We start from the raw sequence: 71,578 nt of genomic DNA on the forward strand, positions 1-71,578 counted from the left end.
GCACTTTTCCAGCCAGGTGTTTTCCTTTTCCCATTCCTCCCTGTACTTGCAGCCTTTTTTTCTTTCTCTGAGGGGAACAAACATTGCTGCTCTAATGCTGGGCTTACACTGTGCGATTTTTGGCCCATTTTGAGCCGATTTTTGAGTTGTGCGACCGAATTGGTGATCGGCCCGATTTTGGCCTTCATCGTGCATCGTGTAGTATATGTGGGGTAACGAGGAGCGATTAACACCTCACGACCAGCTCCCGATCATCAATCGCTCGTGAGGGTGTCACCACAGGCGCTCACATTGCTCACGCGCAAACACGTAAACGTCGGTGAAAAAAATGATCTGGACACAAGCGATGGAGGCACAACTTGTAGAACTTTGGAAAGCTCATCCGAGCCTTTTCGATGTGGCATCACAAAATTATCACGACCACAACCACTGCCCTTTTATTGAGGTTACATGAATATGCATAAGTTCACTAACATGTGACGTCTACATACACACAAAGAGTACCTTGCCTGTGTGTGTGTGTGTGTGTGTGTGTGTGGTACTGCTGATCAAAGGGTCATATAACATCCTTGGTCAGGAAGAGGGTAGACTAGACCCCCCCGGTGAGGAAGTCCAGCAGTTCATCTAAACAGAAAAGCACTTAGACTAGAACAAACGTAGCTACGGTAATCCTACCATAAAACTATAAGGCAAGATGCAAACTTTTCCCATGCCCCCAAGATGCAGGTGTGCATTCCTGGAATGCACACCAAGCCTCTGTAGCCTGTTAAAGATCACACAACTTATCACTACACAATTGATTATACACCTCTTAGCATATATGGTTAAATATTTCTAAGCATAAATGACAATCAACAATACAAACTCTAACAGTGACCAATGCTTGCATTAAGCGGTACTTTTTCTGGCCTGGTATACGCTCAGACATTGCTCTGTTTTTGTCACAGTATGGCATGGCAAACCGTGGAAGGAGTGGGGAAGGAGGACCCAGGTGCGGTGCTCGATGTACAAACAGTGTATTTATTTACAGTGTGGAAAAAAAGCAACAATAAATCCCCGGGTTTTCCCAGACTCCCGTGTCGTGTCCTCCTAGTGCTCTCTGCTCCCGTGTCAGCACCCCCCGGTGCTCGCTGCTCTTCGTGCCTTCCACGCTCCTCCTGCGGGAAACAATAGACGCAGCCGTCAGGACACTCAGTAATGGCAGGTATACACTTACACACACTAACTCAATTCAACGGGACGACTAACGTGGAGTCTCAAGGAAATGATCCCGCGTCGGTGGGAGCTCCAACTCTCTCCTAATTAGCTCCCCCGACGAGGCCTGATCAGCAGCAGGTGTGTGGCTTCGGGTGTGGCCAGTCCCTCCGCAGGGCCACACCCCTCAGGCCTGCAGGTGGCCGAGCTCCATCCTCCAGGCACACCCGCAGACATACACACCCATACCTCGCCTAAACATATGAGTGGGACACAGACTAACACAGCACAGAAAGACACACACATATGTACATGCACAGAGAAGGGGAAACGACACCAAAAATACATAATAATAACACAGGTCCATGACTGCCCAGGGGTCCTGGGTCGCCCAGTCCCAGGACCCTGACAGTACCCCCCTTCTAAGGGTCGGCACCCGACGACCCAAAAACACGAAACAAAACAGCACAACCAACCCAGGGCGGGCGGCGGGAGGTCCAGGACGGATGGCCAGAACCAAAACAAGCAAAAAAACCACCAAAGAAAACAACCCCCCCCCCCTCCCCCCCCAAGGTCACAGTCCCAGAGTCCAACTGCGCATCCCGCAGCGGAGCAACAAAAAGAAAAAACGCCACAAAACAGTCTCAGGCGGCCCATCAACACAACAAAAGAGTTCAGGGGGCCTACCTCGAAGCCAATGGCGGCGACGTTGCAGCTCCGGTGGCGGGCCCCGGGTCCAGTAGCGGCGGCGCTGTCGCAGCTCCGGTGTTCCAGATCTACTGGCGTTTAGATCAACTGGCGTTGGTCGAACAGATGTGTGTCAGTCTTGCGTTTCAGGAGCTGCTACCGACAAACCAGCAAAAAAACGCCAAATGTGTCATCTGTGTGACATTTGTGAGGTTGTCTCAAACACACTCCGTCAGTCTTGATGCTGTTGAACAACAAAATGCTTAAAAATGTGGCGAGTTTACCTGGTGATATCCTCATGCGCGACGCGATCGCGAAAACAGCAAACAAGTAACACCACGCCGTTGTTGTTCACAGGACACAAAGAGTAAACGATCGGGAGACTCTTGTCGTCGTCATCGTTCCCCTCGCACGGTTTATTTCTCCGAATTCAGCGTTTTTGCTTCACAACTACAGCGTGCTGTTTACTTTGTGCACTAACATGGAGTCGAGTCAACCAGCGCCACCTCTGGCCAAGTGCCACAGCCTACAGCCAGATCAACCTGTGACACACATCTGCACCACGTTTGAATTCGTGTCATGCACATTTGTACCTTTCAATTGTGTCTGTTTGTGCGTCATGCAAATAAACCTTTGAAAAGAATGAAATGATATCATATATTTATTATGCGTCGCGTATGAGGATATCACCAGGTGAACTCGCCACATTTTTAAACATTTTGTTGTTCAACAGCATCAAGACTGACGGAGTGTGTTTGAGACAACCTCACAAGTGTCACAGGTGACACATTTGGCGTTTTTTTGCTGGTTTGTCGGTAGCAGCTCCTGAAACGCAAGTCTGCCACACATCTGTTCGACCAACGCCAGTTGATCTAAACGCCAGTAGATCTGGAACACCGTCGGACGGCCACGGGTCCGGTAGCAGCAGCAAAACAGTTCTGGGGGCCTGCCACTGCTCCAGTGGCGGCGGCACTGCTGCCCCTCCGGTGGCGAGCCCCGGGTCCAGTAGCGGCGGCGCTGCTCCCCAGGCGGCCTGCCAGGGATCCAGTGGCGGGATCCAGAGCTCATCACAGTTTCTGTGCTGTGATGAGCTCTGAAACCTGCCTAAAACTCTTCAAATAAGCCATTCCTCTGCAAATGATCTGTTAGGTGTTTGACAACTACTCTTTCAAAAATTTTTGACATAAAAGGAAGGTTAGAGATTGGCCTACAATTAACTAAGTCTGCTGGGTCTAGAGATGGCTTTTTAAGTAACGGTTTAACTACTGCCAATTTGAAGGCCTGTGGTACATAGCCAATTATTAGAGATAGGTTGATCATATTTAAGATTAAAGCATTAGTTAATGTGTAGGACTTCTTTGAGCAGTTTTGTAGGAATGGGGTCTAAAAGACACGTTGATGGTTTGGAGGAAGTAATTACTGAAGTTAACTCAGAAAGATCAATTAGAGAAAAAGAGTCTAAATGAATATTAATGATACTAAGTAGCTGTAGATAATATTATATCTATGGGATGATTATTGGTAATTTTTTCTCTAATGATAAAACTTTTATTTGTGAAGAAGTTCATGAAGTCATTACTAGTTAACGTTAAAGGGATGGTTGGCTCAAAAGAGCTCTGACTTTTTGTCAGCCTGGCTACAGTGCTGAAGAGAAACCTGGGGTTGTTCTTATTTTCTTCAATCAGTGATGAATAGTAAGATGTTCTGGCTTTGCGGAGGGCTTTCTTATAAAGCAACAAACTACTTCTCCAGGCTAAATGATGATCTTCTAAATTTGTGACACGCCATTTCCTCTCCAGCTTACGAGTTATCTGCGTGTTTGAGAATTATACCACAGAGTCAGGTACTTCTGATTTGAGGCCGTAGTTTTCACTGGAGCTACAGTATCCAGAGTCGTACGTAGTGAGGAGGTAAAATTATTAACAAGATAATCGACCTCTGTTGGAGTAGTGTTCAGGTAGCCACTCTGCTCTATGTTGGTACAGGGCATTGAAGATGATAACAGTGGGTGGATTATATTCTTAAGCTTAGTTACGGTGCTTTTAGAAAGACATCTACTTTGATAAAGTCTACTCTCCACTGCTGTGTAATCAATTATTGTGGTGACCCTGAATCCACCCTTAGTTATGCTGCAATAGACGTAGGCTGCCGGGGAGTTCCCATGATGCATTGAGTTTTTCCTTTCCAGTCACCTTTCTCACTCACTATGTGTTAATAGACCTCTCTGCATTGAATCATATCTGTTATTAATCTCTGTCTCTCTTCCACAGCATGTCTTTCATCCTGTCTTCCTTCTCTCACCCCAACCGGTCGCAGCAGATGGCCGCCCCTCCCTGAGCCTCGTTCTGCCGAAGGTTTCTTCCTGATAAAAGGGAGTTTTTCCTTCCCACTGTCGCCAAAGTGCTTGCTCATAGGGGGTCATATGACTGTTGGGTTTTTCTCTATACCTATTATTGTACGATCTACTGTACAATATAAAGCCCCTTGAGGCGACTGTTGTTGTGATTTGGCGCTATATAAATAAAATTGAATTGAATTGTGCTTCGAGATTTCTGGTAGTTAGAATGATACATTTAAACCAACATAATCATCCTGCTGCAACCAGGTTTCTGTAAGTCAAAGTCAATCAATTTGTTGATCAATTATTAAGTCATGTACTAACAGAGACCTAATGTTTAATAATCCAAATTTCACTGTTTTACTCTTTGGTTCAGATGTGTAAACTGTATTGCTCTTTCTTTGTGATTTTTTATGTTTAAGTTGTTTATTGCTGGTTTTTAGTTTGTTTTCTGTCTGATTGTGAGCTGACATAGTGTCAGTGTAAATGGGTTTTTTGGGGGGTTTTTTGGGGGGGGGGGCGGGGGGGGTGTAACAGGAGGTGAGAAGCTGCAGAGAGGCGTGTAAATCTGCGACTCTGCTTCCTGGTCCCAACTCTGGATAGTCTAATTTTTTTTTTTTTTTTGGGGGGGGGGGGGGGGGGGGGGGGTTAATAAATTTGTCCATATTTCTAGAAATGAAAGCTGCTCCATCCAAAGTGGGATGGATGCTGTCTCTCCTAACAAGACCAGGTTTCCTCCAGAAGGTTTGCCAGTTATCTATGAAGTCCACATTGTTTTTTGGACACCACTCAGACAGCCAGCAATTTAAGGAGAACATGTGGCTAAACATGTCATTCCTGGTCTGATTGGGGAGGGGACCAGAGAAAACTAGTCCGACATTGTTTTTGCAAAGGTACACACCGATTCAATATTGATTTTAGTGACCTCTGATTGGCGTAACCGGGTGCCATTGCTGCCGACGTGAATTATGATTTTACTGAATTCACGTTTACCCTTAGCCAGCAGTTTTAAATTTCCCTCAATGTCACCTGCTCTGGCCCCTGGAAGACAATTGACTATGGTTGCCAGTGTCTCTAGCTTCACACACTCAGAACAGAATCACCAATTACCAGAGTTTGACTCCCGGCGGGTGTGTCGCCGAGTGGGGAAAAACGGTTAGACAGATGAACAGGTTGGTGGTGTACCTGGGGCTTCTTTTTAAGACTATGCTTCCTCCTCACCGTCACCCAGTTGCCCTCTTTCCCCAGCTGCTTGGGATCTGCCGGGAAACAGCTAGCGGAGCCTACACCAGTGTTTTTCAACCTTTAAGTTGCGGCATATTTTATAGATTAAATATATCCTGTGGCACACCACCAACCAAACTTACTCCAAAATGACACATTGTAGCCTAATATAGTACATATAATGGCAAGTTAATCTCTCAGTTTGTTTATACTCAGTGTGAAACCTGGGCCTGTCTAGATGAACACAAAGATGATATTCTGGCAGGAATTGAAGAAAGGCATACACGAAGCTCTTCCTCAACAGCTCTAAATCTCTCCGTTTTTAGTTTTCTTTTCAGAGGTCTTGTCTTGACGAAGTTTACCATGCGCACGACATCATTCAACACAGGAGCTAGGTCTGCTGGTAAAGTTTTGGCAACAAGCTCCCCACGGTGCAGAAAACAGTGCGTAACAATAACATCTGGGTGTATTGCTTTCACTCTGCTAAGAAACCTTTGGTGCGCCCGACCATGGCTGCTGCTCCATTAGTGCAGACACTCATACAGTTTTCCCACTTAAGTCCTCCTTGTTCAAGATATTTGGATGTTACCCAAACAATTTCCTCTCATGTTGTTTTTTCTGGCAGTGCCTTGCAAAACAGAAGGTTTTCTCTGATGGAGTCCCCATCCACAAAACACACATTGGCCAAGAATTGGGAATGTCCACTAATGTCCGTAGACTCATCAAGTTGCAATGAAAACTTCCCACTGAAGCGTATCTTCTCCAAAACCACACTTTCGATGTCTGCAGACATGTCATCAATACGTCTGGCAATTGTTTTGTGAGAGCGGGACTTTGGCTATTTCTTTAACCGTGTCCGGGCCCAGCATCTTATTCACAATGGCTTTGCAGGCAGGTAGTATTAATGTCTCTGCTACGGTATGTGTGTTTTTTTTGGATTTGGCTAAAAGTTCAGCTTTGAGAGCTCTTTCAGACACCTTTGTGTTTTTTCTCATTAAAGTTACCTGTTTCTCAGCGTGTTCACGCAGGTGAACAAAATAGTCTGTTCTTGTTTTGAAGTGAGGGATGTTTTGTGTGGAGATGGCATTTAAGCTTGCTTGGGACCAAAAGCACTGTTTGAGAGCTTTTCTCCACACACCAAACATAACTGAGTTGGTGCAGTCCAGTGAAAGTAAATCCGAACGAAAGGTAACTTTTGCTGTATTGCCTCGAGCTCACTGTTTTTGCTTTCTTTTGACTACCGCTCGTACTAGGCTCTTCTGGATTAGAATTTTGTCCAGGGCCCAGTTTGGAGTCTGCAGTTTTTGTTTTCAAATATTTATCCATCTTTGTTGTACGTCTTGCAGTTGCCACGTACCACGCGCATCACTTACTGTGTCTTAACTTAACAAGGTGATATTGCGCTACCCACTGCCACCCACTGACATAAAAGAGTAATTACTCTACAAGTCACTGCATTGAAAGCACAGATGCCCAACAATGATTTTATCATTTGTAGTAATTATTAAATTTTATTTTTGGACCAGTTCATTAAAATTAAATAATTTCCCATGGCACACCTATGTGCCGGGGCACAGTGGTTGGGAAACACTGGCCTACGCTACCTTCGGCTGCACCAGCTACAGGGGCATGACTAGCTACGGGTGAATGAAGGGTGCAAAGCTGAGTCTCCAATTCAGTAATCCTGGCCTCCAGAGCTGCAAATATGCTACATTTGTTACAAGTATCATTACTGCTAAAGGAGGTGTGACCAAGTGGTCGGCGGGGTTATGAACAAAATAAATAAACTTGACAACGCCACCTAGGGGAATTACACCCCCAGGAAATATATTTAAGAAAAATAAAGAAAAGGAATAAAAGAAGACCGCACAGATTCAAGGATGCACACTGAGGCAGGTTGGCTTCCAATATTAAAACAGTTTTATTTATAGAAATGAATAAAATATTATAAATAATATTTTATAAATAAAATATTAAAAGTCAAGATGTAGCATCATTATTGACAGTGTCCTACAGTAAACATAAACAACCGTGGAACTTGGACTTACCAGCAGCCGTGGAACCAAAAGAAAATCACACCAAAAGAATCACTTCAGACCACCCAGTGCTGTACAAAAGAAAGTGTGAAAACGACCCACCACCTGAGGTCCCAGGGCCACTGGCTCGTCCTCCTTCACTGAAATAAAACACAGAAAAGTATGTTAAAAGAATAAAAGGACACTGAGCGTCAGGCTCGCTACAAATCATAAAAAGACTAAAACACACTTTAATAACTTTAATAAAAGAAATCACAAACACACGCGCACACACACACACAGAGGAAAGGCTTATTCCCCACGGGTCAAACTACCACTCGTGCTGGTAATAATTATTCTCAGGCGTAGGCCGGTCTGGCTCCCCACCGGCTGAGACCGGCCACCCAGGCGATTTAGAGTCCCAGCACGACACTCGGGCAGGGAATCACTTCAGCCCGATCACAGAAGCGTGGGTACGAGCAACAGTCCAGGGTAAAATAGAACACCAGGCGAACCCAAAAAAAGGTAAGCCTACTTAATAAAAACAAGATAAGACAAAACAAGACAAGACAGCAGACTCCACCAAGAAGGAGTTCACAACAGCAGCTGAGAAGGCAGTGCACTCTTCCAATTTAGGTTGGACAATTTACCATGGAGAGGTGAGTACAGCAGTGAACCCCCAGGACCGGAGGCACTATACTCTCATTGGTGGAGATACCACGAACACCTCTCTCCGCAATGGCAGAATTAAACAGACTGCTGCGCTACAACAGGCCGGAAAAGTATATTAACACCAATTCCAGTATTCGGAGGGAATCTGAGGTTAAGCGAGAGCATACCTGTAGCTGTCATATAATCGGCTCTTGCTGATCAGTCTGTCGCAGTACGCCAGCATTTACTGCTGTATCGCACCAGAAGCTCAGGAGGGATTAATCCAACAAAACATCGGCTTAGCTTTATACGGGCTAGCGCCACCCTGCAATCAATGTGCAGGTGGGTTCCCAATTAACCCAATCACCTGATACAAGGAGCGAGTGCAGCGGAAAGAGAGCGAGGGTGGTAGAGCGAGCGAGAGAGAGAGAATGAGAGAAGAAAAAAAAACGGAAGGCGAGTAGCCCATCTGGCTACAGAGGCTGAGGAGTAACTAAACATCTGACACAATGAGCAAGAAAGTGCAGGAGGGACAGGTGAAGTAGCCATGGTGCTAGCGACTTCACAGTGAGTGAATACTTTGGCTTTAAATTAGGTAGTGAGTACACAGAAAGTGTGCTTCGGATGAAGCACGCGAAGATTATACTATGAAAAAAAAGGTATCTAAAAGTTTTTAATTAAATTGCTAAGCAGGTAAGCTACTCAAAAACACCACTGTGTTTGAGCAGGAAAAGGAAGTGATACTCTACCGCAGAGAGAGCGAACACCAATTGACAGCGCCTTTACTTATTTACTTACCTGGATGATTGAGCATGCATCAAAATATATTAACCACTTAATTTATTAACTGATCACTGATTGGTAGTGTAGGTGCTACCAGCTCCCGCTATGTAGGGGTGTGGGTATGTACAAGTTGCCCTGAACGACTGAGGGTGATAGGATGTGGGTCCGTGACCCCCCTAGTACAATTGACCCTGGTACTTACTAAATGCTTACATGCTGCCCTGCACCAAACGTTCAATTAACGGCCAAACTCAGCCTAATCCAACTAGAAACGGTGGTGGGCCTAAAAGAAAAGTGCAGCTAAAGTTTGCTCTCGCTCCAACGCCCTGTCCCCACGTTATCTACTTTGATTATGGTCCGCAGCGTCACCCGTTGTGGCTCGCGGCTACACAAAGCCAAGCTTCACGCAAGGAACAAAACTCTCGAGACTTCTGTTTCACTGACCTCTCTGGTACCCCTTTTGGGCTCAGTCGAACTGTGAGGCTTTCTTAATGTGGCTGGCCCTGACAACATGCGGGAGACAGCTACTTCTCTCCTCTTCTTCACAAATACACACACCCCAGAGAACGTGCGTGGGTTCTGTCCTTTTTGATTTTCTCTTGCCTTACTCAGACAGGCCACTTGAGGCACCATATGTCAGCTACGACAATCTACATTCATGTGTCCTTACAGTAGCGCCAGAGTCTACTAAAAACTCAAGCTGATGTCCTGTAATCTGGAGAGTAAACTGTGGCAGGTCTCTGTCAGCAGCTGATGAACTCAGTATTTGGTAGCAAGTGTGTGTGTATATTTTTAACAGTAATGAGAGAAATTGCCATCTTTATGAGTAGCTTTCATTGGCTGTGTGTGACAGTAGGTGGGCTAATGAAATTATCTGTGTGCGTGTCTTATTTTTTATCTTTAACCTTTTGTTGCGATGCTGAGGACCCTTCCCTTTCTCAAACTCCACCCCGAGTCAGTCGGCCTGAGATTCCTGCTTTTTAGGACAATCCTTAACCCAATATTAATGTGTGTTCCATGTTTTCTTCTCCCTTCACCTCTCCACCTCTGTCTGCCTTTGCCACAATCTACTGCAGTTCATGGTTGTGATGTGTTCATTGTCTTATTTTTTTCTCAGTCTCCTCAATTGCCGTTATAACTCCGCGTGTGGCAAATATTAAACTCAGACAATCTTTCCAAGTCCATTCACAAACATTGATATCGAAGGTGAACTTCCCAGGTTGTGATTTGGAAGGGATCTCTTCATCCATGATGGTGTTTGTATATGCTACTGGTCTCCTGAACTCAATGCAGTTGGTCTAGAAGTATATTGTGTCATCAGATGACAGCCTCAACATGGCATTTAATCTGTTATTAGACTCAATTGGTTTCTCTCAAAATGTAAAAGAACCCACCCACCACTTTAATCACACTCTAGATCTTGTTTTAACATATGGCATCGAACCTGAACATTTAACAGTGTTTCCTGAAAACCCTCTCCTGTCTGATCATTTCCTGATAACATTTACTTTTACAATAATTGATTACACAGCGGTGAAGAGTAGACTTTATCAAAGTAGATGTCTTTCTGAAAGCACGGTAACTAAGTTTAAGAATATAATCCACCCACTGTTATCATCTCCAATGCCCTGTACCAACACAGAGCAAAGCAGCTATCTGAACGCTACCCCAACAGAGGTCGATTATCTTGTTAATAATTTCACCTCCTCACTACGTACGACTCTGGATACTGTAGCTCCTGTGAAAACTAAGGCCTCAAATCAGAAGTACCTGACTCCGTGGTATAATTCTGAAACACGTACCCTAAAGCAGATGACTCGTAATCTGGAGAGGAAATGGCGTGTCACAAATCTAGAGGATCATCATTTAGCCTGGAGAAATAGTTTGCTGCTTTATAAGAAAGCCCTCCGCAAAGCCAGAACATCTTACTATTCATCACTGATTGAAGAAAATAAGAACAACCCTAGGTTTCTCTTCAGCACTGTAGCCAGGCTGACAAAAAGTCAGAGCTCTTTTGAGCCAACCATCCCTTTAACGTTAACTAGTAATGACTTCATGAACTTCTTCACAAATAAAATTTTTATCATTAGAGAAAAAATTACCAATAATCATCCCACAGATGTAATATTATCTACAGTTACTCTTAGTACCATTGATATTAAGTTAGACTCTTTTTCTCCAATTGATCTTTCTGAGTTAACTTCAATAATTACTTCCTCCAAACCATCAACGTGTCTTTTAGACCCCATTCCTACAAAACTGCTCAAAGAAGTCCTGCCATTAATTAATTCTTCGATCTTAAATATGATCAACCTATCTCTAATAATCGGCTATGTACCACAGGCCTTCAAGCTGGCTGTAGTTAAACCTTTACTCAAAAAGCCATCTCTAGACCCAGCAGTCTTAGCTAATTATAGGCCAATCTCCAACCTTCCTTTCATATCAAAAATCCTTGAAAGAGTAGTTGTCAAACAGCTAACAGATCATCTGCAGAGGAATGGTTTATTTGAAGAGTTTCAGTCAGGTTTCAGAGCTCATCACAGCACAGAAACAGCTTTAGTGAAGGTTACAAATGATCTTCTTATGGCCTCTGACAGTGGACTTATCTCTGTGCTTGTCCTGCTAGACCTCAGTGCAGCGTTCGATACTGTTGATCATAATATCCTATTAGAGCGATTAGAACATGCTGTAGGTATTACAGGTACTGCGCTGCAGTGGTTTGTATCATATCTATCTAATAGACTCCAATTCGTGCATGTAAATGGAGAGTCCTCTTCACACACTGAGGTTAATTATGGAGTTCCACAGGGTTCAGTGCTAGGACCAATTCTGTTTACATTATACATGCTTCCCTTAGGCAGTATCATTAGAAGACATAGCATACATTTTCACTGCTATGCAGATGACACCCAGCTCTATCTGTCCATGAAGCCAGATAACACACACCAATTAGTTAAACTGCAGGAATGTCTTAAAGACATAAAGACCTGGATGGCCGCTAACTTTCTGCTTCTTAATTCAGATAAAACTGAGGTTATTGTACTCGGCCCTGAAAATCTTAGAAATATGGTATCTAATCAGATTCTTACTCTGGATGGCATTACCTTGGCCTCCAGTAACGCTGTGAGGAACCTTGGAGTCATTTTTGACCAGGACATGTCCTTCAACGCACATATTAAACAAATATGTAAGACTGCTTTCTTCCATTTGCGCAACATCTCTAAAATTAGAAATATCCTGTCTCAGAGTGACGCTGAAAAACTAGTTCATGCATTTATTACTTCCAGGCTGGACTACTGTAATTCATTATTATCAGGATGTCCAAAAAACTAACTGAAAAGCCTTCAGCTAATCCAAAATGCTGCAGCAAGAGTCCTGACAGGGACTAGAAAGAGAGAGCATATTTCTCCTGTTTTGGCTTCCCTTCATTGGCTTCCTGTTAAATCCAGAATTGAATTCAAAATCCTGCTCCTCACATACAAGGTCTTAAATAATCAGGCCCCATCTTATCTTAATGACCTTGTAGTACCATATCACCCTATTAGAGCGCTCCGCTCTCGCTCTGCAGGCCTACTTGTTGTTCCTAGAGTATTTAAAAGTAGAATGGGAGGGAGAGCCTTCAGTTTTCAGGCCCCTCTTCTGTGGAACCAGCTTCCAGTTTGGATTCGGGAGACAGACACTATCTCTACTTTTAAGATTAGGCTTAAAACTTTCCTTTTTTCTAAAGCATATAGTTAGGGCTGGACCAGGTGACCCTGAATCCTCCCTTAGTTATGCTGCAATAGATGTAGGCTGCCGGGGGATTCCCATGATGCATTGAGTTTTTCCTTTCCAGTCACCTTTCTCACTCACTATGTATTAATAGACCTCTCTGCATTGAATCATATCTGTTATTAACCTCTGTCTCTCTTCCACAGCATGTCTTTATCCTGTCTTCCTTCTCTCACCCCAACCGGTCGCAGCAGATGGCCGCCCCTCCCTGAGCCTGGTTCTGCCGGAGGTTTCTTCCTGTTAAAAGGGAGTTTTTCCTTCCCACTGTCGCCAAAGTGCTTGCTCATAGGGGGTCATATGATTGTTGGGTTTTTCTCTGTATCTATGAAGCGCCTTGAGGCGACTTTTGTTGTGATTTGGCGCTATATAAATAAAATTGAATTGAATTGAATTGAATAGATGGAGGTTGGTAGTTGTTGAAGCTTGTTTTTCAGGGTCAGAGGTGGGTCGAGGTGAAGCTGTGGAATAGAGGTGGGTTTTGATTATTGATTTTCCGATTAAAATCTATTCTAGCTTGAATAACGCAATATTGATTCATTAAAATCCTGAATGGATTTTTACATATAAATTTATTTTCCCAAAACGCCAGAATCTCAGGTTAAACCCCACAAAATTTCAACAACCACCAAACAGCTAAAAACATAAACGAGAGCAGGTGCACAGATTCTGCACAAAGACATAAACACAAAGTGCGCTTTCAGCCAACAGCTCACAGATTCTGATGCATCTGCGAGTGTGTTTATGTCTTTTTTGTGCTAGATTCTGGAGCTGTAGGATTTGCCTGTCTCCTAACAAAATTGACTGAATGAGCAGCAAAAGAAGATCCAAACTACACTTCAGATTTTGCTTCACATAAACATTGTCATGAATTCCCTCTTACTTTTGCTGTTTTGTTTCCACCATGATTTACTCACACTTACTGCACAGCTCTCTCTCTCTCTCTCTCGGTGTACTTCAAGAACAGTTTCCTATCTAAAAATCTCTGTTTTCTGCACTATTTGCTTTCTTATTACGTGGAAGTCTACCGTTGTTGGCCGCTGGTTTTTTGTTTTTGTTTTTTTAACTGACTTCCGACAAGAAAGTCTCATTTCTTCATTTCTGCTGTTCAATACTGAAGAAATTTAAACTTAGTCTCTAATTATTTAAACCTCTGCTCTGCTTCACTTCAGCAGCATCAGGTAATGTTTATATGTTGATTCATGGTTGTCTTCTGTTTTTGTTCTACTGCAGAATATTTTTAAGGTGATTATCTGCTGTAAAAAGCCAGGCCAGGAAAATCTCCTTTGTGTTTTTTCTGTGTATTATCCTCAGTTACTTTGACTCAAAGGCATCTGCTGTGATGCTCACACCTCTGACGTCTTACAAGTGTCAGCTTTCTTTTTATAGATATAAAAATATGGATATGTACTGATAAATGATCAGAATTATAATATTTCTGACTGTCTAATGCAAAATATCCCTGATTTAAATTGAATTGAATCAAATCGTGGATTGAATTGAATGGGGACCTTGTGAATCGGAATCAAAACAATTCTAGAAATCAGTGACGATGCCTTACTGTGGAATATTTAGCTCGCCCAGGTTATAGTTCTAATGAGGTTGATGGTGTTGGTCTGCCATTTTGCTTGTGGAGGAGATTGATCCAGTTCCAGTTTTACCTGCTACTGACCCACTGAGACATTTAATATCATTTTTCATCCCTGTCCCTTCTGTACCATTTGCTCCTTTTATTCCACATGCAACTGTCCAATATACAAATCAGCGCCTGGGATTAACTATTAAACAAATGCACAGACTGCACAAACAAATAACTGCAACTCACAAAGAACTGCACCAATTACTATGCCAAATTACAACTTGGCCTATGGCATCAATTCTTCTTCTTGTCCTTAGCGGGCGACCAGTGGCGGTGGTCTGCCGCGCAACCAGTATGCTGCTGTAGGTGCCCCAGGTTCTCTTGCTTGACCAACGATTATCTTCCACGCTTTTCGATCTAAGGCGATGGTTTTTGCCTGCTCGAGGTCAAGTCGAAGGGCCTTCAAATCATCCTGGATTTGTTTCATCCATGTCTTCAATGGCATGGCATCAATTAGTGCATAAATATACAAAAACTATCAAGTTACAGTCAAAATACATAAAAATCATTAAAGCTGCGGTCAACAGAAAGTTTTGCCTCATGCTCACCCTACCTTTCTGCTCATCAACATCAGGTGCGGTGAACAGGTGAGTGCAACCACATTTATCGTCTACCACACCCATGAGACACGCCCCACACCTGTGCACCAATACAGCTAGTCCATTTAAACCAACCCACTTAGTCAAAAAAGGAGCAACTCATATGGCTCCTACAACTAACATGGTTGAACATCCTGGATTTACAGGAGTTTTTGCAGATGCACAGTTCCTACAACAGAAACATGTTTTACCCATAGAATGTCAGTTTCTTCCTAGCGTTTTTACTGTTGCACTCATTTTAGCAATAGACCCAAAACTTTTATGCAGTTTGCGAAAGAAAAACATCAATCAATCAATTTTTATTCATATTGCACTTTTAAAAACAACTGTTGACTAAAGTACTCTACAGTAAAATAATCAGATAAAATTTTAAAGGAAAGTAAAATAAAAGATAAGAAAATAATAAGAATTAAATAATGACAGACACATACAGAATTAAAAGCCAAAGAGTAAAAATGGGCCTTTAAATGAGTTTTAAAAGTATCCAGTGTTGGAGAGGTCCTGATATTTAAAGGCAGTTTATTCCACAGTTTCAGAGCAGTCACAGCAAAAGCCCTATGTGTTTTAATCTAGACCTAGGGACAACTAGAAGCATTTGGTCTGCAGACCTCAAAGATCTCGTCGGAGCATACCAATTTCAAAAGATCAGAAAGATATATAGGAGCTTGTGGAATGCTGTCATGTAGTCTATAAAACAGTTTTGTTCAGTGGCAGTCAATGTTCCCTCTAATTTTTCATGTTTCTGAGTGTGTCTTTTTCCGTGAGTTATTCTGTCTGTCCAGCTCACATCTCCAGTGGTTGTACACGCTGTCATTAACGTGGCTTCACATCAGCCATGCCGCTTTGCTAGCTAAAACACCAGTGTCGGCGCATAAGGATGCTATCATAGCCTGTCGACGTTGATTAGCTGCATATATACAAATGTGAATCGCATCATTGGCTGGACTATGGGATAAGGTGGCATCGTTCTAATCCCATACTGGAGCAGACAGTCACTTGCTGACTAACACTGCAAGACAGAATTGTTAATGTATATATTTTAATTTCAATTCAGGTTAGATTTTTTTGTGGCAACACAGATTTTCTCTGCGCAGAGACCGTGCCAGCAGTGCGCAATTACGCAATCTTAGAGGGAACATTGGTGACGGTTACCCTGGCTGCACACTTATTTTTGTCAAATACACACTGTTTATTCACATCTTCTCAGTTTCCTGTCTCTCTGTATGTTTTTCCCCTTAAACTGCTGCTGTTAGATGTAGTGTGTGTGTGTGTGTGTGTGTGTGTCTGTGGTGGTGGTGGTGGGTGGGGATAAATACATGTTCCACCAGTTCTTCAGAAACAGGAAACAGTTAATCTTATTTATACAGCAGTGGATGTGAGTCATATTTAACCCTCTGAAACATTCTGTTCACTTTCATTAAAATTAGGCAGGTTAATTAATTCTTTGGTTTTTTTTTTATTTTCATCTTTAATCTTTTGTTGCAATGCTAGGTACCCCATAAGTTGGACATTATTTGGACGTAGTGTTTTCAGTGGGAGAAACATTTCATCATTCATACAAGTGACTTTTTTCAGTCTCAGCTGACTACAGGTTTCTCCAACCTTTTTTGTATAGCCAAATTAGTTTATTGGACGCATGACCATAGACTTTTGTGAAAAGCAATGAAACTTTCTAGAGAGTACGCTCCATGTATTATGCTCAGTGGCAAACTGAGCATAATGACCTGCAGTTATGAACCACTCTCTGACAATAACGTGGTGCTGAAAACACTGTGTTATGATTTTTTGAGAGACTGTATTTCCATGTTCTTTGTCTAAGGTCAAGTCTTTTGTTACCCAGATACGCATTGTCACCAGCGGGAGGAAGAACTGCTGCTTTTCTTTGCCACATCACCACATATATTGATTCTCACACACATACTCAAATAGATACTGTGCAGTTGCACTTCCTGTGTGTCCTGTTATCTTTTCCCCTTGATCTCACCTTCTTGCTTTTTCCCTCAAGCTCTTGTACCTGCATCTGTGAATGTCAGGCAGGCTTTTTCTTTTGATGTCCTCGTGGAGACCAGGCCTCCAGTCAGCCCACAATGTGCGCATCACTTTATTTAACATACGTCATTCACACTCGTTCCTACATGTACTTTTGATTAATGATAATCTTAAAGTAATCCAGCATCACTCATGTCATGATCCTGGGTCCTTTTGACCCAGCGTTTTGTGTTTTCTCTTCGCGATTTTGGTTCTGTTCTTCCTCTGGTTAGTGTTTACTCTGTTCTGCTCGTGTGTTCCTGTATCCAGTCCGCGTTTCTTAGTTTGTGTCCTTTCATGTGCAAGTTCCTGTTTTATTGTGAAGGTCTGCGTCTTATGTGAGTGTTTTCAGTTTGCCTCCCTAGTCTCGTCGTGTTTATCACTCCCAGCTGTGTCTCCCACCTGTGTGTAATCTCCCTGTGTTCTCTGAGTATATTTAAGTTGTATTTTCTGTCTTAGTAGTTGCTGGTTCGTCTGTGTTGTTTCCCCTCGGTCTCCCTGCGTCTCTCCGTATGTATTTCCCCGGACCTCTGCATCTTCGTTTCTGGTTTGTTTTGTTAGTTTTACCCAGTTTAGGTTTTCCTGTTTCACCTTCACCCACGCCATTGCTGTTTGTATTTTCTTTTGTTAAATAAACACTCACCTGCTCCAGAGCTGCTGCCTTTTGGGTCCTTTTCTACATTCCACACGGCTTGCCCCGGCAATCCGTGACAGTACGAACCAGCCACCATGGACCCAGCAGCAGTAAATCCGTCCGAGGAGCTCCGGGACGACGTTACATATAACGTGGAGATTCTCCTCGGGCTGTGGCTTGAAAACCCTCCAGAGGAGCTTCGCCGCATCGTCGAAAGCCGGCTACAACGGCTCTTTTCCGGCCTGCCATGGCTTCTAAAATCGCTTCCTCTGACCATGCAGGCTTTTCTCCAGCACACACCTCACCTTCTCTCAGCCACTCCTGCCTCGCTGCCCGACTCGCCGGATGTGATCTTGCCCGGCCCGTCGGAGCCGTCTGCAGGGAGGAAACGCCGATCGCGCTGCCGACACGCCACCCCACAGCCGCACGTTCGGACTTCTAATTCACCGGCTGTGGTGAGTGAGGACTCTGTGTCTTTTCCAGACAACGTGACTGTTCATTCAGGGGCTGTGTTTTGTGTGGCGGATGTCAACGCGAGCTGCGTATCGCCTGTGCAGCTACTCCCAGCTCAGTTAGCTCCCCCGCAGCAACTCCCAGCTCAGTTAGCTCCCCCGCAGCTACTCCCAGCTCAGTTAGCTCCCCCACAGTCCTTCACAGCTCAGTTAGCTCCCTCGCAGCCACCCTCAGTTCAGTTAGCTCCCTCGCAGCCACCCTCAGTTCGGTTAGCTCCCTCGCAGCCACCCTCAGTTCGGTTAGCTCCCCCGCGGCCACCCTCAGGTCGGTTAGCTCCCCCGCGGCCACCCTCAGGTCGGTTAGCTCCCCCGCGGCCACCCTCAGGTCGGTTAGCTCCCCCGCGGCCACCCTCAGGTCGGTTAGCTCCCCCGCGGCCACCCTCAGGTCGGTTAGCTCCCCCGCGGCCACCCTCAGGTCGGTTAGCTCCCCCGCGGCCACCCTCAGGTCGGTTAGCTCCCCCGCGGCCACCCTCAGGTCGGTTAGCTCCCCCGCAGCCACCCTCAGGTCGGTTAGCTCCCCCGCAGCCACCCTCAGCTCAGTTTCCAGAGTCCCCCTCAGCTCAGTTTCCAGAGTCCCCCTCAGCTCAGTTTCCAGCAGCCTCCAGTGCCGCCTGTAGCGCAGGCCCCAGTAGCTCCAGTATCATCGGCTTCACTCATTCACTCCATGCGGGGAGACAGTTTAATTTCACCTCAAGGTGCTTTTTTTGGTTCAGCCGCCATTGGCGCAGTTTGCCGCTCCAGGGCCACCCCAGAGGCTAGGTCTCAGTCCCCAGCTGATTCTGGACCCCTGAAGTCTAGGCAGCTACATGAGAACTGCGCCATATCAGCATTGCCTGTGCAGGGCCCGTGCTCAGTGCATTGCCAGTTGCCTTCGTGTTTGCCAGAGGACTCCATGACTGCTGGCTTAGTGTTGACTTCTGCTGGAGGGCCCGAGGGACTGCTCCGGCCTTTGTCTCTAGTCTCCGCTGGAGGGTCCGAGGGACCGCTCCGGCCTTCGTCTCCTGTCTCCGCTGGAGGGTCCGAGGGACCGCTCCGGCCTTCGTCTCATGTCTCCGCTGGAGGGTCCGAGGGACCGCTCCGGTTTTCGTCTCATGTCTCCGCTGGAGGGTCCGAGGGACCGCTCCGGTTTTCGTCTCATGTCTCCGCTGGAGGGTCCGAGGGACCGCTCCGGTTTTCGTCTCATGTCTCCGCTGGAGGGTCCGAGGGACCACTCCGGCCCTTGCTTCCTGCCTCGTCAGCTGGAGGGCCCGAGGAGCCCGTCCAGCTCCCTACCTCATCAGCTGGGGGGCCCAAGGAGCCCGTCCAGCCGCCGGCTGCAGCTTCATCGTCCTCCTCGCCTGCTGCAGCTTCATCGTCCTCCTCGCCTGCTGCAGCTTCATCGTCCTCCTCGCCTGCTGCAGCTTCATCGTCCTCCTCGCCTGCTGCAGCTTCATCGTCCTCCTCGCCTGCTGCAGCTTCATCGTCCTCCTCGCCTGCTGCAGCTTCATCGTCCTCCTCGCCTGCTGCAGCTTCATCGTCCTCCTCGCCTGGTCCAGCTTCATCGTCCTCCTCGCCTGGTCCAGCTTCATCGTCCTCCTCGCCTGGTCTGGTCTAGCCTCAGAGCCTTCATCGTCCTCCTCGCCTGGTCCAGCTTCATCGTCCTCCTCGCCTGGTCTGGTCTAGCCTCAGAGCCTTCATCCTCGCCTGGTCCCGCTTCATCCGAGTCTTCATCCTCGCCTGGTCCAGCTTCATCCGAGTCTTCATCCTCGCCTGGTCCAGCTTCATCGTCCTCCTCGCCTGGTCCAGCTTCATCGTCCTCCTCGCCTGGTCTGGTCTAGCCTCAGAGCCTTCATCGTCCTCCTCGCCTGGTCCAGCTTCATCGTCCTCCTCGCCTGGTCTGGTCTAGCCTCAGAGCCTTCATCCTCGCCTGGTCCCGCTTCATCCGAGTCTTCATCCTCGCCTGGTCCAGCTTCTGCCTGTGCTTCGCCTGGTCCAGCTTCAGCCTGTGCTTCGCCTGGTCCGGATCACCATCGCCTGAGTCGCCGCCGCTGCCTTCCGCGCGGTCGGCCCCCTGAACTGCTCCGTCGTCTCCCTCATCGCCGCCGTTGCCTTCCGCGCGGCCGGCCCCCGGACCCTCGTCGCCTGAGTGGCCGCCGTTGCCTTCCGCGCGGCCGGCCCCCGGACCCTCGTCGCCTGAGTGGCCGCCGTTGCCTTCCGCGCGGCCGGCCCCCGGACCGCCATCGCCTGAGTGGCCGCCGTTGCCTTCCGCACGGCCGGCTCCCGGACCGCCATCGCCTGAGTGGCCGCCGTTGCCTTCCGCACGGCCAGCCCCCTGAACTGTTTGGACTCCTGTGCGGTCGGCCCCCTGGCCGGCCCCCTGAACTTTTCTGTTTTGGACTCTGTTTTCCTGTGCTTTGGTGTGCTTTTCTTTTGGTTTTGGTCTTGTGTTTTGTTTTTCTTTTTGTCTTCTGGTGCTCCTGTTTTGTTTTGCCTCGTGCCCTCCGTCCTGGGCCCCCTCCGCCCGCCCTGGTCGGGTTTTCTGGTTTTTTTTGGGCTGTCAGGAGCCAGCCCTTGAGGGGGGGGGGGTTCTGTCATGATCCTGGGTCCTTTTGACCCAGCGTTTTGTGTTTTCTCTTCACGATTTTGGTTCTGTTCTTCCTCTGGTTAGTGTTTACTCTGTTCTGCCCGTGTGTTCCTGTATCCAGTCCGCGTTTCTTAGTTTGTGTCCTTTCATGTGCAAGTTCCTGTTTTATTGTGAAGGTCTGCGTCTTATGTGAGTGTTTTCAGTTTGCCTCCCTAGTCTCATCATGTTTATCACTCCCAGCTGTGTCTCCCACCTGTGTGTAATCTCCCTGTGTTCTCTGAGTATATTTAAGTTGTATTTTCTGTCTTAGTAGTTGCTGGTTCGTCTGTGTTGTTTCCCCTCGGTCTCCCTGCGTCTCTCCGTATGTATTTCCCCGGACCTCTGCATCTTCGTTTCTGGTTTGTTTTGTTAGTTTTACCCAGTTTAGGTTTTCCTGTTTCACCTTCACCCACGCCATTGCTGTTTGTATTTTCTTTTGTTAAATAAACACTCACCTGCTCCAGAGCTGCTGCCTTTTGGGTCCTTTTCTACATTCCACACGGCTTGCCCCGGCAATCCGTGACAACTCAGGACATACCTAATGCAAACAGAATTCACTCCCATCATTTGAATGCAGCTGAACTCATAATCTCGATAATAGATTATTATTATCTCGATAATACGTTCATCAGTTCAAAGTTCATCAGTGGGTTTAAACAAATCATTTAAATTTCAAACACAAGACATTGGTAGGTTATGACATACAATTTAAACTATACATTAGTATTTACATGAGCTTTGCCACTTTGGAGTAATGCTGATCATTTGTTTTCTTGAACAGTGTGTATTTCCTCAAGTCTTCAATCTGCTATGCAAAGCGGACTTTTCAAGCAAAATTTGTAACAGGTTAAGTGTGTGGATTCTGTCTGTCTGTGGATTTTGGAGTGTGACTGTTTGAGGTTGTAGACAGGTGTCTTTTATACTGATAATGAGTTCAAACAGGTGCCATTAATACAGACAACAAGTGGAGGACAGAGGATCAAAGGTCTCTCAGAGCCAGAAATCTTGCTTGTTTGTAGTTGACCAGATATTTATATTCCACCATAATTTTCAAATAAATTCTTTAAAAATCAGACAATATGATTCTTTTTAAGTGGGACGACTTGCACAATTGGTGGCTGACTAAATGCTTTTTTGGCCCACTGTAGTTTCATCATCTGAGGAGCACAACATCAGTATTACATTTAAATCCAGCTAATAAACTATACCTGGCATTGCTATGAATACATTTTTTTTGCAGGTTCATATTTAGAAATGTGACAGTTTGATGCATTCTTAGTGTGTTATTGTATTTTGTAGTGATGAAATAGTTGTAGATCTGGTTTTCATGAGCTTCCTGTTCCAACCCCCAAAAGCTTCAAAAGCCACAACTTGTGGTGAGTCTCTTGTTCTTGTACAACTTTCTCCTCTCCACATTGCAGCTGAGCTGAGAACAGTTTGAGTGATGAATCCTCCAGATTACCCGACTGAAGACGTGCCATTGCAGGGCGTGAATTATGGTGGACTCCCTATTCAGCCTGCAGTGGTCCAGCAGACTGCTGTGAACATCAACACAGATGTACCAGTCATCATTGAATACCCGCAAGACCATATCATCTGGTCAATCTGCTGCTTTGCCTACGCAAATCCTTTTTGCCTTGGACTTGCAGCTCTCATTTATTCCATCAAGGTGAGTTTATGGTAACAAATTTTAATTTCTTAGAAGTGTTTGTGTGTGTGTGTGTGTGTGGGGGGGGGGGGGGTCAAAATAAAATGGTACAGGACAGAGCTCAGTAAAATAAAACCTAAAAAGTGAGAATAAGTTAAAAATAATAGAACAAATGGCTGACCAGAAGTAGTAATAGCAACACAGGAAATGTCAGATATTAAAGTTTTTAAAGTGTATAAAATGTTTTCATCCTTCCAGGCCAGAGACAGGAAGGTGGTTGGAGATGTGGATGGTGCACGACGTTATGGCTCCACTGCTCGCTGTCTCAACATTATCTCCACAATCATAGTTTCGACTGTGTTCTGCGCTTTAATAATTGGGATTACTGTTCTCACTACTACTATAGTTTCATACCGTACTCCTAATTTAAATTCACCCAGAGAACAGTATGGGTTTTCGTATTAAAATAAATTTTGCAACCTTCTATAACTTTTTAAATGCATCATCTGGGGGGGAAAAAAAGCCATTTTACAAAAATCTTAAATGGAAGTCTTCTCTATTTCTTTACTGACAAGTTTTGTTTTCAGACTTTGTTAGTTGATGCATAAATCCTGTTAGTAAATCGTTAAGAAATAAAAAGCTTCACATTTCAATAAATGTCTCTCTATTTTACTGTGCTTTACACATTTTTGACTACTTATAATTTTCTTTTCTTTTTTTAACTTTCTTTTTTCCCCCAACCGGTAACATAGTTTAATATCATGAGTGGGGAAAAGGGCAGAGTGATGTTTTCCTTCTCTGAAAATAGATAAAGTGACTATGTTTCACTCATGTGCATTTCCAAAAAATACTACAGCAGTTATAAATTTAGTTGGATCAGATTTTCAAACCAAGAAATGTCCCTGGGCCAGACATTTGAGGCAGCTTGTAAGCAACAGGTAACAATAAACTTCAAACCAATATAAAGGAACTAATAAAAGAAGTATTATTTATTCATTGTTTTGCTTTAAAAGTTGATCACATCTGAAAATATGCACAAGAATGCATGCATTTAAATAACAAATGAATTGTAAACGAACAGAATCTGAAGTAGTAATAGTTTTTTTTTTATTTAAAAAGCAATAAACTTTGCCCATATCGGACATCTGAATGTGCACAACATTAATGATTAAATCATATCAAAGCCATCACTGCAGAAACCCATTACATTATACACACAAATATAACAATTACATCGTCACCCTGATGGAACATAATTTTAATTTTAAGGCAGGCATGGCTTGTTACTCATCCAGTATATTCAATTTTATTTGTTGTAGCCTACATATATGTTAACATGTAATTACTCTGTTGACATTAGTGGGAGAAGTTATTTATCCATTTTTTGTTCTGTGCATTGAATGGGAGCTGATTTTTATTGAGTGTGTGAAAAACCTTAATCACATTTTTACGTTGATCCAAACACACTGAGGATGACTGCAACTTTGATAAGGCAAGGCAAGGCAAGTTTATTTGTATAGCACAATTCAACAACAAGGTGATTCAAAGTGCTTTACAGAGACATTAGAAACAAGAACAAGTAAAAAGCATGATTTAAAATTGATTAAAACAATCAAACTAACTAACTCATTAACAAACAAACAAAACAGTATATAAAATCAAAACAGATAAAATCAGAAATAGATAAAATCAGTAGTTAAAATGTTAGTTTTGAAATTTAAGCTTAAAAGTGTGGATTTGGTGCTTTATTCAAATGCAGCTGAGAACAGGTGAGTCTTCAACCTGGATTTAAATAAACGGAGTGTTTCAGCTGATCTGAGGCTTTCTGGGAGTTTGTTCCAGATATAAGGAGCATAAAAGCTGAATGCAGCTTCTCCGTGTCTGGTTCTGACTCTGGGAACTGATAAAAGACCGGATCCAGATGACCTGAGGGATCTGGAAGGTTCATACTGGGTCAGGAGGTCACTGATGTATTTTGGTCCTAAACCATTCAGAGCTTTATAGACCAGCATCAGAACTTTAAAGTCTATCCTGTCACGGTTCTGGGTCATGTTGACCCAGCTTTCTGTTTTTCATGCTTTGGTGTTTTTCTAGATTATGATTTATGATTTATCAGTGATACTGTTTTGATTATGATGATTATTTAGTAGACTTTGGTCAGTGTCAAGTCTGTCTCTCTCTGTCTAGTCCGTGTCTTAGTAAAGTGTGTTTTGTTTCCTGTTTTACTTTGAAGGTTCTTGTTCCTGTCTGATGTCAGTGTTCCAGCTTTGCTCTCCCTGTCTCGTTAGGTCTTATTTCTCCCAGCTGTGTCCCCCTTCTGTCTCTAATTCCTTGATGACTCCCTCAGTGTATTTAAGCCCAGTGTGTCTTTGTGTCAGTGTCGCGTCGTTAACGTCTGTTCACCCTCACTTGCTGTTTGTTCATGATTTCCAGTCTGCCTGCATCTCAGTTTAGAGTTTTGTTTGCTTTTGTGTAGTGATGGCCAAATGAAGCTTTCTGAAGCACTGAAGCTTGTATTGAAAAACGGTTAATTACTCGAAGCTTTTCAACACAGTCCTCTCTGGTGACATCTGGTGGCCAAAAATACAAAGAGCAGCTTGAATCCACAAAATAAAACCAACTGCTTCATTACGATCGCCTACTCTACACAGTGGAGTTTTGTCTGATATTGGGCCGCTGTTGTGTTGCTTTGAACCTGTATTTTTTTTGGTGGTTAAAAAAATGTGTTTTATTTGTTTAATAAATAGTTTTGACCAGTAAACTCTCCTTGTTTAAACATGCATCATGGTGTGGTCTTCCTTTGCTTGTGAGTTCTTGATGTTAGTAAATACAATAATTGAAAAAAATACCACGTTACATATAATATATACATATAATAATGTACAACACATTATGGAGTATGCTTCTGCTCTGAGGTCCTGCCTCCATGCACTTATGCAATTAATCGCTAGACAGGTGCATTTATAAATAATATTATATTAGGGAAATTTTCCCAGACATATTTTTGACCTGGGGGTAGAATTGATTGTGAAATGGAAAGGAAAATGCTTATGAAATTGCAAATTAAAAACATGATGCATTTAAGGTAACCCTTTTTCATTTTTATTTAAAAAGAGAATTTGTTCTAATGTGCGATGGCCGAACCTGTTCCTTTTGGTGGAGATCATTTATCCTGCCTTAAGGAAAATCCCTTCACATGGCCCAGAGGAGGCTGGAGTGCACAGAAACTGGTAGAGATGCAGTTTTACAGTCTACCTGGGCCCCACCAACTATCAGCTAAAGAGAATAAATAAATTCAATTGCTGCACATTTGGCAGACTAACATTTTCAGATTAATTAAACAATAAAATATATATTTTTACAACATTACATATAAAGAGTCAAGTGGAAGTTTTTTAAGTTTTAAGTTATTTAATGATATTTATATTATGGAAGCAGATTTTTGACATTTTACCTTTTTCCCGTTTTCAGATATAATAAACACGCACAAAACAAAAGTAAACGGCCAGAACACAAAGCTGGAAAACTCACCCGATTGACAAAAATCAACTCAAAATTCTCCCACACAACAGAACCCCCTCTATTCCTCGCTGGCTCCAAATTTCTCAGTGGAATGATCAGTGTTTCGCTATCTGTCACCATCAAAACACTCCACAAATCCCGTGAATGATTCGCTTCCTTATAAACCATTGAATCAGATACCAAAGCAGTTAGGTTCTAAATGAAGCTTCGGACGTCCCCGATCACGTGACTCTGGCCAAACAAATCAAGCTTCGATACAGTGCTTCTGAAGCAGTGTGTTGATTTTTTTGACACACGCACCGGAGCTTCAGCTTCAAGCGGGCCATCACTACTTTTGTGAGTTTTATTTTATCTTGATGTTTAAAGCTGCATTTTCAGTTGAAACCTCGTTTACTAAGAATCCTGCATTTTGGGTCCACCACTCCTGCCTGCCTGCCACACAGCCGACCATGACATATCCTCTCACAGACAGGCAGCCAGTGTAAAGACCTCAGAGCTGGACTGATGTGGTCCACTTTTTTGGTCTTAGTGAGGACTCGAGCAGCAGAGTTCTGAATGAGCTGTAGTTGTCTGACTGATTTTTTTAGGTAGACCTGTAAAGATGCTGTTACAGTAATCAAGCCTACTAAAGATGAATGCATGGACTAGTTTTTCCAGATCCTGTTGAGACATCAGATCTTTTATCCTTGAAATATTCTTGAGGTGAAAGTAAGCTGATTTTGTTATTGTCTTAATGTGTTTTTCTAAGTTTAGATAAGATAAGATAAGATAAGATAAGATAAGATAGAACTTTATTAATCCCTCGGGTGGGTTCCTCTGGGAAATTCGATTTCCAAAAAAGCACAGCACCGACAGAAGTTACAGAGTTATACACACACACATATATATAAATACAGAGACAATATAAATAAAATATACGAAGGGGATAAATAGAATAAATAGGAATAAAAATAAAAATACAAGTGAATTGCACATTTCAAGTATTGAGTCTATTGCACCGTTGACTATTTACAAAAGTATTGCACAAAAGGTATTGCACAGTGAGGTGAAGAGGCACTACAGCTTAGTTGTTCCCTCCTTTGTCCTCCTGTTTCCCCTCCCTCTCCCCTCCAGAGAGGAGTTAAACAGTCTGATGGCGTGTGGGACAAAGGAGTTTTTAAGTCTGTTAGTTCTTGTCTTTGGGAGAAGCAACCTGTCACTGAACAGACTCTTCTGGTTGTTAATGGCCGTGTGCAGAGGATGCCTGGCATTGTCCATAATGTCCATCAGTTTCTTTAATGTCCTTTTCTCTGCCACTGTCACCAGAGTGTCCAGCTTCATGCCGACCACAGAGCTAGCCCTCCTGATCAGGTCTGCATCCATCACTACACCCAAATTTCTCGCCTGGTTTGTGGTTTTTAGGTGTATAGATTGAAGTTCTCTGGTGACCTGTAATCGTTTTTCTTTGGCGCCAAAGACTATTACTTCAGTTTTGTTTTTGTTTAGTTGGAGAAAATTGTGGCACAACCAGTCATTAATTTCCTCAATGCATTTACCAAGAGCCTGTACAGGGCCTTGGTCTCCTGGTGACATTGTGATATATATTTGTGTGTCATCTGCATAGCTGTGGTAGTTTATTTTGTTGTTCTTTATAATCTGTGCTAGTGGGAGCATGTAAATGTTAAACAGAGGGGGTCCCAAGATGGAACCTTGGGGAACTTCACATGTGATACTTGTCTGCTCGGATGTGAAGTTACCTATTGATACAAAATGTCTGTGAAGGTTCTCAGTCATCCAGGTCATCGTAGTCAAAGGAGCTTGCAAAGAAAAGCGTCTGGACTTCTTTAAGTTACTTGAAGCTTCTCGGATGAGAGGTGAAACGTCTTCAAGTAACTTAAAGAAGTCCAGACGCTTTTCTTTGCAAGCTCCTTTGACTATTGATACAAAGTATTTCCTGTTTTCTAAGTATGTTTTGAACCAGTTTAGTACAGTTCCTGAAAGACCTGCCCAGTTCTCCAGTCGTTTGAGTAATATGTTGTGGTCAACTGTATCAAATAAGGGGAATTATGTATGTTAACCTCAGTCCTATGTCAGCAAGTTTGAGTAGGTTGTGAATGTCGTCTCCTTCACCTTCGTGGGCAGAGCAAGTCCAACTCATTGACCACAAGCATTCTCTTTTCAGATGTTTGAATAGATTACTCAGAAAGTAGACACTGAGTGTGGAGCTGTATTTGTTGTTTTTTTTGGGGGGGGGGGGTCTTGCCTGCTGTTGAGCAGGAACATTGTGATCTCCTCTTTAAGATCACAAAAACACTCAAGCATGCAACCTTTACGCGGACTGTTGTGAAATGTGGAGCAAAGAGAGACTGAAGTCCCCCTGACTGCCCCTTGTCATCACAGCTGAGGGAATAAAAGGACTTGAAAAGCAGCCTTGTGTTAATAATGTGTTGAAAGTGGTCAGCGTGCAAAAACAGAGCTTTTCCCAATCTGCTAGTAAGGATTAGATATAAGTCTGATTATATGTTAGCAGAGAGATCTGAGTAGTGAAAATTTCTGTGCAGTCTATTCTAGTTTTTGTGTGTAGACATGATCCACTATTGACCTGTTTAGCCCTGTCTGAGTTTGAGAAGATACTAACTGTGTTGCCTACCCATGATTGTACTTTTGAGCAGGAAAAATAGTGTTAAATGTTGTAGAGTTAAACACAGAATTATGATTCATATGATATTTTTGCTGATAGTTAATTATGCTCATACTGATCAGAACATAATCAGTAAATAGAAAGATATTTGAGTTTGGCTAAAATAATTGTGATATCATGTGCAATAGGAAATCATGGAGACTATGTCGACCTCACAGTCACTGAATAAGTATTCTTCACTCACAGACTGCAACATCAGTTCCAGTTTCCAGCTGATATCTCAGTTTGTTACTATCACAGCTGATGGTTGATGGTGATGGGGAGTGGGTCCTCAGTGGATCAGGCTTGGTCAAGTGTGTTCCATGGATTCTTGATTGGATTTTGATCTTGGAGCATGGAGGCTCATAGGAATTTGACATGTTACTATGCGGGAGTGTGCTCAGTGTTTGAGTAGGTAGTCCATGTCAAAATGACTTCCACATAAAACCGAGGAGCCAAGTTTCCCAGCACAACGCTGTTGAAATACTATTTTCTGCACTATAAGGCACACTTTAAATCCTTTAATTTTCTCAAAAATCGATAGTGCACCTTATAATTTGGGGAGCATTATGTATGAATTTCCGGTAGAGATGGGAATCGTTATGGTTCTGACATAAACGTTAGTAACCAGACCGAAAAGCAGCGCACATTTCGGTGCTTTATTTTGGCGCTTTTTTTTCTTCCTGAGATGTCATACACTTTGGATTCAGCCAATCATTTTACCTTTCCACAGATAGTAGGCGGGCCCAGGTACGTACATTCTTTTAGAGCAGAGATATAGATTAAAAATGTCCAAGGCAAAGCAGTCAAAAGTCTGGCTGTACTTCACAGCATTAGATGCAAACTCAGCAGCCTGCAACAAGTGCTTTAAGGTTGCACTCCTATTAAATCGCTCCCCTGACAACGCTGATCAGTTGCAGGTATGTGGCATCATCTTCAACTGTGGCCAGCCACCTAGCAGGGCATCTACACATCTACCGTCCTGAAGGTGCCTGTAACCCGGTCTACCAGATACAGCTGCATATTTCGAGAATTCCATCAAATTTTATTTCGGCATGCATGGAGATACTTCCTGGTGGCAACCATGAGGTATGCAAAACTGACGATTCAAGCAAAACGTGTAATAAAAGGGACAGTGCAAGTACAATGCTGTGAAAACTTATTTACCCCGTTCTGGATTTATTTTTCTTCATTTTTTTCAGATAATTAATATTTAATATTAAGCAAAGATAGCTCCACTAAAGCCAAAATGTGTTTTTTAAAGGGCAATTTCATTTATTAAGGGAAAAAGCTGTCCCGTGAGAAAAAGTAATTGCCCCCTAATCTTCACAACTGCTTGTGGCAGCCTTGGCAACTGGTACATTCATTTTGGGTAACTGATGCGATTTGGATCATTTAGTGAGGTTAAACTTCATGCCAGGAATGGACAGAATTCATGGTTCCATCAATTACAGCAGGACATCCTGAAACAGCACAGCAGCCCCAGGCCATCACACTACCTTCCTCCACCATGTTGAACTGTAGGTATAATGTTCTCTATATGACATGCTGTGTTAGTTGTATACCAGATAGCTGCCATTGGGTTCCTGATTTTCATTATTACAGTCAGTGTAATTACAGCTCAAGCAGTTTCCTATTACAGTTACAGTTACAAACATCGATATTAATTACATTTAAGCATTTCCTCCTGTTGTGGTTAGGTCACATTTGTGTTTTCCTGCTTGAAATAAATTTTGAAACATTTTGTAAGCATGGTAATATATTAAGTAATCTAAAGTATTCAGAATACGTTACTCTCATTGAGTAATGTAGCGGAATACGTTACAAAACACATTTTAGGGCATGTATTCTGTAATCTGTAGTGGAATACATTTTAAAAGTAACCTCCCCAACACTGTTAGTGTCTTACTTTATTTTGTAGTGATGAATCAAACTATTGTGGATCAGGTTTTCACGGCCTTCCTGGTCACTTGATGCAGAAATCCTGTCAGTAAATAATTAAGAATTAAAAAGCTTCACATTTCAATAAAGGTCTCTCTATTTTACTGTGCTTTACACATTTTTGACTAATTATAATTTGATGAACTGGATGTCATTAACTGGTGACATAGATTTTTTTTTTATACCACGAGTGGGTAAATGGGCAGAGTGGTAAGTTATCTTTCTCTGAAAATGTATAAACTGACAATGTTTCACTCACGTGCAACTCCAAAAAATACTACAGCAGATGTGCATTTAGTTGGATCAGATTTTCAAACCTAGAAATGTCCCAGGGCCAGACATTTGAAGCACTTCAAACCCATATGAAGGAACTAATGAAAAAAGTCATATTTATTCATTGCTTCACTTTTAAACTTGATCACATCTGAAAGCATGCACAAGAATAAGTGCATAAAAATAACTGAACTGAATCTGAAGTTGCAGTAATAGTTTAAAAACATCAAAGTCATGACTGAGTTCATTGGAACTGACTCTGACCAAGGAGAAATGAAGACATTTCAGCAGTTCAGAATATCTTGAGCAACAATTAGGTGATTACTAAAGTCATTATGTTTCACCATCTCAGGAACACAAAGTCAAAATGACAATAAAGGTTGTTTCTCAAATTGTAACTGGCATGGCTGTTAGTAGAAAAGGTTTAGTGACTGGCAGTGCTGTCTTTATACGTTAATATTTAGATGGGTGACAGTTTGACGTGTTCTTAGTGTCTCACTTTATTTTCTAGTGATGGATCAAACTATTGTAGGTCAGGTTTTCACGGCCTTTCTGTCCCTCCCTCCCCCCTTTCCACCCAGCCCTCAAAAGCTTTAAAAGCCACAACTGGTAGTGGCTCTGTTGTTCTTGTTCACACCTCTCTCCTCTCCACATTGCAGCTGAGCTGAGAACAGTTTGAAATATGCATCCTCAAGTTTACCCGACTGAAGACGTGCCATTGCAGGGTGTGAATTATGGTGGATTCCCTGGTCAGCCTGGAGTGGTCCAGCAGACTGCTGTGAACATCAACACAGATGTACCAGTCATCATTGAATACCCGCAAGACCATATCATCTGGTCGCTGCTCTGCTTTGCCTACTCAAATCCTTTTTGCCTTGGACTTGTAGCTCTCATTTATTCCATCAAGGTGAGTTTATTGTGACACATTTTCATTTCTTAGAAATAGCTTTTTTATGTGCTTGCTCTATGTGATAAGAGAAGATAAAGTTATCCAATATTTTGGGAAATGGATTTGATACAGAAGCCAGAAAGTTAAAGACAACCAACAATAAAAGAATATATAAACAAAAACAAATATATGTTTTCAATAAAATTACATGCAATATGATAAAAATGTTAAAAACGGAAAAGAAAGGAGTTCAATTAAATGAAATAAGAGTATCAATACATTTTTATTTTGTATACATAATGTGAAACAAAACAAATTGAGATAAAATTTAATAGAACATTATGTAAAACATTGAAAATGATACAGGACATAACACAGGAAGATAAAATGAATGAAGAGAGATTGAGATGGAAAAATTGTAATACAATGCAGTAAAAGAACAACAAAAGGAGTGTAATATTCTGGCTTCATAAAATTAACCAGCTCAACTGAAATAAAGGAAAACTGAAATTAAACTTTTACTTAAATTTTACTGAAATTAAAGTCTTACTAAAACGCAATACAGAAAATATCAGACTGAGACAATAAAGGACTAAATAAACTATAAACACAAAACTGATTTATGGTAACTTCAAACAATATAAGCTACCCTCTTTTACATTTTGAAAATTAAAAAAAAAAATCAGTGCTCACAAACCAGAATCTTGTTATTTTCAGGGACTATTAGAGGATTTATTAGAGGACAATAAAGTTGAATTCTACTCTGTTCTATTCTATTATACATGACATCTGATGTTTTGAGTTGTGAAAATGTGCTTGAATCCATTTTTCAAAGTTGAGAAAAGTATATTTTCATCCTTGCAGGCCAGAGACAGGAAGGTGGCTGGAGATGTGGACGGTGCACGGCATTATGGCTCCACTGCTCACGGTATCAACATTGCAGCCACAATCATAGCTGCCATTGGGTTCTTCATTTTTATTATTATAATCAGTGTAATTATGGCTCAAGCACCTTCCTATTACAACTATCGATATTAATCACATTTAAGCATTTTCTCCTGTTGTGATTAGGTCCCATTTGTGTTTTTCTGCTTAAAATAAATTTTGCAACCTTCTAGAACTTTTAATAGCATGATCTGAGGGGAAAAAAAGCCATTTTACAAAAGTATTAAATTGAAGTCTTCTCTATTTCTTTACTGAAAAGTTGTATTTTGAGACTTTGTTACTTGATGCAGAAATCTTGTCAGTAAATAATTAAGAATTAAAAGCCTCCCATTTCAATAAATATCTCTCTATTTTACTGTGCTTTACACATTTTTGACTAATTATAATTGGACGAACTGGATGTCATCAATTGGTGACAGATTTTTTTATACCACGAGTGGGTAAAAGGGCAGAGTGGTGAGTTTTCCTGCTCTGAAAATTTATAAACTGACAATGTTTCAGTTGTGTGCAACTCCAGAAAATACTACAGCAGATATGCATTTAGTTGGATCAGATTTTCAAACCTAGAAATGTTCCTGGGCCAGACATTTGAAGCAGCCTGTAAGCAACAAGTAATTATAAACTTCAAACCAATATAAAAGAACTAATGAAAAAAAAATCATATTTATTCATTGCTTCACTTTTAAAGTTGATCACATCTGAAAGCATACACAAGAGTAAGTGCATAAAAATAACAAATGAGTTGTAACTAAACAGAATCTGAAGTAGCAGTAATAGTTAAAAACAGTGAAAAACATTTTGCCCATATCTGACATCTGAATGTGCACAACATTAATGATTCAATCATATCAAAGCCATCACTGCAGAAACTCATTGCATTATACCATGATGGAACATAATTTTACCTGTAAGTCAGGCATGGCCTGATACACATCCAGTAATGTTAATATTTAGGCTACAGTTACCCTGTTTACATTAGTCAGAAAAGTTATTTATCCATTTTGTTGTTCTGTGCATTGAATGGGAGCTGATTTTTATTGAGTTCAAATGTGAAAAGCCTGAATCACATCTGTATGTTGATCCAAACACAATGAGCATGACTGCAACTTTGATAAGGGTTTGATAAAAAGTTTGATAAACTTTGCAGCTCCTGTGCTGTGGCTACAGATGACTGCATGACAGCAAGTTCTAGTAGGTTGTGTTACACCCCAGCCCAGGGGAAACTGGTGTGCAACACAAGGAAAATCTTTAAAAAAAAAAAAAAAAGAAGAAAAAAAAAAAAAGGAAAATGTCCCCACACTCCTTGCTCTCAAGGAAGAAAAACCAAAAACTGCCACAGATTTACAATATCCAGTCAGTTTATTAAGTCCCAAAAGGTAACAGGCATCAGGGTGAGCGTGGCCAAAACAATAAACAAAACTCTCTAGATATGAAATGCAACTGGCTTACCTACACTGAAAAACCCCAAAAGTAAATACAGGTCTCTTACCTGCCTTCCTAACCAAAAACAGGAGAAAACTTTCCAAAAGAAAATGGCTTCTCACCCCTACAGCTACCGAGTAAAAGTATTTACAACTATTTAACAACTATTTACAACAAAACTACTTACAACACAGATTCATACGCAGCCACATGCACAGTTTGTTGGGAACAGGAAGTAAGCGGGGGGGCATGCCAGTTCAGAAGGATCCTCATTTATAGACGGCCTCTCCCAGTCCTCCACCAATGGTCAGCCTCCACCTGGAACTCACATAACATCAACAACACAGGACACAAACTATGCCACCCTCGGGGGCCCGTTCTTCGTACGTCGCTCACTACATCCAAGATCAAATGACACATCCAAGACCAAACCATCGCGCTAACCGTGAGCTTGCTAATCCGGTTCCCCGAACACACCTGTTGTTGACAATTAGTACAGCTGGACGCAGTAATGTGACATCACTGGGTGTCGTAAAAGGGGCTACGCATCGATAGTAGAAACATTGATCGGCAACCCGCTGATTGGTCGGCGAAAATGTCAAAGGGGCGCGCTCGGTATTTTCCGGCAGCAGAGCAAGAACTCTTGATTGAGGGATTTCAGGAGTTTCAGAGTTTAATTAAAACGCAAGGGAACACTGCAAAGGCTGCAAAAGCAAGGAGAGAGGGCTGGCAGAAAGTTGCTGACAAATCAAACTCGTAAGTAATTTAATAATAATAATAATAATGGAGTGGGTTTATATTGCGCTTTTCAAGGCACCCAAAGCGCATGACAATACCACTATTCAGTCACTTTATTATTTATTTATAGATTTATTATATTACACTATATTATCCAATATTATATTACATTATATTATATTGTTATATTATATCCCCTTTCACATTAGAGCCACAACAGGACCCACTAGAACATGGGAACAAGTAAAAGTGAAATATAAGAATATTCATGCATTCTTAGTATCTCACTTCTTTTGTAGTGATGAATCACACTATTGTAGTAAAGGTTTTCCTGGGCTTCCTGTCCACCCCCCCCAAAAAAACTTTAAAAGCCACAACTTGTGGTGACTCTCTTGTTCACACTTTTGTCCTCTCCACATTGCAGCTGAGCTAAGAACAGTTTGAGCGATGTATCCTCAAGTTTGCCCGACTGAAGCCGTGCCATTGCAGAGTGTGATTTATTGTGGACTCCCTGCTCAGCCTGGAGTGGTCCAGCACACTGCTGTGAACATCACCAGAGGGCAACCAGTCATCACAGAGCCCCCCAACGACTATATTATCTGGTCGCTCTTTTCCTTTGTCTACACAAATCCTTTCTGCTTTGGGCTTGCAGCTCTCATTTATTCCATCAAGGTGAGTTTATTGCGAAACATTTTAATTTTTTAGACCTTACATTTTGTGAAATTCCTGTGTTACAGAAGCCAGAATATTAAGACAACCTATAACAAAAGAATATCTATCTATCTAGAGATATAATGTTGATGTAAAATATGATAAAACGTGAAAACTATACAAATGAGGTGTGCAATTAAATGAAATAGGAGTATACAGAAATTAACTGAGGTAAATATGTAAAAAATCAAAATATTTAACAGAACATTATGTTAAGTGATATGGTACATCATAAAGCTCAGTAAGATAAACTCATAAATAAAGTGATAACAAGATAAAAAATATATATCAAATGTCAGTAAAACAACCAACAAAAATGAAAATAATATTCATAAAACCAATCAGCTCCAAGCAAAACTACAATCCAAACAAATGACTTACTAACAATAGTGAAAGGAAATCATAAAATACAAAATGACATAAGTGTCTTACAGCAAGCATTGAACATGTGTTGGTTTACAGTTTTAAAGTGTATAAAATGCTTTCATCCTTCCAGGCCAGAGACAGGAAGATGGCTGGAGATGTGGATGGTGCACGACGTTATGGCTCCACTGCTCAAACTTTTAACATTGCTGCCACAGTATTAGGTGTCCTTGTGTTTGTGACAGTTATATTTTTGCTCTATGACAGATTTAGATAATATGTACATTAGAAGCATTTTAGAGTTGCCTTCTGCTGTGATTAGTTCACATTTGCATTTTTACTTAAAATATATTTTGCTGCTTTTTAACTTTTAAATCACATTGTCTGGAAATAAACATCATTTTCCAACAGTCTTAAACGGAAATCTTCTTTATTTTTTTATTGACAAGTTTTATTTTCAGATTAGAAAATGTATAAATTGAAAATGTGTCACATGTGCAGCTGAGTAGTAAATGAAGAAAATCTGAAGTAGTGAAATAGTTTGTTTTTTTAAAAGCCACAACTTGTGGTGATAGAAAGGAAAACATTTTGCTCATATCGGACATCTGAACGTGCATAACATTGATGATTCAATCAGATCCAAGTTAGCACTGCAGAAACCCATTACAGTACATACAGACAAATATAATGATTACAGCTTCACACTGATAGTTCATGTGTGAAAAGCCTGAATCACATGTTGATTCCCCTTCCCCTTTGCCATCACAGCTGAGGGTATAAAAGGACTTGACATCCAGCCTTATGTGTTAACAATGTGTTGAAAATGGACAGAGTGCTAAAACAGAGTTGTTCCCTATCTGCTAGTAAGGATTAGATATAAGGCCAATGAATATGTTAGCAGAGAGATGTACTGTGAGTACTGAAAATTTCTATTCAGGCTATTCTAGTTTTTGTGTGCATAGTGTGAGGACTAGAAAAGTTTGGTTTAAAAGACCTGTGCTGGCAAATGGTATTGGGACTGTAATTAATTTTAGATCACTTTAATAGCTAATTTCACTACTGAGCACTCAGAATAAAATAAACAGAAAAGTTATAGATTCACATGACTGAGGATTGTTTGTGCAGACTTAGTGAAAAGAATGTGGGAGTAACCCAAGCGAGGTCAAGAGACAGTAGCTCTCAAAGATAGATGCTACTTTAGATGCATGAAACTGGGTAACAGGTCAGGGATAAGTAAGTGTGTGTGTGTGTGTGTGTGTGTCCATCCCCAGGTAAAGCTGCAACTGAGGGAGGGGAAGAAGACCATCAATAAGGGGGGCTAAAGTATAAGCCGCGGCCTCTTCGCAACGCTTTTTTTGACCAATCAGATAGAAGCACATTCTCTTTTATGAATATGTGTACACCGCTAAGTTAGGAGCATCTCTCTTCTGGTGGTTGGCTACAGCAGTTTGCTGTAGACTGTGGTTTTCTAACCGGAAGGAGATCCGTGTACATGAATTATTCTTTGAACTGCTTGATACAATAAATCTGTTACACTTGAACTGAACCTGAGCTCTCTTTATCCCAGAGAAAAAGAACACACGACAGTAGACATGATCCATTATTGACCTTTCTATTTGTGTCTGAGTTTGAGAAGATAAGAACTCATACTTTTGAGCAAGAAAAATAGTGTTAAATGTTGTATGGGTTAAACACAGAATTATGATTGATATGTGATTTTCTTGATCACAGTATGCTCAATACTGATCAGAACATAATCAGTAAATATAAAGATGTTTGAGCTTAAATGACACATAAGAATAAAAGTAATAAATTAAAATAATTATTTTAGAGACTTGCCTAACTCAGACCTAGCTGAAAGCCTGATGTGTAGTTAGAAGGAATAACTAGAAGCTAATTTCTTGCTGTAGTTGCAATTAGGCAACATGTTTATTTTTATATTATTGCCTTTCATACTGTTGCAGCTATATGATGAGTCAGAGGTGTTCCAGCTGAAAGCTAATTTAAGTGATCTTTAACATCCTGCAGTAGGCTAACACTGTCACTTTCTAGCTTCTGGCTAGATATCAAATCCACTAGCTCCTTTGTGCTAGCTGATGTAAAAGATGTAACCTAACAGCTCCTTAAAAAAGTTCTCCTCAGATAAAATTTTCCCTAAGACGCTTTGTGTCATTATTAGTGGTGCTCATCAAGGAGTGTTTCGGTATCCTTTGTCATAAGTTTGATTCTAATTATGACCATAATGCTGTAAAATTGTAGTGCAACATCATCATAACAGCTTTGACTTGCAGCTGTAGTCACTGACAAACTTGCACATCTCTGTTCAAGAATCGCAAACAGAGTGGCAAAGCTGAGAGGAAGGCCAGTGTTTATTTTTGAAAACCACACACACTGTGATTTTTAGCTGTAAAACTGACAAACCAACACAAGGACCTGAGGCCCCGCTGCACTTTTTTGGTAAGTTAAATGTGTTTTTAAGCTATTCTGTAGCTAACATCCTTGTTAGATAGCTAAGGTGAGTTGTCACCTGCTGGGGAAAGTCACGTTTGGTAGCTAATCCTTGCACATGAATGATTTTATTGTGACTAAAGAAATCAGTTTGTTCATTAATGTCGGTGCTCTGGTTCAGATATTTAAAGAACTAAAGAAACTAGTCTTTAGCCAGGGTTAATTTGTCATTGGAGTCAATGCTCTGGTTCAGATATTTGCTCTGGTGCTCTGACAGAACAGAAGAATGTTTAGACCTGCAGTTAAAGATGAGACACTGAAATGGTTTATATGAGACACTGAGAAAAGTCACTGGGTTGTTCATACTTCTATTATTAATGTTAGACCATAAGAGCAATAGACTGGACTCTTCTTGGCCTCCTATGCTGACCTATTTATTAAACATGTACATACAGGAGCATGCTTTTGTCTCTCTCCACATCTGCAAGGACAGAAATATCAAATAAAAAAAAAAGCTTGCACTTCAATGATGCGTCATTATTCATTAATAGCAGATTTAATTCAATTTTAAAAGATGAAATACTGAGGATTTAACATGCTCTCGAAGTATTTTTCACTCACAGTCTGTAACATCAGTTCCAGTTTCCAGCTGATGGTTTGTTTGTTTGTTTTTCAAAACAATGCAAATCTGTTTATTACACACACACACACACACAAAAGCTTTTAGAAAGCACCATAGTCTTTTTCAGTATTATTGTCATGTAAAACAGTTCAGTTCAGTATGACAGGAGCACAGGAGCCAATATGGTCTTATAAAAATAGCCAATTATATTTGAACTAAAAAAAACAAAAAACATACAGGGAGTGCAGAATTATTAGGTAAGTTGTATTTTTGAGGAATAATTTTATTATTGAACAACAACCATGTTCTCAATGAACCCAAAAAACTCATTAATATCAAAGCTGAATGTTTTTGGAAGTAGTTTTTAGTTTGTTTTTAGTTTTAGCTATTTTAGGGGGATATCTGTGTGTGCAGGTGACTATTACTGTGCATAATTATTAGGCAACTTAACAAAAAACAAATATATACCCATTTCAATTATTTATTTTTACCAGTGAAACCAATATAACATCTCCACATTCACAAATATACATTTCTGACATTCAAAAACAAAACAAAAACAAATCAGCGACCAATATAGCCACCTTTCTTTGCAAGGACACTCAAAAGCCTGCCATCCATGGATTCTGTCAGTGTTTTGATCTGTTCACCATCAACATTGCGTGCAGCAGCAACCACAGCCTCCCAGACACTGTTCAGAGAGGTGTACTGTTTTCCCTCCTTGTAAATCTCACATTTGATGATGGACCACAGGTTCTCAATGGGGTTCAGATCAGGTGAACAAGGAGGCCATGTCATTAGTTTTTCTTCTTTTATACTCTTTCTTGCCAGCAACGCTGTGGAGTACTTGGACACGTGTGATGGAGCATTGTCCTACATGAAAATCATGTTTTTCTTGAAGGATGCAGACTTCTTCCTGTACCACTGCTTGAAGAAGGTGTCTTCCAGAAACTGGCAGTAGGACTGGGAATTGAGCTTGACTCCATCCTCAACCCGAAAAGGCCCCACAAGCTCATCTTTGATGATACCAGCCCAAACCAGTACTCCACCTCCACCTTGCTGGCGTCTGAGTCGGACTGGAGCTCTCTGCCCTTTACCATTCCAGCCACAGGCCCATCCATCTGGCCCATCAAGACTCACTCTCATTTCATCAGTCCATAAAACCTTAGAAAAACCAGTCTTGAGATATTTCTTGGCCCAGTCTTGACGTTTCAGCTTGTGTGTCTTGTTCAGTGGTGGTCATCTTTCAGCCTTTCTTACCTTGGCCATGTCTCTGAGTATTGCACACCTTGTGCTTTTGGGCACTCCAGTGATGTTGCAGCTCTGAAATATGGCCAAACTGGTGGCAAGTGGCATCTTGGCAGCTGCACGCTTGACTTTTCTCAGTTCATGGGCAGTTATTTTGCGCCTTGGTTTTTCCACACGCTTCTTGCGAACCTGTTGACTATTTTGAATGAAACGCTTGATTGTTCGATGATCACGCTTCAGAAGCTTTGCAGTTTTGAGACTGCTGCATCCCTCTGCAAGATATCTCACTGTTTTTGACTTTTCTGAGCCTGTCAAGTCCTTCTTTTGACCCATTTTGCCAAAGGAAAGGACGTTGCCTAATAATTATGCACACCTGATATAGGGTGATATAGCACCTGTTACTTGATTCAAACATATTTTGTGCTCTGGATGTTTTGCCAAATCCTATAAAGTCCCCAGTTCATCATTCAGGAGCTAGATTCACCTACTTTTCAAAGGGCATGTTACGTCCCCACGAAGAGGTCTAGGCCTGTGAGGGAGGGGACCAGTAACAAATGCGTCCAGAAATAGAATGAAAAGGAAAACAGACAGAGTTGTTCTATAATAATATAGTTTTATTACAAATAACCTTATCTTAAAGAGCCGGCAACGCTGTTTTACCAATAATGCCAAAGAAACAAAGGAAACCCTCACAGCAACAAAAGAAAAAACTACCAAACAAATAAGGGAGGCACTTCCCACACTTCTTACTTTACTCCTCACCACAAGGAGACAATCTCAGGGCCCACAAGCCCGTCTACTCACTAGTCGAAGTAGGCTGCCTGTCCAAAACCTAGCAGAAAAACGTGTAGAGCCACAAGGGGGAAAAAAACACCTCGCTCACAGTTCATCCCCTGCTTACATAGCCTCAGAGGTGATTGCTGACTGGATCCAGGTGGCAAACGAGGTTAATCAAAAGCAGCTGTGTCCTGGGGAGAGAGGAGAGTGAGAGAGACAGAGGGGGTAGGAGTGGCAAAGGAGGAGGAGGCGGAGAGAGTGGGCAAACACCCCAGTCACACTCTCCCACAGCCTCACAGAATGTAACATTCCCCCCCCCCCCCTTACATTCAAGCTCTACCAAAACAACAAAGACACCTAATTGTGAGCTGCGTGACAGTGCATTAGCTACTATATTGTCAGTACCTTTTTTGTGTTTGATCACCAGATTATAATCCTGGGCCAGCAGTGCCCAGCGCATCAGTCATTGGTTGTGGTTGTACATCCAGTTCAGAAAAATGAGGGGATTGTGATCTGTGAACACGGTCACCGGTAGGGTTGCCAACCGTCCCTTAAAAAACGGAATCGTCCCGTATTTAGAAACAAAAGCACACGTCCCGTGTTGAGCTAATAAGGGACGCACTTTGTCCTGTAATACAGTGGGAATCAAAAGTAGTCTATAAATGTTAATGGAATTAACGCTTTGTTTGAAAGCATAACTCCCAGCCCCTCTCCTGCTTTGTGACCAATGAGCTGACAGCACACTTATGACAATTCAGATTACCGCTCATCTCATTGGTCGAGGAAAGGTCGCTTGCGGAGAAAATACCGGAAGACAACAGATGACCACAACAAGAAGCATGGCCAACAGGGAAACAAACGCCGACACTGCGGTCTCGGACGACAGTACACCTAAAGCTGGGCAGACACTGTGTGATTTTTTCAGTCACGTTATTCAGCTCCTGCTCAAACTGCACGATTGACTCGCAGGGGTTAGAAGTTGGTAGGTCACGATGCAGGTCTCACACTATACGGCCCGATGCTCTGATGCGACCCGAGTGCTCACACTGTGCCTCCATAACATGAAGGTTATAACAGAAAATCTGTCGCTCTGTCTTTCACTCACACAGACACACCACCACCATCAACTTTGCTAAATTGCTAATGAAAAACATTGATCAGGCAGCTGTGATTGAGCAGCACTGTAAATCCAACTATTTTCACGGTTGTTGTGGTCGTGATAATTTTGTGATGCCACATCGAAAAGGCTCGGATGAGCTTTCCGAAGTTCTACAAGTTGTGCCTCCATCACTTGTGTCCAGATCACACGCTGCACAGCCGTGCTGCTCCGTCTTTTTCACCGACGTTTACGTGTTTGCGCGTGAGCAGTGTGAGCGGCTCACGAGCGATTGATGATCGGGAGCTGCTCGAGGTGTTAATCGCTTCTCGTTACCCCACGTATACTACACGATGCACGATGAAGGCCAAAATTGGGCCGATCACCAAATCGGTCGCACGACTCAAAAATCGTCTCAAAATGGGCCAGAAATCGCACAGTGTGAGCCCAGCATTAGAGCAGCAATGTTTGTTCGCTCAGAGAAAGAAAAAAAGGCTGCAAAAGCACAGGGAGGAATGGGAAAAGGGAAACACCTGGCTGGAAAAGGTCACCATAACACCTATAAAGCGCACTGCACTGTGTGCCGGCGCACTTTTTCCATAGGCATGCTTCTAATGGTGGGTGTTGTGATATTTTGATACCATGGTAGCATTTACAGGATATTGTTTTATTGTGATATTATACAGAAAAGAGTTACTCAATAAGGCCCATCTACTAGTTGTTTTTCTCTTTCTCTGTGACCCAAGAATTAAGGTGTAAGACTCACAAGCTGGTCCCCCAAGGTCGAAAACACCACAGAGATGAGACCACTTCCTTACTCCCATCCTCCCTTTTTCTTTATCTCCTGGAAAAGGCTCGTTAAAGGCTAGGTGGTTTGTTTCAGAATTCACTAATGAAAGAACTCTGTATTTTATGTCTAGGAGTGTATTTTGCTGGGATGATCATAAATTATAGCTGAACTGATAAACTACACAAGGGATACTTTGCTCAGAAGGCAGGAAGACGTTTCCTTATTTAGTCTGTACCGGTTTGAACTGGGAAAGCTGACACACGAACCTTTTTTCCTCTATATAAACTGCTGTGTATCAAATAAACCTTTGAGTCGATTGGGAAGGCAACCTAAAGCAGTCTCTGTTTTCTTGTTCTCCCAAGCTGCTCCCGAGCTCGTACTAACACGCTGAATGGCATACCTGAGTGTTACTTTAAATAATTAGGAATCTTAGAAGGAAAGGACAGAACTCTGCTTATCGCTCGTGCCTTGGAGGGAAAACCGGGATGGACATTTTTTCCTTCAGTGGGCACATGAAGAACATGAGGGGCGTGAAAGCTCAGGGAACCCTTAACCAATTTCTTGTCCACCAGGCCACGGCTGAAGCAGATATGGTATGTAAACACTGGTTTGTTTTTTAAACCCTCTGGTTAAGGTTAATATGGGCATGTGCAGTGAATATCAGCGCTATGTGGCCAGAAGTGTGATAATATAATTTATTTTGTGTAATAAACAACTGCAAGGATAGATGATTACAACAAATAGATGACTAATACATAAAAGTAATACATAGATGAATAATGATGATGAGTTATGATGCGTAATCATGGGAACAAGTGGGTTTACAAACAGGAGCAGCTGATTAGCATTAGAAAAGCTGAAATAATACCTCAACTGAAGCCAATTGTACTAAATGCACTAAATGTGCACAGTTACAAGAATATTTTTCGTTCTATTACTTTCTATTAATTTATATAATTTTAAGTTAAGCAGGACAGAGTTCTTTTAAAGAAAGATTTACTTTTATTCTCAAAAGTTAAGCATGACAGGCTTCTGTTTAAGAAAGAGACCTGTTTTACTGTGTTAATGTTGTCATTTTGAGCTAAAAATAAATGGCTAAATGATCATTTGTTTCCCATATGGTCATATCACAAAGAATATGCATCTGCTTAAATCAAATTCAAGTCAAATGGTTAAAAAATAATTTCACACACACAAAAAAGAGCTACCACACTGGGAAGGGTGAAGACAACTAGGTTGCCCGGCCCTGGCCACGAGGTGTCCCTTATTTATTTTTCAGGGAGTTGGCAACCCTAGTCACCGGGGAAGAGCTGGAGCCCACATACACTGTGAAATGCTGCAGAGCCAGAAGCAGAGCTAAAGCTTCCTTCTCTATGGTAGAGTAGTTCAGCTGATGCCGTTTGATCTTCACAGAGAAATAACAGACCGGATGGCACACACCCTCCTCATCATCCTGCAGTAGGACAGTTCCAGCTCCGGTGGCGCTGGCATCGACCTCTAGCTTGAAGGGTCGAGAGAAATTAGGAGCCGCCAAGACAGGGGTGCTGCACAGGAGGGATTTTGCTGACTCAAAGGCATGCTGGCACTCAACTGACCATTCAAAAGGCACCTTTGGACTACATAGTTTGGTTAGCGACCACCAGAAACGTTCTTACAGAAGCACCGGTAATATCCGGTCATACCTAGGAACCGCTTCAGTTCCCGTCTGGTGGTTGGAATCGGGTAGTCTAAGATTGCAGCAATCTTCGCCTCCACCGGGCTGACCTGTCCAAACCCCACCTGCTTACCTAGGTAAGTGACTGTTGCCTTACCAAACTCGCATTTAGTGAGATTGAGGGTCAACGAGGCCTCGGCTAGCCGCTGAAACACTGTCCTCAGGAGGGACATATGATCTCCCCATGTGTCTGTGTATAGCACTACATCATTTAGATACACATTGCACTGGGACACATCTCCCAACACCAACTGCATTAAACGTTGAAAGGTAGCTGGGGCATTTTTCATGCCAAAGGCCATTAGTGTATATTGCATGAAGTGGTCAGGTCATGCTGGCTCAGGGTATCTAAAACAGGCTCTACAACAGGATTGTTGGTCACCTCAGGGGTAGGATAAACTTTCCCACCCGCTATGTCATTTCCCATTATAAAATTCACCCCATTAATCATTCTTAAATTCCTTTGTCCGCATTTGTTTACAGATCGAAGCACGGTCAGCAGCTTTGCAGGCCGCACACTACCAATCGAAAAGGACACTTTTTTCCCTGGCAAAATCAAGATAGGACTGACCCTGTCCCCTATTCAATCTCCGGAAACGCTGCCTATAAGTCTCTGGGACCAGCTCATAAGGATATAAGGATAGCACTTTTCAGCTTGTCATAGTCCAGGCAGTCCTCAGCTGACAACGAGGAACAAACTTCCTGAGCCTTACCTGCCAGCTTACATTGTAGCAAAATGGCCCATGAGTCCCGTGGCCAGTGCAAGGCTGTGGCTATTCGCTCAAATGACTCGAAGTAGATGTCAACCTCATTGTCGCGGAACACCGGAACCAGACGACTGTTTTTCCCCACATCAAACGGTATGTCTGCCTGCCGAATGGAGGCAGTCGCAGGAAGGGAAGCCGGCTGGAGTTCCAACTGTCACAACTTGACAGCTGTCTCCGCCTCCACCTCCACCTTTTGCAATTCAACCTCCCTTACAGTATGTTAAAAACTGTTAACAAACTGTACAGTGACAGACATGTTTACTAATTAATCAAGGACATCATAATTGTTTTCATAAAAATTTGTTAGTTTTTTATAGTCATGTTTTATCAGTATTTTATTCTCTTCATCTTAATAGTGCTTTGCCTGTTAGAAAACTAGGTGGCGCTCCAAGTTAAGTTTAATAGCTTCACTACCCCATAGACCCAAGTTCAAGGTGTGTCCAGATGTTGCTTGTTACAAGAATTTGGATGCTATTGTAGCTCTAATGTAATAGAAACTCTTGAGATTAAGAATCCTGGGCCCAGATAGTGTCATGACACTGGGTCTGTGACTCAGTGTTTATGTGTTTTCTGGTGTGATTGATATTCATTGATTTAGTGTCGTTCATGTTTCTGGTTCTTAGCTGTTTTCTGCTTACGTTATATTTATAGTTTCTAGTCTTTAGTTTTCTGTCACTATGGTTTCCCTGTGTTCCACATCTAGTTACTCTTTTGTCCATGTTCTATATTCCCTCTCTGTCTCCTGCAGTCAGAATGACTGTTTCTTCCCCAGACTCAATGTTAAGCTTGCATCTCCATATCTGTGTCTTTCCTGTTTTATTTTGACAGTCCCTTGTCCTGTGTTCATTGTCTTCAGTATTGCTTCCACCTTGTCTAATTGTGTCCAGTGTTTAAAAAGTTTAAAAAGGTGATAATTAGAATACAGTTACTTTGTTGAAATAAATTGATTACATGGTGGTCATTTCCTGTTTCATATGTTATGCTATCCCCTCTCTAATTTTGGTAATTTAACGTATTGCTGGAAACCCAAACAAAACACACAATAAGAGGCTCTAATGTAAGCGTCCTGTTAATTTTGGTAGCGTCAGTTACACAATGGACCCAGAGCCAGCACAACAAAACCAGCAGTGCATGGGCAGGAATGCATTTCTTACGTGGAAATTCTGGCAGCACTTCACATTTAAAGAATAAAGGGATGGGCAAAATCTGACCATGCAATGCGAATTCTGTTTGCCAGCAACTAAGCTGCTCTCAGTGTGAAAAGATTCCACCTCTAACCTAAAGAAACATCTGGAAGTTAGTTCTTTTTTAAAAACTAATGTTAGCCTACTGCATCTACCTTGTTTTAGTTGTGGCAGCTACCTGGGTTATATTCCACTTCAGTATCTTCGATGTACTATTGCTGTGTTTGTTACTATTACTGAAGGCTACTTGCCACCAAGCTAATATTGCTAGCTGGCGTTAGCCGAATTTAGTTCATAGACTGCAGACTGTTAGACTTGATGGATAGCATTAACAACCTGCTAACGGCAAATAATCTTGTGCAGTTCTGAAGCAGTCTTTGAAGTAACCTTCATTTTTTTTACTTAGTTTGTTGCTTATGAGCCATTTTAAAAGCAGAACTGTAAGTGTTTTCTCAATACATCATATTTTGGTCAACTATCAGAAGCTAACTAGAAGCTAAAAGACAATTTACAAAAAACAGTCAAGTGGAAAAAAAGTAAAACACTTCAGTGTTACTAAAAATCTATAAATTTCCACTTTTCCTTTAGCTTGCGATATTGTTTTTGTTAGAGCGATAAGCTCTAACCTCAGTCTCTGCTCTTTGTATCGCTGCTGCAATAAGGCATATTGTGGGTAATATGTTGCCATTTTTAGAGCTACACTGATAAACCGATCAAATAATTCCCTGGATGGAAATTATGTTGCTCATTGTTTGAAATTTTAACAGATTTTTTAGTTTGTAGAGCTCAGGGAAATCACAAGATCTGCAGTTTTGTTTAACAACTTTTTTAGTTTCACAATTACACCTGTTTGTTTTCTTTTTTCTGTGTTTTAAACTGCTTCTAATAACAAAAAAGAAACGTAGGTGAGGTTCCCTGAAAGGAGTTCTTTACCTAGAAACTCATTTTGAGTCCAGTCTTTGAATGGCGACCCATGCAAGTCCCTCACCTCACTGACTATCATTCTCTTAATCTAAGTGTTAAGGGCTTTATAAATCTGAAGCATTGTTGTTCTTAAAACAACAATTTAAGTGTGTTGTTTGTTAATATTTCCAGAAAATATGCGTAACTAACTGTAACGAAAGGAACACAGAAATTGTCAGATGACATTAAAGTGGCTGAGTGTAAGAGAGTGTTATGGACAGTGCAAAAAAGTAGCTTCACTGAGACCGTACATATAAGCCACACAATTTAAAGAAAACACACAAGAATCTTATTTTCAGGGGACTATGAGAGGATTTTGATTGACATCTGATGTTTTGAGTTTCCACGGACACGCTATACGGCGTCCAGAGGACGGTCTGTGTATTCAACCTCACCTCTGGCGCCGGCGCCCACCTCTCAATTTGAAATGCATGTAGACATTGAGGGTTCTCAGGAGGGGCCGTGCTGACACCTGCTGCTCTCCGACAGGAAGCTGCCCCTCTCATGGTCCTCCTTGGGCTCTCGCGCTTTGCGGACCTCTGGATGTCTGGGGCCTGGGTCTCCTCTATGCCTGCTTCATGCTCTGGGAGACGGGGCTATGGACCCCCACATCCTCGATGGTGAAACCTTTTGAATACAAGCGTGCTCATCCACACAGGTGTACACATGGGTGCTCACAGACACAAGCTATATCTTTCTTGGCTGCTTCCTCAAAACACATTGTGTGCTGTCAGTCTTGTGTGCTGCGCAACAACATTCCAACTGGTGTTGGCCCGAGGGGCCGATGGCGCGATATGGCAGCCTCGCTTCTGTCAGTCAGTGAATGTGAGAGTGAATGAATAGTGGCATTTTAAAGCGCTTTGGGTGCCTTGAAAAGCGCTATATAAATCCAATCCATTATCATTACACGTTATAATTTATTGCAATGGTGTTGTGTTTATTGTATTGCTTTTTTCTTGAACCAAACAGGACATGCTAAAAGAAAAAGAAAAAAAAGTGGATACGTGTATGTTTCTATCTTTCCAGGCCAGAGACAGGAAGGTGGCTAGAGGTCTGGACGGTGCACAACTTTATGGCTCCACTGCTCACCATTCCAACATGATACATTTCAAAGAAATATAAATGACCTGGTTTCAAAAAAGTAATGTCTATTCATTGTTTCGCTTTAAAATTTGATCACATCTGAAAACATGCACAATGAATTGATAAAAAACAACAAATGAATTGTAACTGAATAGAATCTGAGGCTTGTGGGGATAGGTTAATTGGATAATCCAAATTGTCACTGTGAATGTGCAAGTGAATGTGAGTGCGAATGGTTGTCTGTCCCTGTGTGTTGGCCCTGCGACAGACTGGCGACCTGTCCAGGGTGGACCCTGCCTCTCGCCCTATGACAGCTGGGATAGGCTCCAGCGCCCCCCGCGACCCTGAAAAGGATAAGCGGAAGCGAATGGATGGATGGATGGATGGATAGAATCTGAGGCAGTAGCAATAGTTTAATAGCTTAATTGAAAAAAGAAACATTTTGATCATCTGTCATCTGAAAGTGCACAATCTTAGTGATTCAATCCTATCAAAGCCATCAGTGCAGAAAACCATAAGAGTATATACATTATTAAAATATATAATTTATAATAAAGACACACTATTAAGCATTAGTAAGGTATTAGTAAGTGTTTCAGTCATCATTCATAAAACATTATAAAGCATTACTCCCCCTTTCTAAAAAACTGATATAAATGTTTATTCTTGATTAATAGGTTCATGTATCATGCATATATAATATATAACTGTGATCAAAGTATTTACATGTATACTATTAAGTTCACATGCACTATTAAGATTAAGGTATGAGCTCATTTTTTGTGAATTTATTAATAGAGAATTTTATAAAAACTTATTTGATTATTATTTTATGTACTTATTTTTTTTTAATTCATAGTTAATTCAGGCAATTACTGGTAGTCATTTAACCATTTTGTGTGACTTCATCTAAATTGATTATTATGTTTACCTTATAAAGCATTTATTAATGAAAATCAAGTAGCTCACAAAGTCTTGGTTATCTTGACAACAGAAAAATGACAGACAAATCAAAAAGAGATACAAAACATACCAATATTTATTGCCAGGTGTAAATGTCAACCCCCAGAGATTTGCAGAAGATTGCAACGTAAGTTGGAACAGCGTCTAAGATGGTAAGAGGGGTTTAAGACAGAAAGAGAAGTTGGAGCTACAGGATATCTTACCTTTAAAATACTGAAGCTTCTTCATTTAAAATAAAATATGAATGAGATTATCACAAAAGTAACTGTTTCACAGAGCCTCACGAACAGTTGTAAACACTATAAACAAAATGCCCATTATATTAAGCCAATAAGCAGGAAAATGTCTCTGGGATGTTTTTAATTACTTTAGTTGATTCCTAAAGTTCAACTTTCCTCAGGTCTGTAGTCTGTTACCGAGCTTTAGTAAGATAACTCAGCACCCACTCAGGTTCAGGTCCAAAATGCTCCTGAATTAGTCAAAATAGTAAGAGTGATGTTGTTCTTTCACACATGTAAAGTCAGCTTAAATAAACAAATTACAAGACACTTTGGAGCTGAATATAACTTTATAAATTACATAATAAGGAGGAGCAATACTTTATAAGTGATAAATAAAGCACTTACTAACACCTAGTTAATCCTTTATAGTGTGTAATTATTATAAAGTGTTATCAAATGATGTTGCTTGACGTTTGTCTATACACACTTTAGTCTTTCTCAGACCTTTTTTGTTACAAAGAGGAAGGCTTTGGGCCTCATAGTTTTTTTGTCTCTTTTCTGCCTTGTTTCCAATCAAATACTCACCTGGTTTTTATTTCCTCTTCAACGAGTGGCTCATATATTTTTGACTTTGAGTTCTGAGCTGTATTTGTTTGAAAGCAGCACACAAAGCAGCCCAGTGGATAACTGCTTGTATACTGGTGAGTTTTTATTATATTTTAATGTTAATACCATTTAACAAATTAACATCTCTGAATAACTTTGAAAACCTTTAACACCTTCTTGTTTATCTTTAAGCTCTGCATTTAAACAATGATGGCATGGCTCCAATTTTGTATCCTTTTCCTGGTGGCTCCAATTGGGTACAGTCAGAATCCAGGTCCTCGTGGTCCCAAAGGAGACAGTGGACTTCCTGGACCAGCTGGTCCACCTGGAGTACCAGGACCAGTAGGTCAAAAAGGTGAGCAATAATCCTACAAACCACAAGACTACTGACCAGATACTATTTATAGTTTATCTAAAGCTTGTTACAATTCTTTTGTATAGCCAAATAAGTTTTCATGATGTATCAACAGAGGCTTATGCTACAAAGTATGAATGGCAGTGACACTGAATGAGCATTTTATGACATCAGATAGTGGAGGCTCAATATATTTATACTTCTATATACACTTTATACTTAGATATATGGTTAAGTGCATTAAATATGGTCTTTTTTTGGTGCTGACGTGAAGCTAAAATTCCCATTTGAGTAGTGATTAATTAATAATAAGGTATTTAACTGCTTTTTAGCTCTGTATAACCAGTTTCCTAACGTTGTGAGAGAATTTTTCCTCTTTGGGCTGTGAGTGAATATCTGAACATATGGTATGATACTTCCATACCTGCTTTAAAGGAGATACTGGAGTTAATGGACCAGTTGGATATGTTGGACTAGTTGGAGGACGTGGATTTCCTGGAAGACCTGGACTTCCTGGACAATCTGGAGAAGATTCTGACTGCAGAACAGGTGAAGATCAATTTTTATTAGTTTCATTAGTTACTAAGTTTTATTTTTCATTTTTGCACACAAGGGCAGCACCAACTACTTTCTTTGCTATGAAACATTCCCATAGATGCATTCAGTGTCCTTAACCATTGTAACTTTCTTTCTTTCAGTCCAACCACTCGTTGTATCTATCTGTCGTAAATGCCGTACAGGGGGCTGTACTCCCATGATGTTTCCTCTTCTTGCTCCTCTTCTGCCTGAGATATTCACTAAGCACATAATTGGTTGTGGCCATGTTTTTGATGTACTCATGGATCTTTGTTGTCTTCTCCTGGACAGTGGTTCTCACTAGTCCTTGATTTCCTTGCTTCCGCTTGAGTATAGAGTCTCTGGGTGTTGGACTTGAGGTGAAAACAACACAAGTACTAAAATCAAGGACTATGCCAAATAAAAATCTATTGAGGCAAGCATGAGTGTAGTAGGACTTGTACTAGGCATATCAATGGCAGTGATAGGAGCTGACTCTGACGATTGAATGGACTGACAGGAGCAAAAGTAAAAACAACCTCTGTTAAATTTGATGCAGAATTTTAAATGTAATTTATACAAATTACTTTTACCATTTTAATCAGTAGGGTTTATTAATATCAAATTGTTGTTTTATATAGTGTCACTACTCACAGCAGCCCTCTTGGCACTTCACTGCATACACTATATTACTCTGTTTATGCTGGGGTACCTGATCCTTGGTTTAGAACGATATTTAGTGTAATGTGTTTTGGAATGTGAAAGACACAGAAATGTGGTATTTGAAAAAATGCATCTTAGCTATAATTTTAATTGATTACTAGTGCTGTCTGCGTTAATCTCATTAAAATGGCGTTCACGCCATAACCGCATTAACTTGGCAAATCTCCCTTAAGGAGTTAGCGCAGATTGCCCCGTGTGAGGGGCTGATGGCGCTAACGCGTTAACGAGCTAACCGCGCTAACAAGCTAACCGCGCTAATGAGCTAACCGTGCTAACGTGTTGACGCCGTGCATGATTAGAGATTTGAAGCTCAAAAGAGAAAAACTAGCTTTTATTTAATAACAGTTTGCAATTTTAAACATACACAAAGAAATGTTGGTCCCAAATGACTACAACACTGATAATTTTATCTGTTTGATCTAGAGCTCTTTGGTTACATAGACCAGGACCTTCAAACCATTAGAGCCCTAAAGGAAACAATAACCAAGTTAGAGCTGGGTAAGTGTCATCAGCAGCAACAGGACATAGGTTTTACAGTAACTCCATCATTAATAACTCTGGGGGGTTTCCTTGTTTGCTTTTAAAATTTCAATTATCTTTCAGATTATTATTTAACATAATAACTTGAACTTTGAGCAATAAAGCTAAATGGTAATGACTAGACGAAGCCTTTTTTCTGCTGGTTTCTTTAAAATAAAAGTAGTTCATTCCAATTTCTCTTTCTATGCTGTTTTTTTTTTCAGTTATAAACTACGATTTTGCCCGAGGAGTTGATGATGGAAAATATTTTGTGTCCAACAAGGAAAGAGGCTCTTTCCTCCAAGCTGTTGAGTTCTGCTCCCAGCGAGGATTAGAGCTGGCTTTGCCCCAGAGTGATAAAGAGAATAGCTTACTCACTGAAGTGTTTGAAAACAGTCCTAAAACAGTCTGGATTAATGCCAGCAATGGAAGAGCAGAGGGAAACCTTGGAGCTGATATGAAAAACCGACCTCTGACCTTTACCAGCTGGGCAGAAGGGCAGCCAGACAAATCCATCCAGGATCCAAGCTGCACCACGCTGTCAGAAGACGGTGTTTGGAGAGTGACAAGTGAATGCTCTATGAATGCTTACATTGTTTGTCAGTTATAGAAATGCCTTTGATGACATGAAGTAAAGTGTAACTCTTTGGGTTCTGGTGTGGGGAAATCAAATGGAGTACAAATATGTAATCACACATCTATCTGGCGCAATTTTCCTATTCCTATAAAACAGGTCAAATCATTCTTTCAAATCTTTTATTACATTTTTAGGTAAAATGAAAAATTCTTTTGAGACCTGCAGTATTTAGTAACCATTCACCATACAGTAGCCATATTTATATTCATCCAGCAAAGTGAGAAGTCATGGAGGGTGTTCTGGTTTGGTGGCCCCAGCATCTCATCTCTGGTTTATTTGCATGACTTGATCAAACAACAAACTTGTTAGTGAGTGTGACATGGCTGGAATGAGAATTAGCAGCTCAAAGTCTGAGGCTAGTCTGTGGCTTGTTTCCAGATTTAAATGTATTGATTTTTTCAGCTTCCAAATGAATGACCCAGCGTTTTAAGTTTTAGTTTATTTGGATGTTGTTTATGTTTAAGTTCATTAGATTAGCGAAGTTCATTTGGTTATTAGACTCCTTGTGTTTTCTTCCCCTGTATTTAAGTTTCCCTCACCCTTTGTGTTTCACGCTGCGTGTCTTATGTTATCAAGTTTGTATTATCATGTCTGTCTCATGTTTCCTGTTTTATTTTGAAGGAGTCGTGTGTTTTTTTTGTTCATTGTATTTAGTTTCACTTCCCTTGTACTATCATTAGGCTCATGTCAGTCAGCTGTTCCTCCATGTGTTCCCACTTCCCCTAATCACCTCCTGTGTATTTAAGTCCTCTGTTTTCAGTGTGTCATTGTCAGGTTGTCTGTTGTCCTTTGTGTCAGGTTCTGTGCTCTAGGTATTTTTGTGTCCATGTTAGGGTTCATGTTTTGGGTTTCTGTGTTATCTTAGCTCTCCCAGTTTAGGTTATTGTTTAGCTTCTCCTCTGCCTTTTGTTTTGTAATGTTTTCACCAGCCTTAATAAACGGCTCGCTTTCTGTTAACATTTAAGTTTTGTTTCATGGTGTCTGCATTTTGGGTCCTTTTCATAATACATACAGTCTGCCTCTGCCAGAATGTAACAAACACTTCTACTAAAGCAATGCCTTTGTGCTAGTCAATTTTGTTATGACCAATAGTGGATTTGTGTCTGATGTTATTCTCATACAGTTGAGCAAATATTTTGTACTACCACATGTAAGAAATGTTACTATTTTGGTAGTAACATCCAGGCATAGACTATGTGAATCTTCTTGTCTTTAAGTTTTTATATAAGTAATTTGTGCATAGATAAAAATCATTTAATATTTTAAAAATATATTAAATTGTGATTTTGGTGGATCATCTGTCTGCACTATGAGTTTTAAGTAAATTTAAATTTAATACTTTTAAAATAACAGGTTCCTTTTGAAGAAAACATTTGTAAAGCCTGACATTTGTTTGTAATAATGGTCAAAGCTTTTTATAGCATTTTTTCTGTATGTGTAATCTACAGATTAAAAAATAATTCAAGAGAATAACCACTGTAAGCGTTGAATCTGGCTAAACGTGGCCATTGGACTCCAAAACTGATGGATGTAGTTTCATTAAGGGGAGGAGCTAAAGGAGTGAGAATCAGGCTCATCAGTGACATGCTTCTTGAGGTATGATGATTATTTAGACCTTTGGCTTCAGCATGCACTTTGTTGGCAGTCACCCATATAGTTTATACTCATTTCGATACTTTATCTATGTTTTCTTAAATAGGACATGCAATCAAAGTATGGAGAGAAGTACCCATCGACTGAACCTGGGAGAGAGAAGAGGACCTTTTCATGGCGTCTGGTGTAAGTAATTCAGCATCTTGACCATGTAACAAAAATGAAATCCACACTGATCATAGTGTGGATTTTAAAATAGGGTATTTACTTGCTCCTGCAATACTCATTGTAAGTTAAATTTGTAAATATAAATATATATGCACTTTAAGTTAAACCTTGCTCAATAATCACCCCATATCACACCCATATCAATGACCGGTTCAGCACAGGTGTTGGACATTGTAAAATGCTCCTTGGAAAATTCAACTAATGAACATAGCACAAGGTTAAAATTTGGTTATCACATAATTTTCTTACACTGAACGAGAATAAGACCGAAGTCATAGTTTTTGATAGTCACGCTCCGCCAGACCAGTTAACTGATGCCCTCGCATGTCTTCTCGCAAGCCATCTCTCGCTCACTGTAAGAAACCTCGGAGTATTACTGGAAAGCTCTTTTAAACTAGAGAAACAGGTCTCCATTGTGGTAAAAACAGTTTTTACCAGCTGTGCCAGATATCTAAAGCAAAGCTGTTCCTTCCTCTAAAGGACCTTGAAAAGCTTATCCACGCATTTATCACGTCCAGACTGGACTACTGTAACTCCCTCTACTTGGGCCTCCAACACTCTTCTCTTTACCGGCTTCAGTTAGTTAAAAATGCAGCTGTGCATCTCTTAACAGGTACTAGAATCTATCATCACATCACTCCAATTTTAGCCAACTTATATTGACTCCCTGTTAAATATCATATAGATTTTAAAATTATTTTGTTTACTTTTAAAATTCTAAACAATTTAGCGTCCAGCTATCTATCCAAACTCCTCCATTTTTACAATCCCAATAGAGCAGTAAGATCTTCCAATCAGATGCTCCTAACACAACCTAGGTCTCGACTGAAATCCAGAGGTGACCGGGCCTTTGCAACCATAGCACCTAGACTCTGGAATAACCACCCTGTTTATATTCGTACCTCTGTGTCGTCTTTTAAATTGTGCCCTAAAACTTATTTTTTTACTTTGGCTTTTAATTCAAACTAGTTGGCTGTTATCTGGCTTGTTGTGTTGTCACCTATTGTTTCTTGCCCTGTTTTTTCTTAATTGTTTTGTTTTAATTGTCTCATGCTTTTACTCTGTCTGACTGTGAAGCACTTTGGTCAACTTCGTTGTTTTTAATATGTGCTATATATTTTTTTTTACTTTGAGTACTTTGAGCTGTATTTGTTTGAAAGCAGCGCATGAAGCAGCCTAGTGGATAATTGCTTGTATATTGGTGAGTTTCTATTATATTTTAGTGTTAATACCATCCATTGATCCATCCATTCGCTTCCGCTTATCCTTTTCAGGGTCGCGGGGGCGCTGGAGCCTATCCCAGCTGTCATAGGGCGAGAGGCAGGGTACACCCTGGACAGCTCGCCAGTCTGTCGCAGGGCAGTGTTAATACCATTTAACAAATTAACATCTCTGAATAACTTTGAATACCTTTAACACCTTCTTGTTTATCTTTAAGCTCTGCATTTATAGGTTCATTATATTTATACAAATTACTTTTAGATATATGGTTAAATGTAATTATTGTGGTCTTTTTGTGGTGCTGACATAAGGCTAAAATTCCAGTTTGAGTGATTTTGAGCTCCATATAACCAGTTTCCTAATGTGGTGAGAGAATTTTACTCTTCAGACTGCAAGTGAATATTTGAACATATACGATCACAGCTGATACTTCTATACATGCTTTAAAGGAGATACTGGACTTGATGAACCACCTGGTTTAGCTGGAATAATTGGACCACATGGAATGACTGGACCATCTGGAAAACGTGCAGACTGCTGAGCAGGTGGTAATCAGTTTTTATCAGATTCATTAGTTTTTAAGTTGCATTTTTTATTTTTACACAATTAAATCATTTTGTATTAATTAAATTAATGGTTGATTTTGTATATGCTAAGCAAAAAACTAAAAAATCCAAAACAACAACAACAACCTCAAAAAGGATTGTTAGGTGACCTTCCTAAAACTGCAAAACCTTATGCATGTTAGGTCTATGCCACGAGCTCATGTGTTAATAAGTGTGTGTGTATCTCTCTATCTATCTGTATATATGTGTGTGTCTGTTTGATCCAGATCTCATTGGTTCCATGGACCAGGACCATCAAACCATTACATCCTTAAAAGAAAGCATATCTAAGATAGAGCTGACTAACTGTCATCAAGAGCAACTAGACATGAATTTTACAGTAGGGGGAACATTTTTATCTGTTTTGAAACATGTTCCAACTCTGGCTTGTTTGGTTTTTAAATGTAAATTATTTTTCAGACATTTATTTAACATTGTAATTTGAACAATAAAGTAAAATGAAAGGATACATCATGTGTGATAGCTAGACAAAACCTTTTTTACTGCTGTTTTTAACAAAATAAATAAAAGTAGTTCGTTCAGATTTCTTCTCTCTATGCTTCTGTTTTTCAGTTAAACTACAATTTTCAAGATTCAAGAATCAAGATTCAAGAGCTTTATTGTCAATACAGTAGTATACACAGTATACAGTGCATGCTGTTTCACCCTAAGCCCCCCAGGGTGCATTTATAAATATATAAAGGATATATCTCCAAGAGATATAAAACTACTAATTAAAAATAAATAACACGCTAAGTTTTAGTAAAAATTAAGGGGGAAAAGTTACTAATTACTAACTATATAATTCTATACAATACTATAATGGTAACTATACAATATTAACTGTACGATAAACAAAGACAGGACAGGGACAATACAAAGTGGAATGTGCAGTAGGTATTGAATACCAGTTTCAAGTTATTGTCAGGACATTATTGACGAGACATGACAAAGACGTGCAAAATACAAAATGTGCAAATACAATATAATTTAGGTGTGTGTTCAGAACTATGTGACTGAGTGTACAAATAAGCATATTGTTCCCAGGTCCAGTTTGTAGTGGATTTGTGGTAGTTTTTGTTGTTTTTGAGTCTTTTGATGATTATTGTAAGGTGTTTGTAGAGGTGTATGTTTACATCAGTCCTTTTTGTGGTAGTGAGTTGAGGGCTCTGACTGCTTGGGGGAAGAAGCTCTTGCAGTGTCTGGTTGTTATGGTTTTAATGCTGCGAAACCGTCTGTCAGATGGAAGGAGGGAGAACAGTGCATGTGAGGGGACGAAATTGTCCTTCACTATGCTGTTTGCACGTCGAATGATGTGTCTGTCATAGAGTTGGGAGATGGATGTGAGAGGGCTTCCAATGATCGTCTGTGCTGTCCTCACTATCCACTGCAGAGACTTCTTTTCAGCGAGGGTGCAGTTCCCATACCAGATAGCAATGTAGCAGCAGAGGACGGTCTCATTGGTTCCCCGGTAAAATTATGTGAGGGTAGGAGAAGGGAGACTGGCCTTCTTTAATTTCCTAAGAAAGTGAAGACGTTGTTGAGCTTTCTTCATGATGGTGGTGGTGTTAAGGTTCCAGAAGAGATCATCTGATGTGTGCACACCCAGGAACTTCACACTGTTGACCATCTCAACAGCAGATCCGTTGTTGTGCAGTGGGGTGTGGGTCATTGAGCTCTTCCTGAAGTTAACAACCATCTCTTTAGTCTTCTGAACATTTAGAGACAGGTTGTTATTCTGACACCAGTCTACCGGGTGTTGTACCTCCTCTCTGTATTCAAACTCATCGTTGTTGGTGCTAAGACCCACCACTGTTGTGTCATCTGCAAACTTGATGATGTGGTTTGAGCTGTACTGTGCAGTACAGTCATGTGTTAGCAGGGTGAATAGAAGTGGGCTAAGCACACACCCCTGCGGCGATCCTGTGCTCAGTCTGATGACTTTGGAGGTTTTATTTCCTATGAAGACAGACTGGAGCCTGTCAGTTAGGAAGTCCAAGATCCAATTGCAGAGGGAGGTGTTTATTCCTAGTGAGTCCAACTTCTTTACCAGCTCCTGTGTTGAATGCTGAGCTGAAGTCAATAAACAACTTAATAATAAACAACTTTTTGTCGAGATGGGAGAGAGAAAGGTGAAGAGCAGATGAGATGGCATCATCTGTGGATGATGGTATGTTATGTTGGCGATAAGCAAACTGTAGTGGGTCCAGATTCAGTGGAAGCTGAGTTTTCATGTGCCTCAATACCTGCCTCTCAAAGCACTTAGTGATGATGGGCGTAAGTGCCACCGGCCGGTAGTCACTGAGGCAGGATACAGTGGACTTCTTTGGCACTGGGATGATTTTTGTGGTTTTGAGGCATGCAGGTACCACAGCTGAGCTCAGTGATGTGTTTAGGATGTCCGTGATTTCCCAACAATGATTTCTCAGCACATGACAGCACAAATGAACTAGCTACCAAAAGTCGAAATGTCCCCAGAAAGGACCAGTCCCATGGAACAACCAACAAATGACCTGCCTCAGCATGACATGAAAGCGAATACAAGAAAGTCTATGACACAGTACTTTATACATGCATCCTGGAATGGTTAGAACTGTACAAGATCCACATGACCCAAAACGAATTCAATGGGGATGTGAAAACAACACTAGAGGCAAATGTCAAGCCAGCTGCTCAAATCACCATAAACTGTGGGATTTACCAATGAGATGCTCTGTCCTCACTGCCGCTCTTCATAGGCCTGAACCCTGCAGCCAGATCATTAACAAGACTGAAGGGAGCAAGTATTATTCACCTCCTTTAAAGGGATGACATAATCACTGATCCATAACACCAGGATCTACAGTAATGACATCGGAATGTCATTCAGACTGGAAAAGTATAGCTGAATGGTAACAAATACAAGAAAGGGAGTCAGAAATGAGACGAATGCAGTACCCAAAAGCAACACTAGACACTGAGGATCGCTATGAGTACCTTGGAATCCCACAGGCGAACAGGAACCATGGAAGAGCCATTAGGAAAGCTGCAAATGCAACCAGAGATGATCATGTGCTTAGTGAGCACCTCGGGCAGCAGAAACCCAAGAAAGAAGAGGAGCAAGAAGAGAAACTACAATGGAAGGACAGAATGCTGCACAATGTGTCCCACCAGGAGATAGAAGAAGTGATTGATATCGAGCAATCCTACCAATGGCTGAAGAAAGCTGGACTGAAAGACAGAATAGAAAAAACCTTCATTATTCCACAGATTAGAAATTTGGGTGTTACACAGCTCTTATAGCAAGGTAGATCTAAACAAAAGTAGTCCCATATACATAAGCAACCGAAATTCGAACAGATAAAAAATGTACTGAGATATATATAGAATGTACAGGGATATGTATAAAATGTACCGAGACAGCACAGAGGACCTAGTCATGCCAGCAAAGGAACAAGTTCTAAGCACAAGATCAATAAAAGCTGGGGTCTAACACATCTGGCAAGACCCCAGGTGCAGGCGGTGTAACGATGCCCCTGAGACAATCCATTACATGCTAGCAGGCCACGCATACAGGTAATGCCACAACCAAGTAGCTGGCATAGTATGCAGGCCTCTGTTCAGACCATACCCCACTGCAATGGCTCCATTGCATGAAGGATGTGAATGCTCAGATCAATCAATCAATCGATTTTATTTATATAGCACTTTTAAAAACAACAACTGTTGACCAAAGTACTTTACAATAAAATAATCAGATACAATTTAAAAGGAAAGTGAAATGAAAGATAAGAAAATAATAAGAATAAAATAATGACAGACTCATACAGAATTAAAAGCCAAAGAGTAAAAATGGGTCTTTAAACAAATTTTAAAAGTATCCAGTGTTGGAGAGGTCCTGATATGTAAAGGCAGTTTATTCCACAGTTTCAGAGCAGTCACAGCAAAAGCCCGATCTCCTCTGTGTTTTAATCTAGACCTAGGGACAACTGAAAGCATTTGGTCTGCAGACCTCAACGATCTCGCCGGAGTACACCAATTTAAAAGATCAGAAAGATATATAGGAGTTAGTCCATGCAATGCTTTAAAAACAAGTGTCAAGATCTTAAAATCAATTCGAAAATTTACTGGCAGCCAGTGTAGCGAGGCAAGTATAGGGGATATGTGCTCTCGCTTCCGCTTGCCAGTCAGAAGCCTTGCCGCAGCATTTTGAACCAGCTGTAGTTGGCCAATAGATGACGAAGTAAAACCAGAGTAGAGGCTGTTGCAGAAGTCGAGGTGAGATGAAATAAAGACATGCTTTCTTAAAGTCTCTGAAGGCTTCACCTTTGCAAGTAAGCGGAGGTGAAAGAAGCTGGTCTTGATCACATTATTTATCTGTTTATCGAATGTCAAATTACTATCAAAAATCACACCTAAATTTCTTGCAAACAGTTTTTTTTATAATTTTCTAAGGGGCGAAGGTTGTAATGGTCACTAGGGCTGAAGACAATGATCTCAGTTTTCTGTTCATTTAGATTGAGAAAATTTAAAGCTATCCATGCCTTAACGTCTTCCAGACAATCGATCAGTGTCTTCAGAGGGTTAGCAGATTTGCGTTTCAGTGGGAGGTAGATCTGTAAATCATCTGCATAACAGTGAAAGGAGATACCATATTTTTCAGAAATAGCGCCCAAAGGAAGCATGCAAATTGAGAAGAGAACCGGGCCAAGAATAGATCTCTGAGGGACCCCACAAAAGTGCGAGGTCCTTGGGGATAATGTGTCAGAGAAGGATCAATTAGATAGGTAAGATTTAAACCATTGCAATGTAGTCCCTTTAATACCAGCATATTGTTCCAGTCGAGAGATAAGAATCCTATGATCCACTGTATCAAAAGCAGCACTGAGATCTAGTAATAAATGGCAGAATCCCCCAAGTCTGTAAAAGTTCAAAGGTCATTAGAAACTTTTAAAAGAGCAGTTTCAGTGCTATGATGCGTTTTAAAACCAGACTGGAATACTTCACCAATGCCGTGATAATCTAAAAAGGTCTGGAGCTGGAGGAGGACAACTTTCTCCAGAACTTTTGACGGAAAAGGCAATTTGGAGATTGGTCTATAATTTGATAGAACAGTTGGGTCCAGGTTCTGCTTTTTAAGGATAGGTTCCACCACTGCATGTTTAAAGTCAGGGGGAACAGACCCAGACTGAAGACTGCTGTTTACAATGGAATGCAAACACATACCAACCGTGTCAAACACATCTTTTAGCAATCTAGGTGGAATGATATCCAAGGAACATTTTGAGGGTTTCAAGTTATTAACTATTTCATTAAGTAATGAAAAGGACACTGGCTGAAAATAATCAAAAGAGGCAAAAGTTGGAGAGTGAATATATGGGTCAAAAGTAGGAAGAATAATGTGAGACCTGATATCTACAATTTTGTTAACGAAGAATTTCAGAAGATTTTCGCTGCCAAATAAAATATGAGGTTGATGATAATTATTGGACACAATCTTAGAAAAATACATTGTTTTTGCTGCTTTAACGGCTTTCTGGTAATTTGACAAGGATTCTCTGAGTCTCAAATGATACCTGTAATCAGTGTTTTTTCCACGTTCGTTCTGTTTTCCTGCAGACTTGTCTATGTTTTCTTGTATCATTATTCAACTATGGTTGAGTTTTGGGTTTTAGATACCTAGTGGTGAAAGGAGCAATAGAATCAAGTACTTCCAAACAAGTTGGGTTAAAAAGCGAGAGTAGGCTGTCAATAGTTAAATGGGTGGGCCTATTTGCAAGTAATGCAAGTAATGAAAATATTATATAATTCCCCAACAGCTTGTGTCAGAACAAATGACCAGACATCCTCCAGCTTCTGTCTCTTGAGGGGCACCAGGCAGGGATGCCCACTCTCCCCTTCGCTGTTTGCAATTTTTATTGAACCACTAGCAGCAGCAATTAGACAGAATTCAGTAATTAAGGGCATAAAATGCAAGAACGTGGAACATAAAATCAGCCTTTATGCGGATGATGTGTTAATCTTTCTCCAAAATTCACAAACCAATATCTCTGGGGTGATTGAATTGATAGACTCTTTTGCAAGACTATCAGATTACTCAATTAACTGGTCCAAATCTACAGTCCTACCGATTAATTGCTCCTTCCATAATTCCTCTTCTACACCACTGCAATCGGGAAATATAAAATATTTAGGTATTAATGTTTCTCCCAAGCTTGCAGCTCTAACTAAATTAAACCATATCCCACTTTTAAAGAAGGTAGAAGATGATCTGGCTAGGTGGAAATGTCTACCCATATCACTCATGGGAAGGGTTGCCGCTATAAAAATGATGGTCTTACCAAAAATAAATTATTTATTCTCAATGATCCCTACTAAACCGCCACAAGATTGGTTCAGATCTCTAGATTCATGTATGTCCAAATTCCTTTGGAAAAATAAACCCCCACGTATAAGCTTAAAAACACTACAAAAGACCAAAGATAGAGGAGGATTAGAACTACCTAACTTTCAGCACTACTTCTTAGCCAACAGGCTTCAGTTTATCTCAGGATGGCTAAAACATACCCTCTTAGATGAACCTTGGCTAGATGTAGAACAAGCACTTTGCAATAATCTAGAGATCTCAGACCTACCATTTATCAGCTCAAACATCCAACGACATGAATGCTTTATTACATAGAGTGCACTATACAGGTCATCGGATGTTCAAGATGGGCTTTACGTCTACCAACAACTGCTCACACTGCCAAACCAATTCACCAGACAATTATATCCACGCTCTTTGGTTCTGTCCACCAGTTCAGAAGTTTTGGCGCGAGATGTGTGAAGACTTATCAAAGTGTCTGAAATGTAACATTCCAACTTCCCCCTTAGTGTGTTTGTTGGGCAGCTTAGATAATGTCACTTCAGAAAAGAATATAGTCCATATGGTTTTCACTGCCCTATGCATAGCCAAGAAAACAGTCCTCATGAACTGGAAAAATAAAAATAATCTTAATTCTAACCAATATAGAAATTATCTATTAGATTACATTAGTCTTGATACAGCCTCTGCCACCACACCAGATCAATTGCTCTGGGCTCCTTTGATCAGCTCCATCACCTAGTGGGGGTGGGGGGTCATAGTTTGGTCCCGCCTTCACTGTTGTGATTGGTGTGGGGGTAGGGACAGGCCTAGGGCGTCGGGGGGTTCCCCAGAGGCATCTTCCTTGGGGGGCTCAATCCGGGGTAGCAGTCATGTCCGGTTAGGGGCTCTGTTGGCTCTCAGGTGACTGTTTCCTCGTGGCTGCGTGCAGCGGGGCTAGGGGAGGGTCTGTGCTGACGGACGTGGGTTACTGACCTGGTAGCCTGGCTGCCCCTGGGTGGGTCCGGGATGGGCGTGAGGTTCTGGGGGCGCTCCGTCTCTGGGCTGGGGCCCTGGCCGGGCCTCAGGGGCTTGGGTCCTGGTTGGTGTGTTGCCAGGGTTGTGGGCGGGTGGGTGCATGGGGGCCCAGCCCTGGCGCAGGGCGCCGGTGCGTCGAGCCACCTGGGGGGCTCTTCAACTGGTGGGGGAGATTGTCACATCTTGCAGGAGCTTTCCGCTCTTCAGGAACTCTCTCTGCAGGAGGGGGAGATACAGGAGAGGTGGAGGAAGATCTCAGCCTGGGCATCTATTGTCTTATGTAGTCTGGAAGATGAGTGGATGGTGGGGTGGGTGCAGTTTTCTCTGTGGTGGGGTTGGGTGGACTGTCCCGGGCTCTGTGGGGCCCGGAGGCGCTGCTGCACTGGGCCCCGGTCTGGATGGGCCTGGGCCCCCTTTCCCTGGCGGGTCGCGGAGTATGGGGGTGCCTACTGGGGTCAGCGGGGGAGCTGGCCCCAGGGAGGGGTCACTTGCCCCTCCCTTCTTTCCCTCCCCATCTCCAGCTGCCTCCCTCTTCCCGCTCCACCACAACCACCCACACATGCAGGGCCTTGGAGTAGGGGTATGTCACCAGGGTGCAGAGGAGGCTACCCCCCCCCCCCCCCCTGTCCCCTTCTGGCTGCCTCTGCCTCAATTTTATCCCACAACTTAGACATTCACATTGCTCACACTCTCATTACACATACATATAGGATCTTGGGGGTGGGCACGACACACGGAATCCAAATTACCATCAGGGTGTACACCTCACCCCTGGCGTCGTTGCCCACCTCTCAATTTTAAATACACGTAGACATGGAGGGCTAGCAGGAGGGACTATGCGCTTACCTGCTGCTCTCTGGCAGGTAGCTCCATGCCCTCCTGGGTTTTAAATGCACCTTAGAACACACATGCATCAACACTACAATGAGCGGGTGGAGGGAGGTTTGGAGTCTTCTCTCACCCCCGTTCTCTGCGGCCCGCTGGAGCAGGGGGGCTAGGAGGAGGAGATGGCCGTCCGGCTGCGGTCTGGGGTGTGGGGCCTCCCTGCTGCTGCGGAGTCGGGGCGGTCTGGCTCTCCCCACCGCAGGGAAAAGGGTAACACCACCTGGGTCTGGGTGCAGTTCCCCCCTCCAGGGGCAAGGGTACCTAGACCTGGTTCGTAGAGTACGCTTGGGGAGTGTGATCGTGTGTACAGCGTCTCTTTATGTCTGTCTCCACGTTGGTTGAGTGTGGAGCAAGTGCATATGAGAGCATGAGGGTGGGAATGGATGTTTTTATCTGTGTGTGCCTGTATGTCTGTGTCTATATGTCAGGTTGGGTATCAGACGCCACCTCTCTGGGGACATCTCAGGCCCTCCAAGGTTTAGAGGCCTATCTCCACCTACCACCACTTCCCCTGCCAGTGGCGGACTCCCTCAGACATCGGTGCGTTGGTGGTTCTTTGTGTCTGGGGGTGGGCGTCCAGGTACACACCGGCTCACTCCTTGGCGGCCGCTTGTCGGGGCCTGGAGCCTGGGGCTCGCTCAGGCCACTTCGGAGGTGGGGTGCTCGGTCACTCAGGCACAGCTGGCTGCCAGCGGAGCTCACGGGCGCGTCACTGCAACTCCCCCTGGCTTCTGCTCCGCGGCTGCTGAGTGAGCCCTCATCCGGGACTCTCCTCAGCTCTTTCTGGGACAGTGGCGCAGCTGCCCCTCTGTTGGTCTTCCTTGGTTTCTTGTGTTCTGAGGGCCTCTGGATGTCTGGAGTTTTGATCTCCTCCATACCTGCTTCATGCCCTGGGGGACGGGGCTGTGGCCCCCCCACACCCTCTAGCAGATCATTACATGAAGGAACCTTTTAAAAAAACAAGCGCGTCCATGCTCACAGGTGTACACACGGGTGCTCACACACACAAACTACACCCTTTATGGCTCCTACCTCAAAGCACACTGTGTTCTGTTGATCTTATGTGCTGCACAATAATGTTTAATATTTAGTATTTACTGTTATATTCCCATATATCATTGTGATGTTGTTTATTCTATTACTCTTGTTCTCTTCTGCTTGTTTTCCTTTTTCTTTCTCAACAGGTGATCCAGGTGATCGATATATGCATTTTCTTTTTCTTTTTTCTGCCCGTTCTGTTGGTTTTTGTTTTTTGCTCTTCTCCCCCGTCCCTCTTCTCAGCTGTTTCTCTTTCCCTCTTTCTTTCTCCCCTTCTTTCCCCCAGTCAAGTCTGTCCCGTATTCAGCAAGTGAAAATAAAATAAACAATAAAAGGTGAATCAAATAGACCATTATGGCAAGGCTGGGATGGTCAATTTGGTAAAGTAAATCCGTTGGGCATCTTTCTTTGCCTTTAGACAATAATTCTGATGGAAAAAGAGCCAAACGGGACAGGCAAAAAAAAAAAAAAAAAAAAAAAAAAAGTAATGCAAGATTTAAATTTTTATACAAACAAGCCAAGCGATCTGAAGTATTTGAGTTAATCATATGAGATCTGTATTTAGGCACATCTGATTTGATGGGCTGACCTAAGAGAGGAAACTCAAATACTACAGGTATGTGGTCAGAAAAAATTATGTGACAGATTTCAATGTCAAGACGTGACAGGCCACAAGATAGGACCAAATCCAAAGTATGACCACGTTCACATGTTGGGCCGTTAACTGACTGAACAAGATTAAAAGAATCTATCTGATTAAAAAAGTCATTGGCCAGTGGAGTGTTTGGGCAGCAAACGTGAATGTTAAAATCCCCCACAATTAAAATACTGTCATAACTTGGAAAAATTCTTGTCAAGAATTCAGAATAGTCTTGTATGAAGTCCTTATTATATTTCGGAGGTCGATACACTAGCGCCCATGGCACAAGAATAGACAAACAAATTTCAAATAACTGCAGTTTAAAGCTGCTGTAGGCGTCTGCTGGTAACTGACAACAGTTGAAACAGTTTTTATAAACAGTGGCTAATATGCCGCCCCGGCCCGTGGTTCGGGGTGAATTGAGGTAGTAGCAGAAAGTTCAGAAAACGAGCTAAAGTCACCCAAGGTGAGCCACGTTTCAGTCACCAGGAGAAAGTCCAAATTGCGAGCGGTGAAAAAGTCATTCAGGATGACTTTTTAGCCAACGACCTGGCGTTAACCAGGGCCAGTTTAGCTAATGTAGTATTCACCGTGGGCTCGAATGATCGATCCAGAGGGTGAAGATTCTGGTAATCCACTTCACCCCTGCGAAGACGTGGGGAAGGATACCGTGGAAGCTGGATATTTTCCCTGGAATGCTGGATATCTTCTCTGGAATGCTCCCTGGAATCGGGAACGGGTGCCGATTCCAGGAGATGAACAACTTGATGTCCGAGGCTGCCGTGTAAGTAGCGACGCAGTTTCTGAGTTTTACCAGTATTCCACCCCGTTTCCCTCGCCTTCTGTAGGATTTCTTCCTGAGGGGAAGGCTAGGTGGATAACGGCAGAGAAACAGTGGTACGGTTTCTACCACAGGTGGGACTCGGTAATCCTCACCTCCTGGGGCCATATGATACTGCCCATCAACAGTGGCTCGGATGGTTAATAGCGATTGGAAATCATACACCAAAAGAGTAAAGACATTGTTGAGAAAAACAGATATAAGCAGGGTTAGTAGAATCAAAACAGGTAACAGCTGATGGCAAGCCACACACACAGACACCATCTTGAATCCCCACTGGGATCTACTTAATCACCCAGTGGTATCTCGCTCTCCAGTCTTTTCATTTCAAGGTGGTCATGGCTGATTTCCTCTCCCTCTCGTGGGTGGTAGGGTATGTGGCAGGGGTGTGGTCTGCAGCTCTGCTGCAAAGGACTGGTAGGGCAGTGTGTCCGGTGAGCAGTGCCAGAAGGGTGGCAGACCAGCTAGGACTGGTTGGTGTGATCAGTCGTGCTATTTCAGTTACCAGCTGCGACAGGAGAGAAAAAGGCTGCACCATGAACATGTCAGCTGAAAGCTGATCAGAATTATTTAAAAAGTTGCAAATAAAATGTAACCAGCCTGTTAACAGTGTGTACTTCCGGGTCCTTTGTGTCACAGGCACCAACTGTCTATCATCTATAATCCAGTTTTGAGATCCCTTCTCAGGTGCCTTAATGCCCACTCACATCTTGTGTCAGTTGATCTCAGTAAGTCACATGATAGGGTGAGGCAAGGTTTCACAGTGGTTTCAACTGAAAACTCTGGTAATAATGACCCACACTCTTTTTCAAACCTTGGCACACGTGATGAGGAACATGATCAATAATGGCTCAACAACCTTCTTGAAGGAAAACTCCCACTAGCGCTTAAAATCCTGGGAGTCTCCACCATTTGGTCTCAGACTTAATGAAGCTTCTTGGATGAGAGACAAAATGTCTTCAAGAAATTTAAAACAGTCGTATGGTTTTTCTTTCCAAGCTCCTCAGATTACCATGACCTGAACCTATACAGTTATGTAAAATACATGTTTCATCAAAGATAAGTCTGTGTTCTTTGTGGTTTAATATAATAAAATAGTAAAGTTTGAACTACAATTTGTTTTATGATACACATATTTGTCTTTCTCAGAGTGTTTTAGCTAAAAAGAGGCAGGCTTTGGGCCTCATGCTCCCCCTCTTTTCTGTGTCCAACACAGAATACACACAAAATACTCACCTGGTTTTTATTTCCTCTCCAAAGAGTGTCAGATATTTTTGACTTTGGGTTCTGAAATTGTTTTAAAGCTGTACATGAAGCAGCACAACTAGACGATAACTACTTACGTATAATGGTGAGTTTCTATTTTATTTTCATTTTAATACAATTTGACACTAACATAACTGAATAACTTTGCAATTTACATTTATAAAAATTCAGTTTAAAAAAATTACATCATCTGCATCTGGCTATCCTTTCTAATAACTGTGAAATTACTGCTTGATCATATTTACTAAATGTCAATTGGAATTATGATCAGAACACTAACATAAACTGTAAATAAGAAAATCTTTCACCAATACCGAACCAACATTACTGATCAGATTCTATTTATCTTTAATCTAAACCCTGCTATATTTCAGATCTAGGAATGCAGGCCTTTTGATTATTCATGTTTGACTGATCACAGTGGTTTGCCTTTTGTGAGTGGAAGGAAAAGCTTTTAAAAGGCATCGGTTGTAAGTGAACTCTCGATTATGACACCAGAGGCAGACTCTGTTTTTTTTCACCTGTCTCTCATTATAGCTGGGCTGGATGTCTTATATATCTGACTTTGACTTTTTTCTTTGCCACTTCTGTTTGGAAGCTGCAAAGAAGGATCACATCCATATCATTCGTCATTTAAACTGTGAGTATTTGTCTCTAAAAAGTACAGTTTTTTCTATTCAGCTGACAACCTGCAACCAAACAAACTGTTATTTTTCTTTGATTTCATTTATTTAAATTATCATAAAAATTGAAGAAGATTTTCATTAGAAAATAATTTCCAATATGTCACATTTCAGAGTTGCATAAAGAAGATGAAGCCATTTGTTTTTGTCATAACCTTCTGCCTCATGGTTCCTGTGGGCTACAGTCAGCTTTTTGGTCCTCCTGGTCCTAAAGGCCCACCTGGGTCACCTGGAGAACCCGGGGCATATGGAGAACCTGGAAAACAAGGACAGAAAGGCTTGAAAGGAGAACCTGGTGAGTGTGATAAACATCCCCCCAAATACACTCTCAGGGAGGGTTATTTTTAACCCCATAATGCCAAGTGTATTGTACAGGACTTTTTATAGGTTTTTAAAAATTTTACATTATCAGTATGATTCTTTTCCACCAAAAAACCTAAATAAACTGCACAATACATTTTCAAGCAATGATCTGTTTTTTTTTTTTGGTTTTTTTTTTAATTCCAAATGCAGTAAGTTGCGGTAAGCAGTAGTTCAACAAATACTTCAATTAAAAAACAAACAGATTTTCCTGGAAATTACTTCATGGTCTAACATATTTGTGCCTCACATGGTTCTGGGTATTTGACCCAGTGCTTTTTTGATTTTGGACTGTTGAATGTTGTTTTGAGGTTTATGTGATTTCTTTATAGTTCTACATTGTTTAGTCTTTTGTGTCTAGTATTTCCCAGTGCTTCCTATTTTAATTATTTATGCGTTTAGTTCTTAGTTCTTTGTTCGCTTTTGAGCCCAGGTTTTCTTAGTCTAGCATCTGTGTGTCTTCCCTAGTGTCCCGTGTATGTTGTCGGTCTTGCTTCCATGTTTATTCACCTTCTTTCTCCACAGTTGAGTGCCCGTGTCTCTTTGGTCCCTCTGTGCCCTGTCTCTGTAGTTTGCCTTGTTTACCCTGTCAGTCATGTCTCCATGTAATTTTCCCTTGTCTACGTCAAGTTTGTGTGTCTCAGTCTCCATGTCAGTGTTAGTTTCCTAGTTTATTGCTATAGTCACTTGTGTTGTGTATGTTATGTATGTAGGTTTCTTTCAGTTAGATTCTGTTGTCATGTGTGCCCCAGGTGTGTTCGAACTGGAGATAAGATAATGTGGACTCAAACGCAGACACAGATGCAAGAGAACTTTTAAACTGAAAGCCAGCCTTTATTAGAGGCTCTACAAAAGACTGCAAAACAACTAATGAAGGGAAGAACTAAAAATGCTATAAAAACCTAAACTGGGTGAAGCTAAATATAATAACATGGGAAGCCTCAAAAACATTACAAAAAACAGACTTCTAATAATAAACAACACAAAACACTGGGTCACCGAGCCAGGACCGTGACAGTAAGTGGTGATGTGTTCGGATTTGAATTTGGCCCACGTTCTGGATCAATATATCTACAATATATTTGGGAAAAAGTAAGCCCTCATAACTTCCTTAGCGTAAGAGCTACACTGGTTTGAAAAAGTGTTTGCCGCGTTCCTGATTTCATATTTTTTTTGTATGTTTGTCACACTTAAATGTTCCTGATCATCAAACAAATTTGAATATTAGACAAAGATAAAACAAGTAAATACAAAATGCAGTTTCTTAATAAAGGGGTTTATTATTAAGGGGGAAAAAATCCTTGTAACGTTTGATCACATAGTTTGAATCAAGACTTACAAATTTAAGTACAATATTGGCAACATTTAACAATTTGACTCCAACATGGATTTTTTCACATTGTTGTGTTGTGTACATGATCATTTTCCCCACCTTATATGGACGACATTTATAAACAACAACAGGGTAAAGTTTTTTTCTCTGGAAAACCAGAAACTGGAAACATTGGTATGAACTTCACATCTTATTTGATGTGTTTATATCTTCACTTTAGGGGCTAGAGGGCCTCTAGGACCACGTGGATTTCCAGGACCTAATGGACCAAGGGGAAAACCTGGACTGCCTGGCCTACCTGGAACTATTATAATGTGTGGACGAGGTTAGAACATAAGAATAACTTTATTGATCCCAGAGGGAACTTCACAGACACACACTTTAATAGTGGCTCTATGGTGTTGTGGTTTATACATTTACCTAACAAGTCATATCTGAATTCAATCCTGTGAAACTTAAAACCCTT

The 71,578-nt window shown here is 41.6% G+C and overlaps 3 protein-coding genes and 2 long non-coding RNA genes across 8 annotated transcripts in view; all 5 read left to right on the forward strand.

Moving 5' to 3' along the window:
• Positions 1-22,028: 22,028 nt before the first annotated feature.
• LOC113026450 (uncharacterized) lies at positions 22,029-22,979 on the forward strand. The gene is made up of 2 exons (XR_013910574.1): positions 22,029-22,343; positions 22,581-22,979. It is a non-coding gene; the product is annotated as an uncharacterized LOC113026450 (long non-coding RNA).
• Positions 22,980-34,790: 11,811 nt separating this feature from the next.
• LOC113024946 (dispanin subfamily A member 2b-like) lies at positions 34,791-36,203 on the forward strand. The gene is made up of 2 exons (XM_026172248.2): positions 34,791-35,383; positions 35,919-36,203. Exons 1-2 carry the CDS (start codon positions 35,159-35,161, stop codon positions 36,060-36,062), a joined length of 369 nt encoding a protein of 122 aa, XP_026028033.2. The 5' UTR covers positions 34,791-35,158; the 3' UTR covers positions 36,063-36,203.
• A 6,396-nt stretch (positions 36,204-42,599) lies between these two features.
• On the forward strand, positions 42,600-46,203 carry LOC145430152 (uncharacterized). Its single transcript, XR_013910575.1, has 3 exons — positions 42,600-43,359; positions 44,180-44,557; positions 44,964-46,203. It is a non-coding gene; the product is annotated as an uncharacterized LOC145430152 (long non-coding RNA).
• Positions 46,204-50,299: 4,096 nt separating this feature from the next.
• On the forward strand, positions 50,300-57,247 carry LOC113026442 (phospholipase A2 inhibitor subunit B-like). Of its 2 annotated transcripts, XM_080304585.1 has the most exons (9): positions 50,300-50,362; positions 50,460-50,622; positions 51,058-51,171; positions 52,324-52,398; positions 52,644-52,988; positions 54,505-54,652; positions 54,756-54,835; positions 56,152-56,643; positions 56,931-57,247. In XM_080304585.1, exons 2-6 carry the CDS (start codon positions 50,475-50,477, stop codon positions 54,507-54,509), a joined length of 687 nt encoding a protein of 228 aa, XP_080160711.1. In that variant the 5' UTR covers positions 50,300-50,362; positions 50,460-50,474; the 3' UTR covers positions 54,510-54,652; positions 54,756-54,835; positions 56,152-56,643; positions 56,931-57,247. The 2 variants fall into 2 exon arrangements, with proteins under 2 accessions (XP_080160711.1, XP_026031034.2); XM_026175249.2 differs by lacking the exons at positions 54,505-54,652; positions 54,756-54,835; positions 56,152-56,643; positions 56,931-57,247 and having other exon boundaries at positions 52,644-54,020.
• Positions 57,248-66,949: 9,702 nt separating this feature from the next.
• The window catches only part of LOC145419266 (mannose-binding protein C-like), an 11,562-nt gene continuing 6,933 nt past the window's right edge, over positions 66,950-71,578 (forward strand). The window contains exons 1-4 of one of the 3 annotated variants that reach the window (XM_080304587.1): positions 66,950-69,206; positions 69,335-69,376; positions 69,534-69,714; positions 71,333-71,437. In XM_080304587.1, coding sequence (XP_080160713.1) covers positions 69,549-69,714; positions 71,333-71,437 — 271 coding nt within the window. In that variant the 5' untranslated portion in view covers positions 66,950-69,206; positions 69,335-69,376; positions 69,534-69,548. Of the gene's footprint in view, positions 69,207-69,334; positions 69,377-69,533; positions 69,715-71,332; positions 71,438-71,578 lie in introns of those variants that run through there. The other 2 variants (XM_080304586.1, XR_013910576.1) reach the window with 2 other exon arrangements.

This window comes from Astatotilapia calliptera, chromosome 7 (genome assembly GCF_964374335.1).
Source record: "Astatotilapia calliptera chromosome 7, fAstCal68.1, whole genome shotgun sequence".
Lineage (NCBI taxonomy): Eukaryota > Metazoa > Chordata > Actinopteri > Cichliformes > Cichlidae > Astatotilapia > Astatotilapia calliptera.

Bases quoted from the DNA above. Each gene is read 5' to 3' on its own strand.
- LOC113024946 (XM_026172248.2), top strand. From the start codon at position 35,159: ATGTATCCTCAAGTTTGCCCGACTGAAGCCGTGCCATTGCAGAGTGTG. The intron at 35,384-35,918 runs GTGAGTTTATTG...TCATCCTTCCAG, and splicing joins CTCTCATTTATTCCATCAAG to GCCAGAGACAGGAAGATGGC.
- LOC113026442 (XM_026175249.2), top strand. From the start codon at position 50,475: ATGATGGCATGGCTCCAATTTTGTATCCTTTTCCTGGTGGCTCCAATT. The intron at 50,623-51,057 runs GTGAGCAATAAT...CCTGCTTTAAAG, and splicing joins AGGACCAGTAGGTCAAAAAG to GAGATACTGGAGTTAATGGA. The intron at 51,172-52,323 runs GTGAAGATCAAT...TGTTTGATCTAG, and splicing joins AGATTCTGACTGCAGAACAG to AGCTCTTTGGTTACATAGAC.